This window comes from Triticum aestivum, chromosome 7D (assembly GCF_018294505.1).
Source record: "Triticum aestivum cultivar Chinese Spring chromosome 7D, IWGSC CS RefSeq v2.1, whole genome shotgun sequence".
Classification (NCBI taxonomy): domain Eukaryota; kingdom Viridiplantae; phylum Streptophyta; class Magnoliopsida; order Poales; family Poaceae; genus Triticum; species Triticum aestivum.
Genome location: NC_057814.1, coordinates 632,403,042 through 632,475,130, shown reverse-complemented (window position 1 = coordinate 632,475,130; position 72,089 = coordinate 632,403,042). Strand labels below are relative to the sequence as shown.

General features: G+C 42.4%; 1 protein-coding gene across 1 annotated transcript; it reads right to left on the bottom strand.

The window, feature by feature from the left end:
* Window positions 1-63,685: 63,685 nt before the first annotated feature.
* Window positions 63,686-67,017, bottom strand: LOC123167729 (2-oxoglutarate-Fe(II) type oxidoreductase hxnY). The gene is made up of 11 exons (XM_044585590.1): window positions 66,836-67,017; window positions 66,509-66,704; window positions 66,091-66,171; window positions 65,968-66,019; window positions 65,713-65,822; window positions 65,486-65,589; window positions 65,282-65,340; window positions 65,022-65,078; window positions 64,825-64,870; window positions 64,084-64,163; window positions 63,686-63,998 (listed from the first exon to the last, which is right to left on the bottom strand). The coding sequence occupies exons 1-11, from the start codon at window positions 66,914-66,916 to the stop codon at window positions 63,932-63,934; spliced, it is 933 nt and encodes a 310-aa protein (XP_044441525.1). The 5' UTR covers window positions 66,917-67,017; the 3' UTR covers window positions 63,686-63,931.
* Window positions 67,018-72,089: the final 5,072 nt, after the last annotated feature.

Genomic DNA, 72,089 nt, shown 5'->3' with positions numbered 1-72,089 from the left:
AGAGTAAGTTATCAAAAAAAGTAACATTATTGTAAACTTCACTTTCATCAAGTCATGCATCGATAATTTCGCAGGTTGAACTTACACTTCTTTCTCTACTTCTTAGGGAGCTCCCTACCGTTTCAGATCTTTCCTCTAGGCTGTAGTTAGGTGATCTGAAGAAAAGGAACATGAACAATCCTGAAGATTTCAATACTGTCACTTTTGAACTTACATTTCTTCATAGCAGATTAGTGCAACTGCAGTTCAATTTGGTCAAGAATCTAGTGTAAAATGTCACGTGAAATTTGTTATTATGCCGGATTTTATATCTTGCAAAAATTGGAGTTTACTCAAAGTAATATTACTGGATTAGCCATCATAACATTTTGTACTTAAATTTCAGTTGAATATTCATACGTATATAAGCACGTTAATTGGTAGACTAATAGTTGTGCAATATAATTAAGCTACTTGTTGGGTTCAGTCCTACATTGCTTGTTGAAGAAGACAAAGTAAGCATGACTTATACGGGTGAGGGTGTTCGCTCCTATCAGGTTAGCCTTTTGGGGCAAGAGGGCCCAAGCCTGGTATAGGTCTATGTTGCTCTCATGTTGGGTCTGGTTGGTGGGCCAATACACTTGTGGAGCATGTAGCCCAAAACGCTAGTTAGCGGACCTATGGCGCATGTGGCACAAAACGCTAGTTAGCGGACCTATGGTTATGTAACAATTGGTATCATAGCCCAGGTGCCCGGAATAAATACCGGTGAACTAACGGATGGTCAACCATGGTTGGTGGGTTGAAAACAATGGTGTTAGCGGGGCCATGATGACCGATATGTGTGAGGGAGAGATTTGTTGGTTTTAGTAAAGCCTTGGTATAGGTCTATGTTGCTCTTTGATTGGGCCTGGTTGGTGGGCCAAGATGTTCGTGGAGCAAGCCCATGACGCATGTGGAGCAAGCCCTGCCGATCGAGATAGGGACATATGCAAATTAAGCTTTCGTGGGTAGGAGGGCAGGCATGCAATTGAGGTTACATGTATATATGCTTATCTGACCAATGAGCATGGGCACTGTACTGCATGATGGACCACGTATTGTGCCCACAGCGTGCTCATGAGGACATTCCTGGCCGTTCAAAAGAGACACATCTGATGCCGATCGGTGCCGTATATGTGTAGATCATTAGACTATTATGCTTGGATGAGTTACGTGGACGCATGTCCAGAGATGGAATACAAGTGGAGGACGCGATCCACGAGTCATATCATTCTGGATCGTGTGTCGCACGCATTTTTTATTTTTGGTCTTACTGTGCCACGCGTACCCCCGGGCATCCTTGGAGAAGATCGGCGCCATCGATCAGCTCCACTAATTAAGCTCAATTAAATTCCACGAAGAACGACGTGAAGGAACATCTTGGCGGACAATCGTGAAAATTTTAGCAATGAACTTATCAAAAATAAAATTGGAATCATGATAAAAATATCGCATGCCGCATAAGCAAGTCATAAATTGCATTTGCATACTTACACAAGATCGATGGATATGCTGTCAACCTATTAGTCAGAGAACAATCTCTGCATGCGATTCATAGCATGGCATCACACGGTCCACCTGACCTAGCGACTCTGCATCGGCGCATGCCTGTGATCCCGAGGAACAGGGTGTGGTGGAGTAGCAGGGAGGAAAACATCGGTGATCTGCCGCATTCAGAGCGTATGGGCACAATTTGACTCCCCTGATCGAAAGTGTAGTTGTGGACTCTGGGGGACCTCCTGTATGGCAGTTCCTAAACGGTGCCTCTAGCGCCCTTTCCTTCTATTTCCGCATTCAGACGCACACCCTCTTCTGCGCGCTGGGCTAGCCCATTTTCATTTCGTTTCTGTTTTAAAACGCAAAATCTGAGAGCGAGGGCGTGATTCAAACCGACGATCTTGATTCTATGTACGCGCTTCACTAACAACCCGGCCACCTCACCTTGTTGTGTTTCGTTAGAGATTTTTCCTTCTTTTCTTCTTTCTTCTTTCTTTTTTATTTTTCTTTGTTCTTAGTTATTTGAACAGTTTTTCTTTTTCTTTATTCTTGAAACGTTTTTGCTTGGTTATTCTTTTTTTTCTTTCTGTTTTCCGAAATGCATGATTTTTTTTTCATATTCGCATTATTTTTAAAATCATCGAATTGTTTTCCCAAATGATATCTTTTTTCAAAATTGTGAACATTTTAAAAAAATTGATGAATTAATTTTCTAGATTGTGGAATTTATTTGCAAAAATGATGAACTTTTCTCGATTTTGTGAACTTGTTTCTCAAATTTATGATCTCTTTTCAAATTGATGATTTTTAAAAATCTGCCTAACTTTTTGCAATTGTCTGAAATATTATTCAAAATCGTTATTTTTTGTACAGTTTTTGAACTTTCTTTCAAAATTCGTGAACATTTTTTAATTCACAAAGTTCGTGAATTAAAAAAGTTTTGTGAACTTAAAAAATGCACAATTTTTTAATACATTCTTCAGTTTGAAAATAGTCACGACTTGAATTCCTGATTTTTAAAAATACTTATGTACTGAGAAAAGTTCATGAATTTGGAATATGTTAGTGGATTTAAAAATAGTTAACTTACTAAAAATTTTAAGAATTTGAAAGAGAAATAGTTAACTTACTAAAAATTAGAATGGAAATTTTGGAAAAAGAAAGAAAGAAAAAATAGAGGGGAAAAACGAAAAAGGTAAAAAGTAAAAACAAAAATTAATAGATAAACAAAAAAAAGGGAAAAACCAAGTATAGCCGTCCTGGAAAAAACCTAGGGTAAACCACGGGAGGAACTTTTAGAACCTTTCCCAAAACGATGAGAGAGAAAAATGCTATATGGGCCGGCGCATATGGAACGAAATGGAAGCTGTTTTGTGCGATGGATACCGATAATATTGGCGCGTTAAGCGCCAAATACGAAGTGGTGTGCCTTCCTGTATACTGCACGAGCGCTATATTTGGGAGCAACTAGTTAACGAGCGCTCCTTCGGGAGCCTCGCAACGATCAGCGCCACTTGGCGCGCTCTCAGCCATTCGCCACGTGTCGCGCTCTGGACGCTCCCTCCAGATTTTATTTATTTTTTATTTTTCCGCACGCATTTTCGGCTTTTTAAACGGTTTTTCCCGGGTTTTTTCGACGTTTTGGTTTTTCCCCGGTCTTCCTTAGCGTTTCGACCAAATTTTTTTTGGGCAAAAAAACACGTTTACTTTTTTTTTTCCTTCGTGAAGAGTGACGTTTTTTTTCGCGAGAGGCACGGTTGTGCTTTAGCGAGAGTCACGGCCGTGCCTTTCGAAAACGAAAAAAACGCGTTTTCTGTTTTTTTTTCTTTCGCGAGAGTCACAGTTTTACTTCCGCGAGAGGCACGGTTGTGCTTTCGTGAGAGTCACGGCCGTGCCTCTCGGAAAGGGAAAAACAAAACGCGTTTTCTGTTTTTTTTCTTTCGCGAGAGTCACGGTTTTGCTTCCGCGAGAGGCACGGTTGTGCTTTTGCGAGAGTCACGGCCGTGCCTCTCGGAATGGGAAAAAATACGCGTTTTCTGTTTTTTTTTTTCTTTCGCGAGAGTTACAGTTTTGCTTTTGCCAGAGGCACGATTGTGCTTTCGCGAGAGTCACGGGTGTGCCTTTTTCGGAAAGGGAAAAAAACGTGTTTTCTGTTTTTTTTTTCTTTCCACAAGAGTCACGGTTTTGCTTTCACGAGACGCACAGTTGTGATTTCGCGAGAGGCACGGGGGTGCCTCTTTCGGAAAGGGAAAAAACCGTGTTTCCGGTTTGGTTTTTTCGTCTGGTTTTTTCGTCCGGTTTTTTTCATGCAAAAAAAGTTCGTCAAAACCTATCAACATGGGATCTAGTTTTGAAGATCTCGACGCGAGGAATTCAATGGTGAAAACGGTTTGAGATTTGGACGCACGGTTTAAGAGATAAAACATTTTGAATAAACGAATCTACGAAAAAAGGGAAAACTCCCAGGTTGCGATAAGTGGCGCGCTGCATGTGCGCCACTTGTCGTGACCTGGGAAGATGGAGTGTCCTTTGCAACGAGTACTTCTTAATTAGTGATTTCGGCTATATTTCGCATTAAACGAGTGCTCCTTTCATTTTCCTGAAGCTTTTTGCCCCGCGCTGTAACGACTGGGCCCAGTTCTATCTGTTTTTTTCCTTTTGCTGGTTTGTTCGCCATGCTTGGTAGGTTGGTTAGCTTTGTTTCTCTTTTTTTTTTCTTTTTTTTTTCTGTGTTTCTTCACTGTTTTTTTAACTGTTTTCTTTACTTTTTCATTCGTTTTCTTCCTTTCTTACTGGTTTTCATCGGTTTTGTTGTTTTCTCTTTGTTCTTATTTGTTTCTTTTCTAGGTTTTCGTAGGTTTTTTTGCTTTTATTCTTGATTTTTTTGTTTTTTCATTTTTTTTGCATTTGTTTCTTCTATTTTTTATTTCCTTTTTTTGATTTCTATTGTTTCTTTTTCGGTATTCATCTTTTTGGTTTTCTTTATTTCTTTTGCTTTTCATTCTACATTTTTTGTATATGTCAATAACATTTTCCAAATACATGTTTAACATTTTTCCGATACAAATTTAATATTTCTTTAATACATAGTCAACATTTTTTCTAATACACAAATTTAATATTTTTAAAATGTTTGATTTTTTTCAAAAACAAGTTTAACATTTCTTGAATACTTGGTCAATATATTTCCTATATACACTTTTAATTTTCTTTCAAATAGCTGATTAACAGTTTTCAAATAAAAATACTAACATTGCTTTAATACATGGTGAATATTTTTTCTATCCACATTTAATATTTTCCAAACGCTTGCTTAACATTATTCAAACACCTGTTGCACATTTGAAATGCTTGATTCACATTTTTATATAAATGATCAAAAAAATTCATCATTTTGTTAATGCATGGTCAATACTTTTTTAATGCACATTTAACATTTCCCAAATGTTTGGTTACCATTTCTCAAATACTTGTTCAACATATTTGTTTTCCCAATTATTGATTAAATTTTTTATATACATGATAAAATAAATTCATCAGCTTTTTTAATACATGATCACCAATGTTTCTAGACACGTTTAACTTTTTCTGAATGCTTGATTAATATTTCCAAATACTTGCTCAAGATTTTCCAAATGTTTGATTAACATTTTTAAAATGCTTGATTAACATTTTTCAAATACTCATTCAACATTTTCCAAATATTTGTTTAATATTTTTGAAATACTTTTTTAATTTTTTTAAGTGAACTGTTTTCGAACAGGAACTTTGTTTTGATATACTAAACATTTTTTGGAATACATGAACATTTTTTGAAAATTCCTGAACGCTCTGAAAAACAGCAAGCATTGTTTTAAATTGTGAACAAATTTTGAAACATGATTTGTTTTCGAAATTTTGAGCAATTTATGAATATTGCGAACTTTCATTTCATTTTCCAAATAGTTTGCGAAGAAGGGGGACATTTCTTTGAAAATCAAACAGAAAGGTTAAGAAAAGGAATCGTGATCCTTTTCATTCTACTTTTGATTTTCTTTATTTAGTTATCTAACATTGGTGCAGCCTGTGCTCGTAGGACTCATACATTCATTCACAAAAGGTTTCCTTGTACTTCTTATATCATGTTAAGATTGACATACTGATTGCCTGATTGGTATGGAGCTGATGAATTTTTTACTCCCCATTTTTATATCGGAAATAATATTGACATATCGCCATTACACTTCAATTTTCTTCTACAAAAGAGTAGAAGGGCCATTCTCATACACCATCACTGTTAGTGAAGAAAGATATGTCTTCCATATTATTGGGTCTAAGCATACTATGAAATTGACTACCATGGCTATAATCCTCAACTAGTCATATCTTAACCTAAAATGACAGTTTTGTGGTATGATAATTTGGGAATAATTTATTTGTTGGCAAACACAATACTTCACGGAAGAATAAACCATATTTAAATGGACTGTCACTTTTTAAGAGAACATAATCCATTTAAAGGGTGTTCATGTATTTGAGGTCTTCAAGAGCAATCTCTACTTTATATATACGTTTGATTAAAGGGTGTTAGGGCATCTCCAAAGCGGACCCTCAAACTGCACGCAACCGTTTGGACTGCATGGCCCAGACGTGTTTAGCCATACAACGAGGGCCTGTATCGGTCCGCCGAGCGGTCCGAACATATTTTTCCGGGAAACCCGAGACAAAACTGGGGGAGGGGGGAGGGGGGCTTTGCGGGAGTCTGGACAACAGTCACGTAGGACTCCGACACCCCCGGCCCACTCAAAACCCCTCCCCGACCCACCGCCTACACCCTCCCATTTTCTCTCCTTCAGTTTTTCTGTCTTGCCTTCGCCGCTGCTCCACCACCCCGACGTGCCGCGCCACACCCCTGCTGGAACTTGACGAGTCCGTCACCTCCAACGATACACCCAGGCTCCACGCCGCTTCTCCTCCGCCGCTGTTCCACATCTCTCCTCCGACCACCGCGTAGGTACCATCCGCTCTTATGATGCTCACCATACCCTGCACCTGTTCGGTGAATTGCCAGATCTAAATTTTCTTGTCCCTTCTTCTTTCAAGCACTGGATTTGATATGGAGTACATATACGAGCACTATGTTGAGTCATTCGACTCGTTAGACGAGGAGGACTGCATGGATGAGACGGCGATGATGCAAGCAGTGCTTGCAGATGCGGAGCGTGCGGAGGAGCATGTTCTCATTTCTAGGGATCGATCAAGGCTCATCGAGTGCTCAACCGCAACCAGGCACGCGACCATTTGACGCTGATGGATGACTACTTTTCCCCCGATGCCCTCTTCGCTGACAATTTTCGCCGACGCTTTCGGATAGGCGATTTTTTTACGATCATATCTACCATGGCCTCCGGTCATTTTGATGACTACTTCATCTTGAACAAGGACACCATGGGAAGGATTGGTTTATCTGGTTACCAGAAGTGCGTGGCCGCTGATTCGTGGGATGAGTACCTACGGATATACAAGAGCATATGCGGAGATGCCATGGTCAGGTTTGCAACTGTCATGGTCAAGGTGTTTGGGCCTCAGTACCTGAGAGAGCCAACTGTGGTAGACACCGAGAGGTTCTTGGGAAGCTAGTGGGTGGCCAGGTTTGCTCGGATCACTTGACTGCATGCATTGGAAATGGAAGAACTACCCAAAAGCTTTGCAAGGGCAATATCAGGGTCATGTTAAGAAGCCCACCATCATTCGTGAAGCAGTTGCGTCACATGATTATTGGATTTGGCACGCTTTCTTTGGCATGCCCGGATCTCACAATGAGATCAATGTGCTACAGCGATCACCATTGTTTGCTAGGTCGATGATACGTCTCCAACGTATCTACTTTTCCTAACACTTTTCCTCTTGTTTTGGACTCTAATTTGCATGATTTGAATGAAACTAACCCCGGACTGACGCGGTTTTCAGCAGAACTACCATGGTGTTGTTTTTGTGCAGAAATAAAAGTTCTCGGAATGGAACGAAACTTTGCGAGGATTTTTTATACAATAAAAGAGAATTTTTGGAGCCAAGAGCCACCAGAGGGGGGCACCTGGGTGGGCACAACCCACCAGGGCGCGCCTGCCCTCCCAGGCGCGCCCAGGTGGGTTGTCCCCACCTGGTGGCCCCGTAGACCCTGGAATCGACGCTATAAAATCCTATTTTTCCAGAAAAAAATGAGGGGGAAAGAATTATTGCGATCCACGAGACGGAGCCGCCGTCACCTCCTGTTCTTCATTGGGAGGCCAGATCTGGAGTCAATTTGTGGCTCCGGAGAGGGGGATCTTCGTTCTTCATCGTAATCAACCCTTCTCCCTCTCCAATTCCATGATGCTCCCCACCGGGAGTGAGTAATTCCTTCGTAGGCTCGCTAGTCGGTGAGGAGTTGGATGGGATTCATCATGTAATCGAGTTAGTTTTGTTAGGGCTTGATCCCTAGCATCCACTATGTTCTGAGATTGATGTTGCTATGACTTTGCCATGCATAATGCTTGTCACTTTGGGCCCGGGTGCCATGAATTCAGATCTGAACCGTTTATGTTATCACAATTATATCCATGTTCTAGATCTGATCTTGCAAGTTATAGTCACCTACTACGTGTTATGATCCGGCAACCCCGGAGTGACAATAGTCGGGACCACTCCCGGTGATGACCGTAGTTTGAGGAGTTCATGTATTCACCGTGTGTTAATGCTTTGTTCTGGTTCTCTATTAAAAGGAGGCCTTAATATCCCTTAGTTTCTGATATGGACCCCACTGCCACGGGAGGGTAGGACGAAAGATGTCATGCACGTTCTTTTCATAAGCACGTATGACTATTTACGGAATACATGTCTACATTATATTTATGAACTAGAGCTTGTGTCGTATCGCCCTAGGTTATGACCGTCACATGATGAATATCATCCAACAAATTACCGATCCAATGCCTACGAATTTATCTCATATTGTTCTTGCTAAGTTACTATTGATATCGTTACCGTTGCACTTGCTATAAAATTACTGCTATCAGTGTTACCGTTACCATTACTGCTGTCACTATTATCAAAACTATCATACTACTTTGCTACTGATCACTTCGCTGTAGATAATTAATCTCCAGGTGTGGTTGAATTGACAACTCAACTGCTAATATCTTCAAATATTCTTTGGCTCCCCTTGTGTCGAATCTATAAATTTGGGTTGAATACTCTACCCTAAAAAACTGTTGCGATCCCCTATACTTGTGGGTTATCAAGACCTTTTTCTGCAACCGTTGCCGGGGAGCATAGCTATATTTGGTGAGTCACTTGGGATTATTATCAATTTATCACTATGAAGAATCTGAAGGATGCTAAGACTAAGATTTATCCCTCTAAGACGAGGGGAGGTAAGGAACTGCCATCCAGTTCTGCTTTAGATTCACCTTCTGTTATAAGTAAACTTGCAACACCACCACATGCTATTAATCCTGATATGTCGCAAGTTATTGATGCTGCTACTGTTGGGGAACGTAGTATTTCAAAAAATTTCCTACGATCACGCAAGATCTATCTAGGAGAAGCATAGCAACGAGCGGGGAGAGTGTGTCCACGTACCCTCATAGTCCAAAAGCAGAATCGTTAAGTAACGCGGTTGATGTAGTCGAACGTCTTCACGATCCAACTGATCAAGTACCGAACACACGACACCTCCGCGATCTGCACACGTTCAACTCTGTGACGTCCCTCGAACTCTAGATCCAGCTGAGGCCGAGGGAGAGTTCCGTCAGCACGACGGCGTGGTGACGGTGATGATGAAGTTACCGGCGCAGGGCTTCGCCTAAGACCTACGACGATATGATCGAGGTGTAAAACTGTGGAGGGGGGCACCACACACGGCTAAAGATCAACTTGTGTGTCTATGGGGTGCCCCCATCCCCCGTATATAAAGGAGGGGAGGAGGAGGAGGGCCGGCCAAAAGGGGCGCGCCCAAGGGGGGGATTTCTACTCCTAGTAGGAGTAGGTTTCCCCCTTTCCTAGTCCAAGTAGGAGAAGAAGGAAGGAGAGGAAAAAGAGAAGGAAAGGGGGGCCGGCCCCCTTAGCCCTAGTCCAATTCGGTTTGGGCTAGTGGGGCGCGCGCCACATCTTGGCCTGCCTCCTCTCTTCCACCACTAGGCCCATGAGGCCCAGTAACTTCCCGGGGGGGGGGGGGTTCCTGTAACCCCCGGTACTCCGAAACTTATCCGAAACGACCAGAGCCATTCCGGTGTCCGAATGTAGCCTTCCAATATATGAATCTTTATGCTCGACCATTTTGAGACTCCTCGTCATGTCCGTGATCTCATCCGGGACTCCGAACAACCTTCGGTACATCAAATCACATAAACTCATAATACCAATCGTCATCGAACGTTAAGCGTGCGGACCCTACAGGTTCGAGAACTATGTAGACATGTCCGAGACACATCTCCGGTCAATAACCAATAGCGGAACCTGGATGCTCATATTGGTTCCTACATATTCTACGAAGATCTTTATCGGTCAAACCGCATAACAACATACGTTGTTCCCTTTGTCATCGGTATGTTACTTGCCCGAGATTCGATCGTCGGTATCACCATACCTAGTTCAATCTCGTTACCGGAAAGTCTCTTTACTCGTTCCGTAATGCATCATCCCGCAACTAACTCATTAGTCACATTGCTTGCAAGGCTTATTGTGATGTGCATTACTGAGAGGGCCCAGAGATACCTCTCCGACAATCAGAGTGACAAATCCTAATCCCGATCTATGCCAACTCAACAAACACCATCGGAGACACCTGTAGAGCATCTTTATAATCACCCAGTTACGTTGCGACGTTTGATAGCACACTAAGTGTTCCTCCGGTATTCGGGAGTTGCATAATCTCATAGTCAGAGGAACATGTATAAGTCATGATGAAAGCAATATCAACAAACTAAACGATCATAGTGCTAAGCTAATGGATGAGTCTTGTCCATCACATCATTCTCTAATGATGTGATCAAGTTCATCAAAAGACAACACATGTCTATGGCTAGGAAACATAACCATCTTTGATAAACAAGCTAGTCAAGTAGAGGCATACTAGGGATACTATGTTTGTCTATGTATTGACACATGTGCTAAGTTTCCGGTTAATACAATTGTAGCATGAATAATAAACATTTATCATGATATAAGGAAATGTAAATAACAACTTTATTATTGCCTCTAGGGCACATTTCCTTCAGTCTCCCACTTGCACTAGAGTCAATAATCTAGATTACATAGTAATGATTCTAACACCAATGGAGTCTTGATGCTGATCATGTTTTGCTCGTGAGAGAGGCTTAGTCAACGGGTCTGCAACATTCAGATCCGTATGTATCTTGCAAATCTCTATGTCCCCTTCCGACACTTGATGACAGATGGAATTGAAGCATCTCTTGATGTGCTTGGTCTTGTTGTGAAATCTGGATTCCTTTGCCAAGGCAATTGCACCAGTATTGTCACAAAAGATTTTCATTGGACCCGATGCACTAGGTATGACACCTAGATCGGATACGAACTCCTTCATCCAGACTCCTTCATTTGCTGCTTCCGAAGTAGCTATGTACTCCGCTTCACACGTAGATCCCGCCACGACGCTCTATTTGGAACTGCACCAACTGACAGCTCCACCATTCAATATAAATACGTATCCGGTTTGAGACTTAGAGTCATCCGGATCATTGTCAAAGCTTGCATCGACTTAACCATTTACAACGAGCTCTTTGTCACCTCCATAAACGAGAAACATATTCTTAGTCCTTTTCAAATATTTCAGGATGTTCTTGACCGCTGTCCAGTGATCCACTCCAGGATTACTTTGGTACCTCCCTACTATACTTATAGCAAGGCCCACATCAGGTCTGGTACACAACATTGCATACATGATAGAACCTATGGCTGAGGCATAGGGAATGACTTTGATTTTCTCTCTATCTTCTGCAGTGGTCGGGCATTGAGTCTCACTCAACTTCACACCTTGTAATACAGGCAAGAACCCTTTCTTTGACTGGTCCATTTTGAACTTCTTCAAAATCTTATCAAGGTATGTGCTTTGTGAAAGTCCAATTAAGCGTCTTGATCTATCTCTATAGATCTTGATGCCCAATATGTAAGCAGCTTCACCGAGGTCTTTCATAGAAAAACTCTTATTCAAGTATCCTTTTATGCTATCCAGAAATTCTATATCATTTCCAATCAGCAATATGTCATCCACATATAATATTAGAAATGCTACAGAGCTCCCACTCACTTTCTTGTAAATACAGGCTTCTCCAAAAGTCTGTATAAAACCATATGCTTTGATCACACTATCAAAACGTTTATTCCAACTCCGAGAGGCTTGCACCAGTCCATAAATGGATCGCTGGAGCTTGCACACTTTGTTAGCACCTTTGGATCGACAAAACCTTCTGGTTGCATCATATACAACTCTTCTTCCAGAAATCCATTCAGGAATGCAGTTTTGACATCCATTTGCCAAATTTCATAATCATAAAATGCGGCAATTGCTAACATGATTCAGACAGACTTAAGCATCGCTATGGGTGAGAAAGTCTCATCGTAGTCAACTCCTTGAACTTGTCGAAAACCATTCGCAACAAGTCGAGCTTTGTAGACAGTAACATTACCGTCAGCGTCAGTCTTCTTCTTGAAGATCCATTTATTCTCTATGGCTTGCCGATCATCGGGCAAGTCAACCAAAGTCCACACTTTGTTCTCATACATGGATTCCATCTCAGATTTTATGGCCTCAAGCCATTTCACGGAATCTGGGCTCATCATTTCTTCCTCATAGTTCGTAGGTTCGTCATGGTCAAGTAACATGACGTCTAGAACCGGATTGCCGTACCACTCTGGTGCGGATATTAATCTGGTTGACCTACGAGGTTCGGTAGTAACTTGATCAGAAGCTTCATGATCATCATCATTAGCTTCCTCACTAATTGGTGTAGGAATCACTGGAATTGATTTCTGTGATGAACAACTTTCTAATGAGGGATCAGGTACAATTACCTCATCAAGTTCTACTTTCCTCCCACTCACTTCTTTCGAGAGAAACTCCTTCTCTAGAAAGGATCCATTCTTAGCAACGAAAATCTTGCCTTCAGATCTGTGATAGAAGGTGTACCCAACAGTTTCCTTTGGGTATCCTATGAAGACACATTTCTCTGATTTGGGTTCGAGCTTATCAGGTTGAAGCTTTTTCACATAAGCATCGCAGCCCCAAACTTTAAGAAACGACAACTTGGGTTTCTTGCCAATCCACAATTCATATGGTGTCGTCTCAACGGATTTAGATGGTGCCCTATTTAACGTGAATGCAGCCGTCTCTAAAGCACAACCCCAAAACGATAGCGGTAAATCAGTAAGAGACATCATAGATCGCACCATATCTAATAAAGTGCGGTTACGACGTTCAGACACACCATTACGCTGTGGTGTTCCGGGTGGCGTGAGTTGCCAAACTATTCCGCATTGTTTCAAATGAAGACCAAACTCGTAACTCAAATATTCACCTCCACGATCAGATCGTAGAAACTTTATTTTCTTGTTACGATGATTTTCCACTACACTCTGAAATTCTTTGAACTTTTCTAATGTTTCAGACTTACGTTTCATCAAGTAGATATACCCATATCTGCTCAAATCATCTGTGAAGGTCAGAAAATAACGATACCCACCGCGAGCCTCAACACTCATTGGATCGCATACATCAGTATGTATTATTTCCAACAAGTCTGTAGCTCGCTCCATTGTTCCGGAGAACGGAGTCTTAGTCATCTTGCCCATGAGGCATGGTTCGCAAACATCAAGTGATTCATAATCAAGTGATCCCAAAAGCCCATCAGCATGGAGTTTCTTCATGCGCTTTATACCATGACCTAAACGGCAGGGCCATAAATAAGTTGCACTATCATTATTAAACTTATATCTTTTGGCTTCAACACTATGAATATCTGTATCACTACTATCGAGATTCAATAAAAATAGACCACTCATCAAGGGTGCATGACCATAAAAGATATTACTCATATAAATAGAACAACCATTATTCTCTGATTTAAATGAATAACCGTCTCGCATCAAACAAGATCCAGATATAATGTTCATGCTTAACGCTGGCACCAATTAACAATTATTCAGGTCTAAAATTAATCCCAAAGGTAGATGTAGAGGTAGCGTGCCGACGGCGATCACATCGACTTTGGAATCATTTCCCACGTGCATCGTCACCTCGTCCTTAGCCAATCTTTGCTTAATCCATAGCCCCTGTTTCGAGTTGCAAATATGAGCAACAGAACCAGTATCAAATACCCAGGCACTACTGTGAGCATTAGTAAGGTACACATCAATAACATGTATATCAAATATACCTTTCACTTTGCCATCCTTCTTATCCGCCAAATACTTGGGGCAGTTCCGCTTCCAGTGACCAGTCCCTTTGCAGTAGAAGCACTCAGTCTCAGGCTTAGGTCCAGACTTGGGTTTCTTCACTTGAGCAGCAACTTGCTTGCCGTTCTTCTTGAAGTTCCCCTTCTTCCCTTTACCCTTTTATTGAAACTAGTAGTCTTGTTGACCATCATCACTTGATGCTCCTTCTTGATTTCTACCTCCGCAGCCTTTAGCATTGCGAAGAGCACGGGAATTGTCTTATCCATCCCTTGCATATTATAGTTCATTATGAAGCTTTTGTAGCTTGGTGGAAGTGATTGAAGAAATCTGTCAATGACACTATCAACCGGAAGATTAACTCCCAGTTGAGTCAAGTGATTATGATACCCAGACATTTTGAGTATATGTTCACTGACAGAACTATTCTCCTCCATTTTGCAGTTGTAGAACTTATTGGAGACTTCATATCTCTCAATCCGGGCATTTGCTTGAAATATTAATTTCAACTCCTAGAACATCTCATATGCTCCATGACGTTCAAAACGTCGTTGAAGTCCCGGTTCTAAGCCGTAAAGCATGGCACACTGAACTATCGAGTAGTCATCAGCTTTGCTCTGCCAGGCGTTCACAACGTCTGGCATTGCTCCTGCAGCGGGTCTTGCACCTAGCGGTGCTTTCATGACGTAATTCTTCTGTGCAGCAATGAGGATGATCCTCAAGTTACGGACCCAGTCCGTGTAGTTGCTACCATCATCTTTCAACTTAGCTTTCACTAGGAACGCACTAAAATTCAATGGAACAGTAGCACATGCCATTTATCTACAACAACATAGACATGCAAAATACTATCAGGTACTAAGTTCATGATAAATTAAAGTTCAATTAATCATATTACTAAACCATGTCCGATCATCACGTGAGATGGAGTAGTTTTGAATGGTGAACATCACTATGTTGATCATATCTACTATATGATTCACGCTCGACCTTTCAGTCTCAGTGTTTTGAGGCCATATCTGCATATGCTAGGCTCGTCAAGTTTAACCCGAGTATTCTGCGCGTGCAAAACTGGCTTGCACCCGTTGTATGTGAACATAGAGCTTATCACACCCGATCATCATGTGGTGTCTCGGCACGACGAACTGTCGCAACGGTGCATACTCAGGGAGAACACTTGTACCTTGAAATTTAGTGAGAGATCATCTTATAATGCTACCGCCGTACTAAGTAAAATAAGATGCATAAAGGATAAACATCACATGCAATCAATATAAGTGATATGATATGGCCATCATCATCTTGTGCCTTTGATCTCCATCTCCAAAGCACCATCATGATCACCATCATCACCGGCTTGACACCTTGATCTTCATCGAAGCATCGTTGTCATTTCACCAACTATTGCTTCTACGACTATCGCTACCGCCTAGTGATAAAGTAAAGCAATTACATGGCGATTGCATTTCATACAATAAAGCGATAACCATATGGCTCCTGCCAGTTGCCGATAACTGTTACAAAACATGATCATCTCATACAACAAATTATATATATCATCACGTCTTGACCATATCACATCACAGGAAGCCCTGCAAAAACAAGTTAGACGTCCTCTACTTTGTTGTTGCAAGTTTTACGTGGCTGCTACGGGCTTAGCAAGAACCGTTCTTACCTACGCATCAAAACCACAACGATTTTTCATCAAGTGTGCTGTTTTAACCTTCAACAAGGACCGAGCGTAGTCACACTCGATTCAACTAAACTTGGAGAAACAGACACCCACTAGCCACCTGTGTGCGAAGCACGGCGGTAGAACTAATCTCATGAACGTGGTCATGTAATGTCGGTCTGGGCCGCTTCATCCACCAATACCGCCGAACCAAAGTATGACATGCTGGTAAGCAGTATGACTATTATCACCCACAACTCTTTGTGTTCTACTCGTGCATATAACATCTACGCATAGACCTGGCTCGGATGCCACTGTTGGGGAACGTAGTATTTCAAAATAAATCCTACGATCATGCAAGATCTATCTAGGAGAAGCATAGCAACGAGTGGGGAGAGTGTGCCACGTACCCTCGTAGACCGAAAGCCGAAGCGTTAAGTAACGCGGTTGATGTAGTCGAACGTCTTTGCGATCCAACCGATCAAGTACCGAACGCACGGCACCTCCACGATCTGCACACGTTCAGCTCGGTGACGTCCCTCGAACTCTAGATCCAGCTGAGGCCGTGGGAGAGTTCCGTCAGCACGACGGCGTGGTGACGGTGATGATGAAGTTACCAGCGCAGGGCTTCACCTAAGCACTACGACGATATGACCGAGGTGTAAAACTGTGGAGGGGGGCACCGCACACGGCTAAAGATCAACTTGTGTGTCTATGGGGTGCCCCCCTCCCCCGTATATAAAGGAGGCGAGGAGGAGGAGGGCCGGCCACAAGGGGCGCGCCCAAGGGGGGGATTCCTGCTCCTAGTAGGAGTAGGTTTGCCCCTTTCCTAGTGCAAGTAGGAGAAGAAGGAAGGAGAGGAAGAAGAGAAGGAAAGGGGTGGCCGCCCCCTAGCCCTAGTCCAATTCAGTTTGGGCTAGGGGGGAGGGAGGGCGCCACACCTGGGCCTGCCTGCTCTCTTCCACCACTAGGCCCATGAGGCCCAATAACTTCCCGGGGGGGGGGGGTTCCGGTAACCCCCGGTACTCCGAAACTTATCCGAAACGACCCGAACCATTCCAGTGTCCGAATGTAGCCTTCCAATATATGAATCTTTATGTCTCGACCATTTCGAGACTCCTTGTCATGTCCGTGATCTCATCCGGGACTCCGAACAACCTTCGGTACATCAAATCACATAAACTCATAATACCAATCGTCATCGAACGTTAAGCGTGCGGATCCTACGGGTTCGAGAACTATGTAGACATGACCGAGGCACATCTACGGTCAATAACCAATAGCGGAACATGGATGCTCATATTGGTCCCTACATATTCTACGAAGATCTTTATCGGTCAAACTGCATAACAACATACGTTGTTCCCTTTGTCATCGGTATGTTACTTGCCCGAGATTCGATCGTCCGTATCACCATACCTAGTTCAATCTCGTTACCGGAAAGTCTCTTTACTCGTTCCGTAATGCATCATCCCGCAACTAACTCATTAGCCACATTGCTTGCAATGCTTATTGTGATGTGCATTACTGAGAGGGCCCAGAGATACCTCTCCGACAATCAGAGTGACAAATCCTAATCTCGATCTATGCCAACTCAACAAACACCATCGGAGACACCTGTAGAGCATCTTTATAATCACCCAGTTACGTTGTGACGTTTGATAGCACACTAAGTGTTCCTCCGGTATTCGGGAGTTGCATAATCTCATAGTCAGAGGAACATGTATAAGTCATGATGAAAGCAATAGCAACAAACTAAACGATCATAGTGCTAAGCTAACGGATGGGTCTTGTCCATCACATCATTCTCTAATGATGTGATCCCGTTCATCAAATGACAACACATGTCTATGGCTAGGAAACATAACCATCTTTGATAAACAAGCTAGTCAAGTAGAGGCATACTAGGGACACTCTGTTTGTCTATGTATTCACACATGTACTATGTTTCCGGTTAATACAATTCTAGCATGAATAATAAACATTTATCATGATATAAGGAAATGTAAGTAACAACTTTATTATTTCCTCTAGGGCACATTTCCTTCAGCTACTTCTACTATGAATGATGCTTATGATGATGCTAGTACCTTGCTTGATGATGATGTGCCACTTGGTGAATTTCTTGATGAACAAATTGCTAGAGTAATACAACATGATGTTGTTGAATCTGATGATGAGCTTGAAACTGAAATTCCTGAAACACTTGCTAGAACTAGCCTTCCTAGATATTAATTGACTAAGGTACTGGAAGGTTATGTTATGAATGAGGAGACACTAGAGATATTCTTGCCTGTAAGGATAGAGATGATCTAGAGAAATTACTATGCAAGTATAAAGAAAAATCTCTGAATGCTAGAATGCAATATGATCCTAAGTTTGCTACCTCACCTATCTTTATTGATGATAAGGATTATGAATTCTCTGTCGACCCAGAGTTAATTACTTTGGTTGAATCTGATCCTTTCCATGGTTATGAATCTGAAACTGTTGTGGCACATCTTACTAAGTTGAATGACATAGCCACCCTTTTTACTCATGATGAGAAAACTCGCTATTACTTTATTCTCAAATTATTTCCGTTCTCATTAAAGGGTGATGCTAAATCTTGGTACAATACTCTTGCTCCTGGTTGTGTGCGTAGTCCCCAGGATATGATTTATTACTTCTCTGAAAAATATTTCCCTGCTCATAAGAAACAAGCTGCTTTATAGGAAATATTTAACTTTGTGCAAACTAAAGAAGAGAGTCTCCCACAAGCTTGGGGGAGGCTTTGCCAGTTACTTAATGCTTTGCCTGATCATCCTCTTAAGAAAAATGAAATACTTGATATCTTCTATAATGGACTAACCGATGCTTCTAGTGACTTCCTAAATAGTTGTGCTAATTGTGTTTTCAGGGAACGAACTATTGGACAAGCTGAAGAATTATTGAATAACATATTAAAAAATTATGATGATTGGACTATTCCTGAACCACCTCCTAAACCCACTCCGAAGAAGAGGGGTATATTATATCTCAGTCCTGAAGATATGCAAGAGGCAAAGAAATCTATGAAGGAAAAAGGTATTAAAGCTAAGGATGTAAAAAATTTACCTCCTATAGAAGAAATACATGGGCTTAATACACCACCACCACCTAAGGTGGTAGAAGTAAATTTTTTAATGAAGTTCAATGATAATGACAATCCTCACAATATGCACCCTATCCAATGTCTTTATGAGTTTGAAAACTACATTAGAAAACAAGATCATTTCAATGCAAATGTTATGAAACTATTGAAATATAATTCTGATATGATTGCTTGCTTGAGGGACTTGTTATTTAGAATCTCAAATGATGTTAGAGGTGTTGGAAAACATGCTTCTATGGTTCAAACTCAGTTAGAACAAGTTGATAAATCTCAAAGAGAGTTGCTTGATGAAATGAATAATAATATACATGACTTTGCTGTTAGAGTTGCAACTAGAGGAGGTTAAATGACTCAGGAACCACTCTATCCCGAGGGACACCCAAAAAGTATTGAACAGGATTCACAAAGGAACAACACTAGTGCACCTAGTCCTTCTATAAAGAACAAGAAAAAGAAAAATGGTAGGACTTTGCATGATTCTAGTGAACCTGAAATAGAAAAACCTCCTAATAATGATAATGATGTTTCTATCTCTGATGCTGAAACTCAGTCTGGTAATGAACATTCACCTAGTGATAATGAAAAAGATAATGCTGATGTTCATGAAGATACTCAACCAAACAATGAAAAGGAACCAGACAATGATGTTGAGATAGAACCACCAGTTGATCTTGATAACCCACAACCCAAGAATACACGATATGATAAAAGAGACTTCATTGCTAGAAAACATGGTAAAGAAAGAGAATTGTGGGTTCAAAAACCTATGCCTTTTCCACCCAAGTCAACTAAAAAGAAAGATGATGAAGAATTTGAACGCTTTGCTGAAATGTTGAGGCCAGTCTTTTTGCGTACTCGCTTGACTGATATCCTTAAAATGCCTCCTTATGCAAAGTACATGAAAGACATCATCACCTATAAGAGAAAAATACCGGAAGCTGAAATCTCCACCATGCTTGCTAATTATACCTTTAAAGATGGAGTACCTAAAAAACTTGGAGATCCGGGAATACCAACTATACCTAAAAAACTTTGAAAACTGCTTTGTGGGATTTAGGAGCTCGTGTTAGTGTTATGCCTTTCTCTTTATATAAAGACTTGACTTGAATAAACTCACACCTACTGAAATATCTTTGCAAATGGCTGACAAATCAACCACCATACCTATCGGTGTTTGTGAGGATGTGCCCATTGTTGTTGCTAATGTTACTATTTTGACTGACTTTGTTATACTTGAGATGCCCGAGGACGACAACATGTTGATTGTCCTTGGTAGACCCTTCTTGAATACTGCAGGGGCTGTTATTGATTGCAATAAAATCAAGGTCACTTTTCATATCAATGGTAATGAGCATACGGTGCACTTTCTGAAGAAACAATTCCAAGTGAATGGTATTAATGTTATTGAAAAATCTCCAACAATCACTATTGGAAGTTTTCAAATACCTCTACCTACTGACAAAAAGAAACATGAAATGCTTATTGTTTGGGATATTCACATCCCCGTTGAGGTAACTTAGTGATTTACGAAAGTTCTTACCTTTGAGAGGTATGAAGTTGATGAATTTAGTAAGCACTACCTTCTGTCCCTACCTTTTGTTTTATGTTTTTATTCGTTAAATCAAATAAAATACCATGTTTTGTCTGTTTTCTGAATTTCCCGTGCAATAAAAAAATGACCCAAAAATAAAAGTTCTCAGAATGCTCTGAAAATTTAATACGATTTTTTCTGAATATTTAAGAATTTCTGGTGCAAATAATATCAGAGGGAGGTGCACTAGGTGGGCACAACCCGCCTGGGCGCTAGGACCCCCAGGCGTGCCCTGGTGGGTTATGGTCCCCACATGGGCCCCCTCACTTCTTCCTTCACACAGCATCATCACTTACCTCCAGAAAAAATTCACCATTGCTCTCTCTCTCTCTCGTGTTCTTGCTCTCAAACCCGCGGATTTCAATCTCTTTGCTCGAAGCTCCGTTTCCGAAACTGTTTCGGGAGATTGTTGCTTGGTATGTAACTCCACCGTTCGTCCAATTAGTTTTTGTTTTAGTGTTTTAAATTTTGAATAATTAGCTACTCTTGGTGCTGCTGTAGATGAGCTTGCATGTTGAATTCTTAGAGTTCTAAGTAGTTTGAATGCTTGCTATGGCCTCTATGTATCCCTATGAGTAGTTTCTATCAATTGTATGAAGTTTTGTTGATAAATTTTTGTCACCTATTTTTTTTAGAAAATTGTACGCGAACATGATGAACCTTTTTGGAAGGAGTTCTTCGAGGAGGAGATCCTCGGGGGCATCTTCTAGTGACAATTCCGCTCGCCGGTCTTATGTTGAACCAAGTGAAAGTTCCATTCGAGACGCAGCCACCAAAACATGCTTATGGCCTTTCGATGATTATATGGTGTGTGTGGGCATTAAGGAGGAATTTGAGCAATATGTTCACAATGCCGGTCTCGGTCCCTACATTGTAGATAAGTGCGAACAACACCACACTCTCACTGAATCATTTGTCAAAGGATTTAAATTCCATCCCCGTGAGTCTAGGGTGTCATTTAAACTTTATGAAAATCCATTTACCATTTCATTAGAGAATTTTGCTCACCACTGCAAACTCCCATTCTGGGGTTCGCTTGACGAACCGCCAAGGGCTGAGTACCAATCATTCTTGACTAGTCTTTGCTACGGTGAGACGAGGGGAGTGACACAAGGTAGAATAAAGAGCATTCATTTTCTCGCAATTCAGTACTTTGCATTATTTAGCGGGAAATGTATAGTAGGCAAGCAAGACTGTAGTACACTTTGTGCTCCAGACTTGAGCCTCATACGCACCACTCTCACCGGTGAAAGGAGTTATAACCTTGGAGCGATTGTTGCACGCAGACTGCAGCATAATGCTAATAGTGGCTATTTCTATGGTGGAATTTATGCCACGCGTTTAGCACGAGGGCTGGGTGTTTCACCTTTGCCTTTGACCCTATCCTACCCACGTACTCCCTCCGTCCGGAAATACTTGTCATGAAAATGGATAAAAGGGGATGTATCTAGCTAGATGTATTTTAGTTCTAGATACATCTCTTTTTATCCATTTTGATGACAAGTATTTTCGGATGGAGCGAGTAGTATTTAGACTTGGATGCTTTGAAAAGTCATAAGATCCTCAAAGGACAAATTCATAATTTCACTTACAATTTGTTGTTTAACCAAACATCTGTTGTGCAAACATATTTGCCTGCGCCTCCTCTTTTTGACTATCACGTCAAAGGAAGATATTTTGTTCTCGAGAGCGAGGTCCGAGCTCACAACGCGGCTGTGGAGGCATCACGACAGGACGAGGCATCCGCACCAAGAGCCTCCGTGAGCTACCACTCCGACTACTATCCAGGCTACTGACTGCTTACCAAGTTAGGCAAAAAGCCTAAGCTTGGGGGAGTACGTGTTTCTCACCGACATTACATTCATGCTCACACATTTCATTCCAGTTGTCGGCATTCACACTTTTTCATTGTATCATCCATGCTTAAATTTATTTTCTTGCTTTCTTCTTGTGTGTTTGAAAAACTTTAGAAAACCAAAAAAATTAGTTGTAGTTAGTCTACCTTCTATGCATGCTTAGTTGTAGTACCTAAAAGAAAACCCAAAAAGATTTCCTTGTTCTTCTTTTGCTTGTTGGGAGCTTTCCCGTGTAAATATTTTTCTCATTTTTGCTTTTCGCTTTTATTCGCTTGTTCGAGAAAATCAAAAACTCCAAAAATACTTTAGTGTGTTTCTCTGAAGTTCTTTTCTTTTCATTTGAGTCATACTGAGGAGAAGACCACGATGAAAATGTTGAGTGGATCTCATATGAATAATTGTTGATCTAATAAAGAGCCCATTTTATCTTGTCTTCTCCCGTTGAATAAAATGTTTGCAGATTCCAGCTTAGTCCACGACACTCTTGCACTATTATTATTTTCATATTGTTTAGTCGTGCAAGTGAAAGGAAATAATGATGATATTCGATGAACTGGCCGTGGCAGAGAGAAACTGGTATGAACTCGACTTGTTCTGTTTGTGTAAATATGTTTAACCTAGTATCCATGATTCAGCCTATTATGATTAAACATGTTTGCAATGAAAATTAGAGATTATAGTTTATCATGCCATGCATAAGTAGCTGGGAGCTGATAATGATTCATCTTGGATATCAATATAGCGTTAAAATGATTGTGATGTAGTATGATGATATGGTATCCTCCTCTGAATGTTCGAGTGGCTTGACTTAGCACATGTTCATGCATGTAGTTGAATCAAAACCAACATAGCCTCTATGATATTTATGTTCATGGTGTCCATATCCTACTCATGCTAGTATCCAATGTTACTTATGCATAATGCATGGTTATGATCACTGTTGCTCTCTAGCTGGCCGTTTCTCAATCCAAATTGCTAGCCTTCGCCTGTACTAAGTGGAAATTCTTCTTGTACATCAAAAACCTTGAACCCAAAGTTATTCCAGATGAGTCCACCATACCTACCTATATGCGGTATTACCCTGCCGTCCTAAGTAAATTTGCATGTGTCACCTCTAAAAACTTCTAATAAATATCCTTTTTGTGCGCCTGGATCGTTCATGGAACGACAGGAGGTGGTCGGTATGTTCCATGCTAAGCGGGTTATTCTCAGGTTGAGTGTTTATTCAGTCGCCATCGCACGAGAAAAGGGCTGTAATAGGGATGCCCAGTCCCAAACTGCAAACAGAAAAAGCTTACAAATAATCAAACAAAAACTCCCAATGGAGTCAAAACCTTTACTTTTATCGCTTGGGAACCGCCACTAGCGTGCTTAGCATGGAAGATATTGATAGCTGATAGTCGTGAAGTAAATGAGAAGGGTGCATGTATCAAAATATCATTTACCTCTGTTTTAAAAACTTGAGCTCTGGCACCTCTGCAAATCACTGCTTCCCTGTGCGAAGGGACTATCTATTTACTTTTATGTTGTGTCATCACCTTCTAAAATAAGCGCCAGAACCTGAGAGCACTGTTGTCATGCTGATGCATTGTGTGTAGCTAATGTTGGGTGCGTCATGACTGGATCTTTTCTACCATGAATTACAATGTTTAGTCGTGGCTTGAACTTTGGAGGTGCTCTGCATTTATGTTTTGCGGTCTCAGAAAGGGCTAGCGATATACCACTATTGCCATATTATATCATGGTTGTTTTGATAATGTGTTGCCGTTTGAGATATCTTATTATTGCTCGCTAGCTGATTATGTCATTGATATGTCAATATAATCTTTAAGAGTTATTGTCGGCATGGTCAGTTATAATGTTGCTGAACACCTGGGTGCTGTTTAAGCTTATTTATGCAAACAACAGCAAAAGAGATCGTAAAAGTTTTTCTTTTTTACTTTCAGTTTATCAACTGAATTGCTTGAGGACAAGCAAAGGTTTAAGCTTGGGGGAGTTGATACGTCTCCAACGTATCTAATTTTCCTAACGCTTTTCCTCTTGTTTTGGACTCTAATTTGCATGATTTGAATGAAACTAATCCCGGATTGACGCTGTTTTCAGCAGAACTACCATGGTGTTGTTTTTGTGCAGAAATAAAAGTTCTCGGAATGGAACAAAACTTTGCGAGGATTTTTTATACAATAAAAGAGAGTTTCTGGAGCCAAGAGCCACCAGAGGGGGGCACTTGGGTGTGCACAACCCACCAGGGCGCGCCTGCCCTCCCAAGTGGGCTGTCCCCACCTGGTGGCCCTGCAAACCCTAAAACCGACGCTATAAAATCCTATTTTTCTAGAAAAAATCAAGGAGAAAGAATTATCACGATCCACGAGATGGAGCCGCCGTCACCTCCTGTTCTTCATCGGGAGGCCAGATCTGGAGTCAATTTGGGGCTCTGGAGAGGGGGATCTTCGTTCTTCATCATCACCAACTCTTCTCCATCGCCAATTCCATGATGCTCCCCACCGGGAGTGAGTAATTCCTTCGTAGGCTCGCTGGCCGGTGAGGAGTTGGATGGGATTCATCATGTAATCGAGTTAGTTTTGTTAGGGCTTGATCCCTACTATCCACTATGTTCTGAGATTGATGTTGCTATGACTTTGCCATGCATAATGCTTGTCACTTTGGGCCCGGGTGCCATGAATTCAGATCTGAACCGTTTATGTTATCACAATTATATCCGTGTTCTAGATCTGATCTTTCAAGTTATAGTCACCTACTACGTGTTATGATCCGGCAACCCCGGAGTGACAATAGTCGGGACCACTCCCGGTGATGACCGTAGTTTGAGGAGTTCATGTATTCACCGTGTGTTAATGCTTTGTTCCGGTTCTCTATTAAAAGGAGGCCTTAATATCCCTTAGTTTCTGATATGGACCCCGGTGCCACGGGAAGGTAGGACGAAAGATGTCATGCAAGTTCTTTCCATAAGCACGTATGACTATTTACGAAATACATGCTTACACTATATTTATGAACTGGTGCTAGTGCCGCATCGCCCTAGGTTATGACCGTCACATGATGAATATCATCCAACAAATTACCGATCCAATGCCTAAGAATTTATCTCATATTGTTCTTGCTAAGTTACTATTGATATCGTTACCGTTGCACTTGCTATAAAATTACTATTATCACTGTTACCGTTACCATTACTGTTGTCACTATTATCAAAACTATCATACTACTTTGCTACTGATCACTTTGCTGCAGATAATTGATCTCCAGGTGTGGTTGAATTGACAACTCAGCTGCTAATACCTTCAAATATTCTTCGGCTTCCCTTGTGTCGAATCTATAAATTTGGGTTGAATACTCTACCCTCGAAAACTGTTGCGATCCCCTATACTTGTGGGTTATTAGCTGACTGAAGGAAAATCTCCTCCTTGCCACTATACTATCAATGGGCATGAGTACAACATGGGCCACTATCTCGTTGATGGTATATATCCTCCTTGGGCTACCTTTGTGAACACCATATCTAACCTAGTTGGTCAAAAAAGTCTCACTTTGTCCAAAGACAAGAATCAGTTAGAAAGGATGTTGAGAGGGCTTTTGAAGTTCTATAGGCACGTTCTGCAGTTGTTCATAGACCTGTTAAACAATGGGATTAGGAGACCATGTGGGAGGTGATGATTGGTTGTGTGATCATGCGCAACATGATCGAGGAGGATGAGGGTGAGGATGCTGCCCCAGGTCTTGAATTTGAGAACATGGGTGATCCTATTGAACTTCACGACCAAAATCCGGCCACATCTGAAGAGTTTGTTCAAATGCATCAACAAATTCGGCACCGCGCAACTCACGAGCAACTGAAAAAAGATCTGATTGTGCATCTATGGGCGGTTAAGGGGGACAACAATGTTGGAATGTAATTTTTGAATTTCTTTAATTAGAACTACTGCTGCATTTGAACATTTGAACTATCTCTACTGCTATAAAAGACTGAGTTGGTGATGATAGTGTGCCTGCCATGATTCATTTACGATCATTGGATCTGCATTCAACGCACTGGAAGAAATCAGTGGCAAATTTCGCAAAAAAAACCACCCGCTACATCACATATTTGCCGATAAGCCCTCTCAGCCTCATCTCTCCTGTTCAACTCCATCTCTCCCCGAGACCACAATTGCCCACTTTATCTGACCATCTTTAGAAAAGAGGAAAAAAGGCGTCGTGTGCAGGTTGCAATCAATCTAGCGAAGTGGCCGCTGTCGGCCTCGTCGAACTACAGCCCCTCTCATGCCCGAAAAGATGTTTTAGAACACCTGCACCCAGGCCCCTGATGTCTACAATGCAACTTTATTCTTGTAGACACATGTTGGGCGTCCAAGCGCAGAGTTTTGTAGGACAATAGCAATTTTCCCTCAAGTGGATAACCTAAGGTTTATCAATCCGTGGGAGGCATAGGATGAAGATAGTCTCTCTCAAACAACCCTGCAACCAAATACAAGAAATCTCTTGTGTCCCCAAAACACCCAATACAATGGAAAATTGTATAGGTGCACTTGTTCGGCGAAGAGATGGTGATAAAAGTGTAATATTGATGGTAGAAATATATTTTTATAATATAAATAAATAAAAACAACAATGTAGCAAATAGTAAACGGGCACTAACAGTATTGCAATGCTTGAAAATGAGGCCTAGGGTCCGTACTTTCGCTAGTGCGGAGAACATAAGACGGCATCATTCCAAAGTTCCTATCTAGCGGAGAACATAAGACGGAATTGTTTGTAGGGTACGAAACCACCTCAAAGCTATTCCTTCCGAACAATCTATCCTAGAGAGTTCGTACTAAAATAACACCGAGCTATTCTGTTCGATCGATCTAACCAAGAGTTCGTACTAAAATAACACCAAAGCAAAATTAGATTCGTAATATTCAATCCAACACAAAGAACTTCAAAGAGTGCCCCAATATTTCTACCGAGAAACAAAGACAAGAACGTGCATCAACCCCTATGCGTAGATTACCCCAATGTCACCTCGAGAATCCGCGAGTTGAGTGCCAAAACATATATCAAGTGAATCAAAATAATACCCGATTGTCACCACAAGTATTCATTTGCAAGACATATATCAAGTGCTCTCAAATCCATAAAAGTATTCAATCCAATAAAACGAAATCTCAAAGGGAAAACTCAATTCATCACAAGATAGAGAGGGGAAACACCATATGATCCGACTATATTAACAAAGCCCGCGATACATCAAGATCGTGACATCTGAAGAACATGAGAGAGAGAGAGAGATAAAACACATAGCTACTAGTACAAACCCTCAGCCCCGAGGGTGGACTACTCCCTCCTCATCGTGGTGGCTACCGGGATGATGAAGATGGCCACCGGTGATGATTCCCCCCTCTGGCAGGGAGCCGGAACGGGGTCTAGATTGGTTTCTCGTGGATATAGAGCCTTGCGGCAGTGGTCTAGGTTAACCCCGAGGGTTTTCGGAATATTTGGGAATTTATAGGGTAAAGAGGGGGTGCGGGAGGCCACCGAGGTGGGCACAACCCACCTGGGCACGCCTGGGCCCCCAGGCACGCCCTAGTGGGTTGTGCCCCCCCTTGGGGCACCCCCCAGGTGCTGCTCTGGCCCATTGGTGGTCTTCTGGTCCGTAAAAAATCGACAAAAAGTTTCGCGGTGTTTGGACTCCGTTTGATATTGATTTCCTGCGATGTAAAAAACATGCAAAAAACAACAACTGGCACTTGGCACTATGTCAATAGGTTAGTACCAAAAAATGATATAAAATGACTATAAAATGATTATAAAACATCCAAGAATGATAATATAACAGCATGGAACAATAAAAAATATAGATACGTTGGAGACGTATCAGCATCCCCAAGCTTAGTTCCTGCTCGTCCTCGAGTAGGTAAATGATAAAAACAGAATTTTTGATGTGGAATGCTGCCTAACATGTCATCTCATATTCTTTTTTTATAGCATAGACATTTGGACTTTTATATGATTCAAAGCAATAGTCTAGTTTTGACATGAGACTTAAATACTCAAGCATATCAACAAGCAACCATGTCTTTCAAAATATCAACGCTAAAATAAGTTATCCCTAGCCCATCATGCTCAATCATTGATACATTCATGAAACACACTCGCATATTAACTACACCCAATGCTCAAGTACGATTATTAACTGGAAACCGTAATACATGTGTGAATACATAGACCACAACATGTCCCTAGTAAGCCTCTAGTTGACTAGCTCGTTGATCAATAGATGGTTATGGTTTCCTGACCATGGACATTGGATGTCATTGATAACGGGATCACATCATTAGGAGAATGATGTGATGGACAAGACCCAATCCTAAGCATAGCACAAGATCGTGTAGTTCGTTTGCTAGAGCTTTTCTAATGTCAAGTATCATTTCCTTAGACCATGAGATTGTGCAACTCCCGGATAGCGTAGGAATGCATTGGGTGTACCAAACGTCACAACGTAACTGGGTGGCTATAAAGGTGCACTACAGGTATCTCCGAAAGTGTCTGTTGGGTTGGCACGAATCGAGACTGGGATTTGTCACTCCGTATGACGGAGAGGTATCTCTAGGCCCACTCGGTAATGCATCATCATAATGAGCTCAATGTGACTAAGGAGTTAGCCACGGGATCATGCGTTACGGTACGAGTAAAGTGACTTGCCTGTAACGAGATTGAACAAGGTATTGGGATACCGACGATCGAATCTCGGGCAAGTAACGTACCGATTGACGAAAGGAATTGTATACGGGATTGATTGAATCCTCGACATCGTGGTTCATCCGATGAGATCATCGTGGAACATGTGGGAGCCAACATGGGTATCCAGATCCCGCTGTTGGTTATTGACCGGAGAGTCGTCTCGGTCATGTCTGCATGTCTCCCGAACCCGTAGGGTCTACACACTTAAGGTTCGGCGACGCTAGAGTTGTAGAGATATTAGTATGCGGAAATCCGAAAGTCGTTCGGAGTCCCGGATGAGATCCCGGACGTCACGAGGAGTTCCGGAATGGTCCGGAGGTAAAGATTTATATATGGGAAGTCCTATTTTGGCCACCGAAAAATGTTCGGGATTTTTCGGTATTGTACCGGGAAGGTTCTAGAAGGTTCCGAAGTGGGGCCCACCTGCATGGGGGGACCCACATGAACGTGGGTAGTGGGGGCAAGGCCCCACACCCCTGGTCAAGGCGCACCAAGATCCCACCTTAGAAGGAATAAGATCATATCCCGAAGGGACAAGATCCCTAAAAAAGGGGGATAACAATCGGTGGGGAAGGGAAATGATGGGATTTCTTTCCCCCACCTTTGCCAACGCCCCAATGGACTTGGAGGGCAAGAAACCAGCCCCCTCCACCCCTATATATAATGGGGAGGCGCATGGGAGCAGCACCCCAAGCCCTGGCGCCTCCCTCCGTCCCGTGACACCTCTTCCTCCCCGCTTGCACTTGGCGAAGCCCTGCCGGGATCCCGCTACTTCCACCACCACGCCGTCGTGCTGCTGGGTCTCCATGAACTTCTCCTCCCCCCTTGCTGGATCAAGGAGGAGACGTCCCCGCTCCGTACGTGTGTTGAACGCGGAGGTGCCGTCCGTTCGGCGCTAGGATCATTGGTGATTTGGATCACGACGAGTACGACTCCATCAACCCCGTTCTCTTAAATGCTTCCGCGCGCGATCTACAAGGGTATGTAGATGCACTCCCCTCTCTCTCGTTGCTAGATGACTCCATAGATTGATCTTGGTGATACGTAGAAATTTTTTAAATTTCTGCTACGTTCCCCAACAGTGGCATCATGAGCCAGGTTTATGCGTAGATTCTATGCACGAGTAGAACACAAAGTAGTTGTGGGCGACGATTTGTTCAATTTGCTTACCGTTACTAGTCTTATCTTGATTCGGCGGCATTGTGGGATGAAGCGGCCCGGACCGACCTTACACGTACTCTTACGTGAGACAGGTTCCACCGACTGACATGCACTTGATGCATAAGGTGGCTAGCGGGTGTCTGTCTCTCCCACTTTAGTTGGATCGGATTCGATGAAAAGGGTCCTTATGAAGGGTAAATAGCAATTGGCATATCACCGTTGTGGCTTTTGCGTAGGTAAGAAATGTTCTTGCTAGAAACCCATAGCAGCCATGTAAAACATGCAACAACAATTAGAGGACGTCTAAGTTGTTTTTGCAGGGTATGCTATGTGATGTGATATGGCCAAAAGGATGTGATGAATGATATATGTGATGTATGAGATTGATCATGTTCTTGTAATAGGAATCACGACTTGCATGTCGATGAGTATGACAACCGACAGGAGCCATAGGAGTTGTCTTAATTTATTGTATGACCTGCGTGTCAATGAAAAACGCCATGTAATTACTTTACTTTATTGCTAACCGTTAGCCATAGTAGTAGTAGTAATAGTTGGCGAGACAACTTCATGAAGACACGATGATGGAGATCATGATGATGGAGATCATGGTTTCATGCCGGTGACGAAGGTGATCATGCCGCGCCTCGAAGATGGAGATCAAAAGGCGCAAGATGATATTGGCCATATCATGTCACTTTATGATTTGCATGTGATGTTTTTCATGTTTACATCTTATTTGCTTAGAACGACGGTAGCATAAATAAGATGATCCCTCACTAAAATTTCAAGAGATGTGTTCCCCCTAACTGTGCACGGTTGCGAAGGTTCGTTGTTTCGAAGCACCACGTGATGATCGGGTGTGATAGATTCTAACGTTCGCATACAACGGGTGTTGACGAGCCTAGCATGTACAGACATGGCCTCGGAACAGAAGCAAAACACTTAGGTTGACTTGACGAGCCTAGCATGTACAGACATGGCCTCGGAACACAAGAGACCGAAAGGTCGAACATGAGTCGTATAGTAGACACGATCAACATGGAGATGTTCACCGATGATGACTAGTCCGTCTCACGTGATGATCAGACACGGCCTAGTAGATTCGGATCATGTATCACTTAGATGACTAGAGGGATGTCTATCTAAGTGGGAGTTCATTAAATAATCAGATGAACTTAATTATCATGAACATAGTCAAAAGGTCTTTGCAAATAATGTCGTAGCTTACGCTTTAGTTCTACTAAGATATGTTCCTAGAGAAAATTTAGTTGAAAGTTGATAGTAGCAATTATGCGGACTGGGTCCGTAAACTGAGGATTGTCCTCATTGCTGCACAGAAGGCTTATGTCCTTAATGCACCGCTCGGTGTGCTGAACCTCGAGCGTCGTCTGTAGATGTTACGAAACATCTGACATACACGTTTTGATGACTACGTGATAGTTCAGTGTGTGATGCTAACGGTTTAAAATTGTGGCACCAAAGACGGTTTTGAAACGTCGCAGAACATATGAGATGTTCCAAAGACTGAAATTGGGATTTCAGACTAATGCCCACGTCAAGAGGTATGAGACCTCTGACAAGTTTCTTAAGCCTGCAAACTAAGGGAGAAAAGCTCAATCGTTGAGCATGTGCTCAGATTGTCTGAGTACTACAATCACTTGAATCGAGTGGGAGTTAATCTTCCAGATGAGATAGTGATGGTTCTCCATAGTCACTGCCACCAAGCTATTAGAGCTTCGTGATGAACTATAACATATCAGGGATAGACATGATGATCCTAGAGCAACTCGCGATGTTTGACACCGCGAAAGTAGAAATCAAGAAGGAGCATCAATTGTTGATGGTTAGTAAAACCACTAGTTTCTAGAAGGGCAAGGGCAAGAAGGGATACTTCATGAAACGGCAAATCAGTTGCTGCTCTAGTGAAGAAACCCAAGGTTGAACCCAAACCCGAGACTAAGTGCTTCTGAAATGAGGGGAACGGTCACTGAAGCAGAACTACCCTAGATACTTCGTAGATGAGAAGGCTGGCAAGGTCGACAGAAGTATATTGGATATACATTATATTAATGTGTACTTTACTAGTACTCCTAGTAGCACCAGGGTATTAGATACCGGTTCGGTTGCTAAGTGTTAGTAACTCGAAATAAAAGCTGCGGAATAAACGGAGACTAGCTAAAGGTGAGATGACGATATGTGTTGGAAGTGTTTCCAAGGTTGATGTGATCAAGCATCGCATGCTCCCTCTACCATCGAGATTGGGGTTAAACCTGAATAATTATTATTTGGTGTTTGCGTTGAGCATAGACATGATTGGATTATGTTTATCGCAGTACGGTTATTCATTAAAGGAGAATAATGATTACTCTGTCTATTTGAATAATACCTTCAATGGTCTTGCACCTAAAATGAATGGTTTATTGAATCTCGATCGTAGTGATACACATGTTCATGCCAAAAGATATAAGATAGTAATGATAGTTCCACATACTAGTGGCACTGCCACTTGAGTCATATTGGTATAAAACGCATGAAGAAGCTCCATGTTGATGGATCTTTGGACTCACTCGTTTTTGAAAAGATTGAGACATGCGAACCATGTCTATTAGTATATATGCATGAAGAAAGTCCATACAGATGGATCATTTGGACTCACTTGATTTTGAATCACTTGAGACATGCAAATCATACCACATGGGCAAGATGACTGAAAGGCCTCGTTTTCAGTAAGATGGAACAAGAGAGCAACTTGTTGGAAGTAATACATTTGATGTGTGCAGTCCAATGAGTGCTGAGGCACGCAGTGGATATCGTTATGTTCTTACTTCACAGATGATTTGAGTAGATGCTGAGAATATTTACTTGATGAAACACAAGTCTGAATTATTGAAAGGTTCAAGTAATTTCAGAGTGAAGTTGAAGATCGTCGTGACCCGAGGATAAAATGTCTGTGATATGATCATAGAGATGAATATCTGAGTTACGAGTTTGGCACACAATTAAGAAATTGTGGAAATTGTTTCACGACTAATACCGCCTGGAACACCATATTGTGATGGTGTGTCCGAACATCATAACTGCACCCTATTGGATATGGTGGATACCATGATGTCTCTTATCGAATTACAACTATCGTCTATGGGTTAGGCATTAGAGACAACCGCATTCACTTTAAATAGGGCACCACGCAATTCCATTGAGACGACACCGTATGAACTATGGTTTAGAGAAACCTAAGCTGTCGTTTCTTAAAAGTTTGGGGCTGCGATGCTTATGTGAAAAAGTTTCAGGCTGATAAGCTCGAACCCAAAGCGGATAAATGCATCTTCTTAGAATACCCAAAACAGTTGGGTATACCTCCTATTTCAGATCTGGAAGCAAAAGTGATTGTTTCTAGAAACGGGTCCTTTCTCGAGGAAAATTTTCTCTCGAAAGAATTGAGTGGGAGGATGGTGGAGACTTGATGAGGTCATTGAACCGTCACTTCAACTAATGTGTAGCAGGGCACAGGAAGTTGTTCCTGTGGCACCTACACCAATTGAAGTGGAAGCTTATGATAGTGATCATGAAACTTCAGAACAAGTCACTACCAAACCTCATAGGACGACAAGGATGCGTACTACTTCAGAGTGGTACGTAATCCTGTCTTGGAAGTCATGTTGCTAGACAACAATGAACCTACGAGCTATGGAGAAGCGATGGTGGGCCCGGATTCCGACGAATGGCTCGAGGCCATAAAATCCGAGAGGATCCATGTATGAAAACAAAGTATAGACTTTGAAAGAACTACTTGATGGTCGTAAGGCTGTTGGGTACTAATGGATTTTAAAGGGAAGACAGACAATGATGGTAAGTGTCACCATTAAGAAAGCTCGACTTGTCGTTAAGATGTTTTCCGTCAAGTTCAAGGAGTTGACTGCGATGAGACTTTCTCACTCGTAGCGATGCTAAGAGTCTGTTAGAATTATATTAGCAGTTACTGCATTATTTATGAAATCTTGCAGATAGGATGTCAAAACATTGTTTCCTCGACGATTTTCTTGAGGAAAGGTTGTATGTGATACAACCAGAAGGTTTTGTCAATCCTGAAAGATGCTAACAAGTATGCAAAGCTCCAGCAATCCTTCTAAGGATTGGAGTAAGCATCTCGGAGTTGGAATGAACGCTTTGATGAGATGATCAACGATTTTGGGTTTATACAAAGTTCATGAGAAACTTGTATTTCCAAAGAAGTGAGTGGGAGCACTATAGAATTTTTGATGAGTATATGTTGTTAACATATTGTTGATCAGAAATGATGTAGAATTTCTGGAAAGCATCCAGGGTTATTTGAAAAGTGTTTTTAATGGAAAACCTGGATTAAGCTACTTGAACATTGAGCATCAAGATCTATAAGGATAGATCAAAAATGCTTAATAGTACTTTCAAATGAATACATACCGTGACAAGATTTTGAAGGAGGTTCAAAATAGATCAGCAAAGAAGGAGTTCTTGGCTGTGTTACAAGGTGTGAGTATTGAGTAAGACTCAAGACCTGACCACGGCAGAAGAAAGAGAAAGGACGAAGGTCGTCCCCTATGCTTTAGACGTAGGCTCTACAATATGCTATGCTGTGTACCACACCTGAAGTGTGCCTTGCCATGAGTTAGTCAAGGGGTACAATAGTGATCCAGGAAGGGATCACATGACAGCGGTCGAACTTATCCTTAGTATCTAGTGGACTAAGGAATTTTCTCGATTATGGAGGTGGAAAGGGGGTTCGTCGTAAAGGGTTACGTCGATGCAAACTTTGACACTAATCCGGATGACTCTAAGTAGTGAACCGGATTCGTATAGTAGAGCAGTTATTTGGAATAGCTCCAAGTAGCGCGTGGTAGCTGCATCTACAAGATGACATAGAGATTTGTAAAGCACACACGGATCTGAATGTTGCAGACCCGTTGACTAAAACCTCTCTCGTAAGCATAACATGATCAAACCCTAGAACTCATTGAGTGTTAATCACATGGTGATGTGAACTAGATTATTGACTCTAGTAAACTCTTGGGTATTAGTCACATGGCGATGTGAACTTTGAGTGTTAATCACATGGTGATGTGAACTAGATTATTGACTCTAGTGCAAGTGGGAGACTGTTGGAAATATGCCCTAGAGGCAATAATAAAATGGTTATTATTGTATTTCCTTGTTCATGATAATTGTCTGTTGTTCATGCTATAATTGTATTAACTGGAAACCGTAATACATGTGTGAATACATAGACCACAACATGTCCCTAGTAAGCCTCTAGTTGAGTAGCTCGTTGATCAATAGATGGTTATGGTTTCCTGACCATGGACATTGGATGTCATTGATAACGGGATCACATCATTAGGAGAATGATGTGATGGACAAGACCCAATCCTAAGCATAGCACAAGATCGTGTAGTTCGTTTGCTAGAGCTTTTCTAATGTCAAGTATCATTTCCTTAGACCATGAGATTGTGCAAATCCCGGATACCGTAGGAATGCTTTGGGTGTACCAAACGTCACAACGTAACTGGGTGGCTATAAAGGTGCACTACAGGTATCTCCGAAAGTGTCTGTTGGGTTGGCACGAATCGAGACTGGGATTTGTCACTCCGTATGACGGAGAGGTATCTCTAGGCCCACTCGGTAATGCATCATCATAATGAGCTCAATGTGACTAAGGAGTTAGCCACGGGATCATGCGTTACGGTATGAGTAAAGTGACTTGCCGGTAACGAGATTGAACAAGGTATTGGGATACCGACGATCGAATCTCGGGCAAGTAACGTACCGATTGACAAAGGGAATTGTATACGGGATTGATTGAATCCTCGACATCGTGGTTCATCCGATGAGATCATCGTGGAACATGTGGGAGCCAACATGGGTATCCAGATCCCGCTATTGGTTATTGACCGGAGAGTCGTCTCGGTCATGTCTGCATGTCTCCCGAACCCGTAGGGTCTACACACTTAAGGTTCGGTGACGCTAGAGTTGTAGAGATATTAGTATGCGGAAATCCGAAAGTCGTTCGGAGTCCCGGATGAGATCCCGGACGTCACGAGGATTCCAGAATGGTCCGGAGGTAAAGATTTATATATGGGAAGTCCTATTTTGGCCACCGGAAAATGTTCGGGATTTTTCGGTATTGTACCGGGAAGGTTCTAGAAGGTTCCGAAGTGGGGCCCACCTGCATGGGGGGACCCACATGAACGTGGGTAGTGGGGGCAAGGCCCCACACCCCTGGTCAAGGCGCACCAAGATCCCACCTTAGAAGGAATAAGATCATATCCCGAAGGGATAAGATCAAGATCTCTAAAAAAGGGGGATAACAATCGGTGGGGAAGGGAAATGATGGGATTTCTTTCCCCCACCTTTGCCAACGCCCCAATGGACTTGGAGGGCAAGAAACCAGCCCCCTCCACCCCTATATATAGTGGGGAGGCGCATGGGAGCAGCACCCCAAGCCCTGGCGCCTCCCTCCGTCCCGTGACACCTCTTCCTCCCCGCTTGCGCTTGGCGAAGCCCTGCCGGGATCCCGCTACTTCCACCACCACGCCGTCGTGCTGCTGGATCTCCATCAACTTCTCCTCCCCCCTTGCTGGATCAAGAAGGAGGAGACGTCCCCGCTCCGTACGTGTGTTGAACGCGGAGGTGCCGTCCGTTTGGCACTAGGATCATCGGTGATTTGGATCACGACGAGTACGACTCCATCAACCCCGTTCTCTTGAACGCTTCCGCGCGCGATCTACAAGGGTATGTAGATGCACTCCCCTCTCTCTCGTTGCTAGATGACTCCATAGATTGATCTTGGTGATACGTAGAAATTTTTTAAATTTCTGCTACGTTCCCCAACAGTTCCGGGGTTCTTATGTCTAATAAATATTGTTTGTTAGGGCAGAATCTCAAGAAACTAATTCTGTATGGAGAAACAAAAAATCTCTCATTTCTGACGCAAATAGATTTTTTTAATTTCAAAATAAAGGTTCTTGTCTTGTGGGGAATGATGCAATTTTTTTTGGAATCCGGTACCAACAGGTATAATCCCCCCCTAGAACTACATTTTCTTTCAAGCCTTTCAACCAATCAATGCGACCTCGTAGGGCAGCTTTTGCTAAAACTCGAGCAGTTTCTTGAAAACTTGCTTCAGATATGAAACTTTGGGTATTCAGGGAAGCCCTTGTTATTCCCAATAAGATTGCCCGATAATAGATCGATTCATCCGAAGCTCGCCCTGCTCGTTCCGCTCGCAATAGTCCGAAGCAAATATATCCGCGGAGGCCGGTTCGTTCGTCCTATTCTGATATTCAGGACCAAGAGATACTGGATTCTCTTTCGGATAGGCCCTGAAAGGAGAAGAAAGCAAGTAGTATTTCTACTTAGTACAAGTGGAGGCTAGCAAAAAGTTTGAGAAGCAACCAACCAAGAAACAAAAATCACATGAGTGAGCATTAAGCATAACTAACACCGAATAATCCACCACAAGTAGGATGTAATTTCATTGCATAACTATTGACTTTCGTCCTTGCATAGAGAATCACAAACCTTAACATCAATATTCTTACTAAAGCATAATTACTCACCAACATTGCTCACATATCACTATCATCATATCTCAAAACTATTACAAAGAATCAAGTTTATTTTTTCCAATGATATTCATGAAAATTTTTATATGTTGCTTTTGATAAGCTCAAACAAATATAAGTGAAGATCATAAGCATAATATTTCTGTCTCTCAAATTAATTTAAGTGAAGCAAGAGAGAATTTCTTCAAAAATACTAAAGCACACCGTGCACAAAAAGATATAAGAGAAGCACTAGAGCAATTCCATAGAAAAGAGATTCGTTGACGGGATGTGCGTGCCGCTTACCTAACCTCCCTGGCAACTATTTGAGGACTCTATTTTATTTAAAAAATTTAGATCTAAGTACTTTATTAAAAAAGCAAGAAAAACGAAATAAAATGACATTCCAAGGATATCACACATCATGTGAAGAAGCAAAAACATAGGCTCAACCGATACTAACCGATAATTGTTAATGAAGAAAAGTGAGATGCCTACCGGGGCATCCCCAAGCTTAGATGCTTGAGAATTCTTGAAATATTATCTTGGGATGCCTTCGGCATCCCCAAGCTTGAGATTTTGTGTCTCCTTAATTCCTTTAATATCACGGTTTCCCTAAATCTTAAAAACTTCATCCACACAAAACTCAACAAGAACTCGTGAGGTAAGTTAGTATAAACCAATGCCAAAACCTTATCATTCTCTACTGTAGAAAATTACTAAAATTATTATTCAACATTGCATACTAAATTCCTATGCATATTTAATACTCCTATCATCAAATAGAATCATTAAACAAGCAAACATATGCAAACAATGCAAACATAGCAGCAATTTGCCAAAACTGTACAGTCTGTAAAGAATGCAATATTCATCATACTTCCCTAACTCCAAAACTTCTGAAAAAAATACCACACTTTAGAGAATTTATCAGAGCTAATTTTTCAAAACGTTTCAGTATTTTATCACATTCTGAATTTTCTAGGGAATTTTTGCAACAGCGGTAAACTTTCTGTTTTCAAACAGCAACATGTAGACTTGTCAAATAAGCATAGTAAAGGCTATAAATGCCACTTTTATTGAAATAAAAGATGCAAAACATTATTCTAAATAACAGCAAGAAAATCCTAACAAAATAAATTGACGCTCCAAGCAAAACATATATCATGTGACGAATGAAAACATAGCTCCGAGTGAGGTTACCGATAATGTTGGAGACGAAAGAGGGGATGCCTTCCGGGGCATCCCCAAGCTTAGTTGCTTGGATCTTCATTGAATATCACCTTGGGGTCCCTTGGGAATCCCCAAGCTTAGGGTCTTTTCACTCCTTATTCTCCTCATATTGATATCTCACCAAAAACTTGAAAACTTCAATCACACAAAATTTAACGGAACTTCGTGAGATGGGTTTGTATGATAAAAACAAACCATTCACTTTGGTACTATCAAAGACAAGATTCATAATTGTTCTCACACAATTCCTACTGTACCTCATCATTTCCACAATTTATATCGAGCAATATAAGCCATAGAAACTAGAACAAGCAAACTATGCATTGAAAACAGAATCTATCAAAAAGAGAACAGTCTGTAAATATTTGATTATTAGTCATACTTCTGCAACTCCAAAAATTCTGAACATATAGGACCACGTAGACAATTTGTATATCAATCATCTGTAAAAAATTCAGAATTTTTCGACGCTCCAGTGAATTTAAACAATTCTGTTTCTCGAGGCAAAAGTCTCTATTTTTGCATAGATTCAAGTCAACCATCATCCATACTATCCCAAAGGCTTTACTTGGCACTTTATTGAAACAAAAGATATAACACATGGTTACTACAGTAGCCTAATCATGTGAACACATAAAAATAGTAGGTAAAAGTGTTGGGTTGTCTCCCAACAAGCGCTTTTCTTTAGTGCCTTTTAGCTAGGCATGATGATTTCAATGATGCTCGCATAAAAGATAAAAATTGAAACATAACAAGAGCATCATGAAACACATGGCAAGCACATTTAAGTCTAACCCACTTCCTATGCATAGGAATTTTGTGATCAAACAATTTATGATAGCAAGAATCAACTAGCATAGGAAGGCAAAACAAACATAACTTCAAGATTTTCAGCACATAGAGAGGAAACTTGATATTATTGCAATATGTAGAATCATATGTTCCTCTCTCATAATAATTTTCAGCAGCATCATGAATGAATTCAACAATATAACCATCACATAAAGCATTCTTTTCATGACACAAAAGCATAGAAAACTTATTACTCTCCACATAAGCAAATTTCTTCTCATCAATAGTAGTGGGAGCAAAATCAACAAAATAACTATCATGAGAGTGAAAATTAAAATCATGATGACAAGTTTCATGGTTATCATTATTGTTTATAGCATACATGTCATCACCATAATCATCATAGATAGCAACTTTGTTATCATAATCAATTGCAACCTCTTCCAAAGTAGTGGATTCATCACTAAATAAAGTCATGACCTCTCCAAATCCACTTTCATCATTATAATCATCATAAATAGGAGGAATGCAATCATTATAACAAATTTGCACATCAAATCTTGGGGGACTAAAAATATCATCTTCATCAAACATAGCATCCCCAAGCTTACGGCTTTGCATATCATTAGCATCATGGATATTCAAAGAATTCATACTAACAACATTGCAATCATGCTCATCATTTATACCAAACATTTTATTAAATTATTCTTCTATCAATTGAGCACAATTTTCCTTTCTATCATTTTCACGGAAGAAATTATAAAGATGAATAATATGATGCAACCTCAATTCCATTTTTTTGTAGTTTTCTTTTACAAACAAAACTAGTGATAAAACAAAAAACTAAAATATTCAATTGTAAGATCTATAGATATACATCAAGAACTCACCTCCCAGGCAACGATGCCAGAAAAGAGCTTGATGTCTACTACGCAACTTTATTCTTGTAGACACGTGTTGGGCCTTCAAGCGCAGAGTTTTGTAGGACAGTGGCAATTTTCCCTCAAGTGGATGACCTAAGGTTTATCAATTCGTGGGAGGCGTAGGATGAAGATAGTCTCTCTCAAATAACCCTGCAACAAAATACAAGAAATCTCTTGTGTCCCCAACACACCCAATACAATGGAAAATTGTATAGGTGCACTAGTTCGGCGAAGAGATGGTGATAAAAGTGTAATATTGATGGTAGAAATATATTTTTATAATCTGAATAAATAAAAACATCAAGGTAGCAAACAGTAAATGAGCACAAAAGCGGTATTGCAATGCTTGAAAATGAGGCCTAGGGTCCGTACTTTCGCTAGTGCAATTGAAGGAAATATGCCCTAGAGGCAATAATAAAGTTGTTATTTATATTTCCTTATATCATGATAAATGTTTATTATTCATTCTAGAATTGTATTAACCGGAAACTTAGTACATGTGTGAATACATAGACACACAGAGTGTCACTAGTATGCCTCTACTTGACTAGCTCGTTGAATCAAAGATGGATAAGTTTCCTAGCCATAGACATGAGTTGTCATATGATTAATGGGATCACATCATTAGAGAATGATGTGATTGACTTGACACATTCCGTTAGCTTAGCATTTGATCGTTTAGTATATTGCTATTGCTTTCTTCATGACTTATACATGTTCCTATGCCTATGAGATTATGCAACTCCCGAATACCGGCGGAACACTTTGTGTGCTACCAAACGTCACAACGTAACTGGGTGATTATAAAGGTGCTCTACAGGTGTCTCCGATGGTACTTGTTGAGTTGGCATAGATTGAGATTAGGATTTGTCACTCCGGTTGTCGGAGAGGTATCTCTAGGCCCTCTCAGTAATGCACATCACTATAAGCCTTGCAAGCAATGTGACTAACGAGTTAGTTGCGGGATGATGCATTACGGAACGAGTAAAGAGACTTGCCGGTAACGAGATTGAACTAGGTATTGAGATACCGACGATCGAATCTCGGGCAAGTAACATACCGATGACAAAGGGAACAACGTATGTTGTTATGCGGTTTGACCGATAAAGATCTTCTTAGAATATGTGGGAGCCAATATGAGCATCCAGGTTCCACTACTAGTTATTGACCGAAGACGTGTCTCGGTCATGTCTACGTAGTTCTCAAACCCGTAGGGTCCGCACGCTTAACGTTCGGTGACGATCGGTATTATGAGTTTATGTGTTTTGATGTACCGAAGGTTGTTCGGAGTCCCAGATATGATCACGGACATGACGTGGAGTCTCAAAATGGTCGAGACATAAAGATCAATATATTGGACGACTATGTTTGGACATCGGAATGGTTCCGGATGAGTTCGGGCATTAACCGAAGTACCGGGGGGGTTACCGGAACCCCCCGGGGAGTATATGGGCCTTATTGGGCTTTTGGGGAGAGAGAGAGAGGGGCTGCCTAGGGCAGGCCGCATGCCCGCCAAGGCCTAGTATGCGTTGGACTAGGTGGAGGGGCGGCACCCCCTCCTTCCTTCTCTTCTCTCTTCCCCTTCCTTCTTTCCTCCTCCTACTATTTGGAAGGGGGGAATCCTACTTCCGGTGGGAGTAGGACTCCCCAGGGCGCGCCATAGTAGAGGGCCGACCCTCCCCCTCCTCCACTCCTTTATATATGGGGGAAGAGGGCACCCCATAGACACACAAGTTGATCATTGATCTCTTAGCCGTGTGCGGTGCCCCCCTCCACCATAATCCACCTCGGTCATATCATCGTAGTGCTTAGGAGAAGCCCTGCGCCGGTAGCTTCATCATCACCATCATCATGTCGTCGTGCTAACGAAGCTCTCCCTCGACACTCTGCTGGATCGTGAGTTCGTGGGACGTCACCGAGCTAAACGTGTGCAGATCGCGGAGGTGCCGTACGTTCGGTACTAGGATCGGTCAATCGTGAAGACGTACGGCTACATCAACCTGTAAGTGCATCTAGTGCCCCTTAGTGATTTTGGTGTATTGAAGACTTATAGGTTAAGGGACTAATGTGTTTATGAGTCTACACAGGTCTATAAGTCTATGGGGAGTTTGAGATTTACAGTAAAAGTCGACCCCTAAAATGAATATCTTCGACTGAAGATTTTGGATTTCTGAAGACTTTGAAAGTGAAGAAATTGGTGTGACCTTGAAGACTTGGTAATCATTCAAGGAACATGAAGCGTGAAGACTTTTGTTTTCGTAGTTTCATTTTCTCTTTCTTGAGTCATAGGAAACACCGTACTGTTAAAGGGGGTCGAGGAAATACTAATGAAAAATTTCCATGTGATGCTCAACTCAAAATCCTACACCTACCAATCCCTTCGAGTGAATCCATTGGAAATCTCATACAGTTCAGTCAATTTCTTCAGTGACAGAGACGAAGTTCTTCTGGTCTCTGAGGAATTTGTTCTGACTGAGGAGTTAGGAATTCGCCAGTGCGGATTTCCTACACAGTGAGGAACATGATAGCCCTGAGGTATTTGATACTCAAAATTCCGACCGTTGCTGTGCTACGCGCCAGCTATCCCAAAATATCTACCCACCTAATGGTTATATCATTGAAGGGCATTTATGTATTATCATGTCGGGCTGCTCCCTAGGCTATAAATAGCCGCCCCCTACAACCACTAGCTGGTTGGCTGCTCCGAGAGAAACTGACACTTGTCATTTGAGAGCATCACATCCTCCGAGGACTTTGAGCAAAAATCATCAAGTGAGGAAACCCAAACCCAAACACCTACAAACCCAAAGTGATTGAGCATCACTGAAGAGATTGATCCTGCGTGGATCCAACGCTTGTTACCTTTGAAGATTGTGCTTCTTCCAGACGGTTAGGCGTCATGGTCTAGAGCATCCAAGAGGAAATTGTGGATCGCCGAGTGACCGAGTTTGTGAACGTTTGGAAGTAACCTGAAGACTTACCACGAGTGATTGGGCGAGGTCCGTGTGACCTTAGCTCAAGGAGAATACGCTGAGGACTGTGTGTCCGGGACTGTGTGTCCTCAGGTTTAAATACCTAGCCGCTCCAACTAGACGTACAACTAAGACAACAGTTGGAACTGGTCTACCAAATCATTGTCTTCACCAAGCTTACTGGTTCTATTTCCTCAACTCTTTCATTTCCTCATAACTATGTTGTGTGCTTGTTCATATCTGTTTGAAGACTTTGACTGAAGACTTTCTCAATTTCCTCAGTTCAATTTCTTCAGTCTGTTTGTCTTCATCCTGTGCTTACGCTTTCTGTACTCTGCGTCTGTTTTTCATTTCATCATGATGTCCATGTTTATGTTCTGTCATGTATGCATATGAGTACTTATTCCGCTGCAAGTAGTTCTTCGCTTAGGAATTTCCTCACCCTGAAATTCCTCAGTGAAGAATTCATAAAAATCGCCTATTCACCCCGCCTCTAGTCGATGTAATGCACTTCCACAACCGCGTTGTAATTACACTTCCGCTTTCGGTCTACGAGGGTACATGGACAACACTCTCCCCTCTCGTTGCTATGCATCACCATGATCTTGCGTGTGCGTAGGAAATTTTTGAAATTACTACGTTCCCCAACAGTGGCATCCGAGCCAGGTTTATGCGTAGATGTTATATGCACGAGTAGAACACAAGTGAGCTGTGGGCGATAATAGTCATACTGCTTACCAGCATGTCATACTTTGATTCGGCGGTATTGTTGGATGAAGCGGCCCGGACCGACATTACGTGTACGCTTACGCGAGATTGGTTCTACCGACCTGCTTCGCACACAGGTGGCTGGCGGGTGTCAGTTTCTCCAACTTTAGTTGAATCGAGTGTGGCTACGCCCTGTCCTTGTTGAAGGTTAAAATAGCACATACTTGACGAAAAATCATTGTGGTTTTGATGCGTAGCTAAGAACGGTTCTTGCTCAGCCCGTAGCAGCCACGTAAAACTTGCAACAACAAAATAGAGGACGTCTAACTTGTTTTTACAGGGCATGTTGTGATGTGGTATGGTCAAGACATGATGCTAAATTTTATTGTATGAGATGATCATGTTTTGTAACGGAGTTATCGGCAACTGGCAGGAGCCATATGGTTGTCGCTTTATTGTATGAAATGCAATCGCCATGTAATTGCTTTACTTTATCACTAAGCGGTAGCGATAGTCGTAGAAGCAATAGTTGGCGAGACGACAACGATGCTTCGATGGAGATCAAGGTGTCAAGCCGGTGACGATGGTGATCATGACGGTGCTTTGGAGATGGAGATCAAAGGCACAAGATGATGATGGCCATATCATATCACTTATATTCATTGCATGTGATGTTTATCCTTTATGCATCTTATTTTGCTTAGTTCGACGGTAGCATTATAAGATGATCTCTCACTAAATTTCAAGGTACAAGTGTTCTCCCTGAGTATGCACCGTTGCGAAAGTTCTTCGTGCTGAGACACCACGTGATGATCGGGTGTGATAAGCTCTACGTTCACATACAATGGGTGCAAGCCAGTTTTGCACACGCAGAATACTCGGGTTAAACTTGACGAGCCTAGCATATGCAGATATGGCCTCGGAACACTGAGACTGAAAGGTTGAGCGTGAATCATATAGTAGATATGATCAACATAGTGATGTTCACCATTGAAAACTACTCCATCTCACGTTATGATTGGACATGGTTTAGTTGATATGGATCACGTGATCACTTAGATGATTAGAGGGATGTCTATCTAAGTGGGAGTTCTTAAGTAATATGATTAATTGAACTTTAATTTATCAAGAACTTAGTCCTGATAGTATTTGCATAACTATGTTGTAGATCAATAGCTCGCGATGTAGCTCCCCGTTTATTTTTGAAATATTCCTAGAGGAAAACTATGTTGAAATATGATAGTAGTAATGATGCGGACTAGGTCCGTGATCTGAGGATTATCCTCATTGCTGCACAGAAGAATTATGTCCTTGATGCACCGCTAGGTGACGGACCTATTGCAGGAGCAGATGCAGACGTTATGAATGTTTGACAAAGCTCGGTATGATGACTACTTGATAATTTAGTGCACCATGCTTTATGGCTTAGAACCGGGACTTCAAAAACGTTTTGAACGCCACAGAGCATATAAGATGTTCTAAGAGTTGAAATTGGTATTTCATACTCATGCCCATGTCGAGAGGTATGAGACCTCTGACAGTACTTTTCCTACAAGATGGAGGAGAATAGCTCAACCAGTGAGCATGTGCTCAGATTGTCTGGGTACAACAATTGCTTGAATCAAGTGGGAGTTAATCTTCCAGATAAGATAGTAATTGACAAAGTTCTCTAGTCACTATCACCAAGTTACTAGAACTTCGTGATGAACTATAATATGCAAGGGATGAAGAAAATAATTCCCGAGCTGTTCGCAATGCTGAAATCAGCGAAAGGTAGAAATCAAGAAAGAGCATCAAGTGTTGATGGTTAACAAGACCACTAGTTTCAAGAAAAGGGCAAAGGGATTGAAAGGGAACTTCAAGAAGAATGACAAGCATGTTGTCACTCCTGTGAAGAAACCCAAAGCTAGACTTAAGCCTGAAACTGAGTGCTTCTACTGCAAGGGATTAATCACTGGAAGCGGAACTACCCCAAATAATTGGCGGATAAGAAGGATGGCAAAGTGAACAAAAGTATATTTGATATACATGTTATTGATGTGTACTTTACTAGTGTTTATAGCAGCCCCTCATTGTTTGATACTGGTTTTGTTGCTAAGAGTAGTAACTCGAAACGGGAGTTGCAGAATGAACAGAGACTAGTTAAGGGTGAAGTGACGATGTGTGTTGGAAGTGGTTCCAAGATTGATATGATCATCATCGCACACTCCCTATACTTTCGGGATTAGTGTTGAACCTAAATAAATGTTATTTGGTGTTTGCGTTGAGCATGAATATGATTTGATCATGTTTATTGCAATACGGTTATTCATGTAAGTTAGATAATAATTGTTGTTCTGTTTACATGAATAAAACCTTCGATGGTCATACACCCAATGAAAATAGTTTGCTGGATCTCGATCGTAGTGATACACATGTTCATAATATTGAAGCCAAAAAGATGCAAAGTTAATAATGATAGTGCAACTTAATTGTGGCACTGCCGTTTAGGTCATGTTGGTGTAAAGGGCATGAAGAAACTCCATGCTGAAGGGCTTTTGGAATCACTTGATGCTTGCGAACCATGTCTCATGGGCAAGATGACTAAGAATCCGTTCTCCGGAACAGTGGAGTGAGCAACTGACTTATTGGAAATAATACATACTGATGTATGCAGTCCGATGAGTGTTGAGGCTCGCGGCGTGTATCGTTATTTTCTGACCTTCATAGATGATTTGAGAAGATATGGGTATAGCTACTTGATGAAACATAAGTCTGAAACATTTGAAAAAGTTCAACGAATTTCAGAGTGAAGTGGAAAATCATCGTAACAAGAAAATAAAGTTTCTACGATCTAATTGCGGAAACGAATATTTGAGTTACGAGTTTGGTCTTCAATTAAAACAATGTGGAATAGTTTCACAAACTCATGCCACCTGGAACACCATAGCATAATGGTGTGTCCAGACGTCATAACCGTACTTTATTGGATATAGTGCAATATATGATGTCTCTTACCGATTTACCACTATCGTTTTGGGGTTATGCATTTGACAGCTACATTCACGTTAAATAGGGCACCGTCTAATCCGTTGAGACGCCACCGTATGAACTATGGTTTGGCTAGAAACCTAAGCTGTCGTTTCTTACAGTTTGGGGTTGCGATGCTTATGTGAAAAAGTTTCAACCTGATAAGCTCGAACCCAAATCAGAGAAATGCGTCTTCATAGGATACCCAAAAGAGACTGTTGGGTACACCATCTATCATAGATCCGAAGACAAGACCTTTGTTGCTAAGAATGGATCCTTTCTAGAGAAGGAGTTTCTCTCGAAAGAAGTGAGTGGGAGGAAAGTAGAACTTGATAAGGTAATTGTACCTTCTCCCAAATTGGAAAGTAGTTCATCATAGAAATCAGTTCCAGTGATGCCTACACCGACTAGTGAGGAAGTTAATGATGATGATCATGAAACTTCAGATCAAGTCACTACCAAACCTCGTAGGTCAACCAGAATACGTTCCGCACCAAAGTGGTGCGGTAATCCTGTTCTGGAAATCATGTTACTAGACCATGACAAACCTACGAACTATGAGGAAGCGATGATGAGCCCAGATTCCGCAAAATGGCTTGAGGCCATGAAATCTGAGATGGGATCCATGTATGAGAACAAAGTATGGACTTTGGTTGACTTGCCCGATGACCGGCAAGCAATAGAAAAAAATGGATCTTCAAGAGGAAGACGGACGCTGATAGTAGTGTTACTGTCCACAAAGCTAGACTTGTCGAAAAAGGTTTTTGACAAGTTCAAGGTGTTGACTACGATGAGATTTTCTCACTCGTAGCGATGCTTAAGTCTTTCCGAATCATGTTAGCAATTGCCACATTTTATGAAATCTGGCAAATGGATGTCAAAAATCCATTCCTTAATGGATTTCTTAAAGAAGAGTTGTATATGATGCAACCAAAAAGGTTTTGTCAATCATAAAGGTGCTAACAAAATGTGCAAGCTCCAGTGATCCATCTATGGACTGGTGCAAGCATCTCGGAGATGGAATATACGCTTTGATAAGTTGATCAAAGCATATAGTTTTATACAGACTTGCGGTGAAGCCTGTATTTACAAGAAAGCGAGTGGGAGCACTACAACATTTCTGATAAGTATATGTGAATAACATATTGTTGATCGGAAATGATGTAGAATTTTCCGGAAAACATAAAAGGAGTGTTTGGAAGGAGTTTTTCAAAGAAAGACCTCGATGAAGCTGCTTACATATTGAGCATCAAGATCTATAGAGATAGATCAAGACGCTTGATAAGTTTTTTCAATGAGTACATACCTTGACAAGATTTTGAAGTAGTTCAAAATGGAACAGTCGAAGAAAGAGTTCTTGCCTGTGTTACAAGGTGTGAAGTTGAGTAAGACTCAAAGCCCGACCACGACAGAAGATAGAGAGAGAATGAAAGTCATTCCCTATGCCTCAGCCATAGGTTCTATAAAGTATGCCATGCTGTGTACCAGACCTATTGTATACCCCGCCCTGAGTTTGGCAAGGGAGTACAATTTTGATCTAGGAGTAGATCACTGGACAACGGTCAAAATTATCCTTAGAGGACTAAGGAAATTTTTCTCAGCTATGGAGGTGATAAAGAGTTCGTCGTAAAGAGTTACGTCGATGCAAGCTTTGACACCGATCTGGATGACTCTAAGTCACAATCTGGATACATATTGAAAGTAGGAGCAATTATCTAAAGTAGCTCCATGGAGAGTATTGTAGACATAGAAATTTGCAAAATACATACGGATCTGATTTGGCAGACCCGTTGACTAAACTTCTCTCACAAGAAAAACATGATCACACCTCAGTACTCTTTGGGTGTTAATCACTTGGCGATGTGAACTAGATTACTGACTTTAGTAAATAGTTTGAGTGTTGGTCACATGGCGACGTGAACTATGGGTGTCAATCACATGGTGATGTGAACTATTGGTGTTAAATCACATGGCGATGTGAACTAGATTATTGACTCTAGTGCAACTGGGAGACTGAAGGAAATATGCCCTAGAGGCAATAATAAAGTTGTTATTTATATTTCCTTATATCATGATAAATGTTTATTATTCATGCTAGAATTGTATTAACCGGAAACTTAGTACATGTGTGAATACATAGACAAACAGAGTGTCACTAGTATGCCTCTACTTGACTAGCTCGTTGAATCAAAGATGGTTAAGTTTCCTAGCCATAGACATGAGTTGTCATTTGATTAACGGGATCACATCATTAGAGAATGATGTGATTGACTTGACCCATTCTGTTAGCTTAACATTTGATCGTTTAGTATATTGCTATTGCTTTCTTCATGACTTATACATGTTCATATGACTATGAGATTATGAAACTCCCGAATACCAGAGGAACACTTTGTGTGCTACCAAACGTCACAACATAACTGGGTGATTATAAAGTTGCTCTACAGGTGTCTCCGATGGTACTTGTTGAGTTGGCATAGATCGAGATTAGGATTTGTCACTCCGATTGTCGGAGAGGTATCTCTGGGCCCTCTCGGTAATGCACATCACTATAAGCCTTGCAAGCAATGTGACTAACGAGTTAGTTGCGGGATGATGCATTATGGAGCGAGTAAAGAGACTTGCCGGTAACGAGATTGAACTAGGTATTGAGATACCGACGATCGAATCTCGGGCAAGTAACATACCGATGACAAAGGGAACAACGTATGTTGTTATGCGGTTTGGCCAATAAAGATCTTCGTAGAATATGTGGGAGCCAATATGAGCATCCAGATTCCACTATTGGTTATTGACCGGAGACGTGTCTCGGTCATGTCTACATAGTTCTCGAACCCGTAGGGTCCGCACGCTTAACGTTCGGTGACGATCGGTATTATGAGTTTATGTGTTTTGATGTACCGAAGGTTATTCAGAGTCCCGGATATGATCACGTACATGACGAGGAGTCTCGAAATGGTCGAGACATAAAGATCGATATATTGGATGACTATGTTTGGACATCGGAATGGTTCCAGATGAGTTCGGATATTAACCGGAGTACCGGGGGGTTACCGGAACCCCCCGGGGAGTATATGGGCCTTATTGGGCTTTAGGGGAGAGAGAGGGGGGCTGCCTATGGCAGGCCGCACGCCCCCCAAGGCCTAGTCCGAATTGGACTAGGGGGAGGGGCGGCGCCCCCTCCTTCCTTCTCTTCTCTCTTCTCCTTCTTTCTTTCCTACTCCTACTACTTGGAAGGGGGGAATCCTACTCCCGGTGGGAGTAGGACTCCCCAGGGCGCGCCATAGTAGAGGGCCGGCCCGCCCCCTCCTCCACTCCTTTATATACGGGGGAAGGGGGCACCCCATAGACACACAAGTTGATCATTGATCTCTTAGCCGGGTGGCCCCCTCCACCATAATCCACCTCGGTCATATCGTCGTAGTTCTTAGGTGAAGCCCTGCACCGGTAGCTTCATCATCACCGTCATCACGCCGTCGTGCTGACGAAGCTCTCCCTTGACACTCTGCTGGATCGTGAGTTCGTGGGACGTCACCGAGCTGAACGTGTGCAGATCGCGGAGGTGCCGTACGTTCGGTACTAGGATCGGTCGATCGTGAAGACACACGACTACATCAACCGCGTTTTCATAATGCTTCTGCTTTTGGTCTACCAGGGTACGTGGACAACAGTCTCCCCTCTCATTGCTATGCATCACCATGATCTTGCATGTGCGTAGGAAATTTTTGAAATTACTACGTTCCCCAACAGCAATCTCTCAACAGTGCTAATACAATTGGATCATATAACCGTCCCTCAAAGTGCGATGAAGAAATCACTCCAAATTTACTATCTAGCGGAGAACATAAGACGGAATTGTTTGTAGGGTACGAAACCACCTCAAAGCTATTCTTTCCGATCAATCTATCCTAGAGTTCGTACTAGAATAACACCAAGCTATTCTTTCCGATCGATCTAACCAAGAGTTCGTACTAAAATAACACCAAAGCAAATTCAGATTCGTAATATTCAATCCAACACAAAGAACTTCAAAGAGTGCCCCAAGATTTCTATCAGAGAAACAAAGACAAGAACGTGCATCAACCCCTATGCGTAGATTACCCCAATGTCACCTCCGGAATCCGTGAATTGAGTGCCAAAACATATATCAAGTGAATCAAAATAATACCCCATTGTCACCACGAGTATTCATTTGCAAGACATATACCAAGTGCTCTCAAATCCATAAAATTATTCAATCTGATAAAATGAAATCTCAAAGGGAAAACTCAATTCATCACAAGATAGAGAGGGGAAAACACCATATGATCCTACTATATTAATAAAGCCCGCGATACATCAAGATCATGACATCTCAAGAACACGAGAGAGAGAGAGAGAGAGAGATAAAAGACATAGCTACTGGGACAAACCCTCAGCCCCGAGGGTGGACTACTCCCTCCTCATCGTGGTGGCTACCGGGATGATGAAGATGGCCACCGGTGATGAGTCCCCCCTCCGGCAGGGTGCCGGAACGGGGTATAGATTGGTTTCTCATGGCTACAGAGCCTTGCGGCGGCGAAACTTCTGATCTAGGTTAACCCCGAGGGTTTTCAGAATATTTGGGAATTTATAGGGTAAAGAGGGGGTGCGGGAGGCCACCGAGGTGGGCACCCCCACGTGCTGCTCTGGCCCATTGGTGGTCTTTTGGTCCATAAAAAAATCCATAAAAAGTTTCGCGGTGTTTGGACTCCATCTGATATTGTTTTCCTGCGATGTAAAAAACATGCAAAAAACAACAACTGGCACTTGACACTATGTCAATAGGTTAGTACCAAAAAACGATATAAAATGATTATAAAACATCCAAAAATGATAATATAACAGCATGGAACAATAAAAAATTATAGATACGTTGGAGACGTATTAGCCCCTCTTATCTAGCCATTCATTTTCCACATCAAGATCCGTGCAAGTACATTTCTCTTTTTTGTTTCTCTCATATAGAACATGTCTTTAAGTTCAAACCTTTGCTGAACAGCAAATCTTTCTAACTAAAATCTAGGATACAACTTTTAGATTTTTTTCGTCCAACATAAATATAGAAAATAAGTTTTGTTTGATTAAAAAAAATCTTAGTTTTAGTATTTATGTCGGACAAAAAATTCTGAAAGTTTTATCCCACATTCTAGTTAGTAAGTTTGGCTGCGCTGCAAAGTTTGAAGTTGAAGACATCTTCTATATGAAAGAAACAAAAAAGAGAAATTTCATGTACGTAGTTAGTTGTCTCGCATAGATCTTAAAGCAACGATGGAGAGCCGGGATAGCAGGGCCTGGGTGCAGGTGCTCTAAAAATCTGCATCCCTCTCATGCCTCCTCTCAGCCCCACTTTCCACCGCCCCCTTGAGCCCATCCTCATCCTCGTCTCCTCCGCCCCTTTCCCAGTCCCATCTAACGTCGATATCGGCAAGCAGGACGCCGAGGCTGATGCCGTCCGTCTGCCAACACCTCTACTTCCTCCTCACCTGCCGCAGCAGGCCCACTGTCGACCATCACTGCCACCTATCCCTCATCCTCACCACCCCCTCTCCCCATCCCCTGTCTCCTCCGGTGGCAACCGTTGCAGGTATGCAGCCGACGCAGTACGGTCCCCGGCGCCTCTTCTAACTCTTCCTCTGCCACAACAGTCCCGACTCCCACCATCTCCACCACCCCTCCTCTCTATGGCATCCGCCTCCTTTCCCCTCTCCTCCAACGTAGACTGCCAGAAGTACGCCACCGGCTACAAGCTACTTTCAGCGGTGGCGCGCTATGCTTGACTACTGCGCTCTTTCCCAATCCTCATCCTGCCAATCCTATCGAACTTCACGACCAAAATTCGGCCACATTTGAAGAGTTTGTTAAAATGCATCAACACATTCGGCATCGCGCAACTCACGAGAAACCGAAGAAAGATCTGATTGTGCATCTGTGGGCAGTTAAGGGGGGAGAACAATGTTGGAATGTAATATTTGAATTTTTTAATTAGAACTACTGCTGCATTTGAACATTTGAACTATCTCTACTCCTATAAAAGACTGGGTTGGTGATGATGGTGTGCTTGCCATGATTCATTTACGATCATTGGATCTGCATTCAACGAACTGGAAGCAACCAGTGGCAATTTTTGCAAAAAACCGGCCGCTACATCACATATTTGCAAATTAGCCCTCTCAGCCTCATCTCTCCTATTCAACTCCATCTCTCCCCGAGACCACAATTGCCCACTTTACCTGACCATCTTTAGAAAAGAGGAAAAAGAGGCGTCGTGTGCAGGTTGTAATCAATCTAGCGAAGTGGCCGCTATCGGCCTCGTCGAACTACAACACCTCTCATGCCCGAAAACATGTTTTAGAGCACCTGCAACCAGGCCCCTCGAATGGTGCCCCCAATTAATACATTTTTAATCTAATGGCTACATTGATGGAGCTGATGTGGATCAACGTGAAGACTCGAATGATGCCTCCAATTAGTAAATATAAGATACTAGCAAAGTGGCCCGCTCGATGCGCGGGCTAAAATTTTATGAAGTTCAATGGGAAGAACAATTTTTTCGATTTGCCTATAGAAAAACTGAAACCATATGTGATGGCATTACAAATATAATACTTTTGCGAACATAGTTTTGTCTTAGGTATGTTTTGTTTTTATTGGTATATAAATATATATGTGTAATGCATTTATCATGTACGTACTAATTATGCATGCCTTATGAATACCAATTTTTCGTGATCAGTCGCATTGTGCAAATTATATTTGTATCATATTATCTTCTTTGGGGACAGCAAAATAGAGAGTTACGACATAGTAGAATATCCTATTTGTTTTAAGAAAACATGGTTGAACACCTTGATGATATTTCACATTGTTTTCTATTTAGACGCATTATGCACCCTCAAGCGAAGATCATGGTATAGTTCCTTCTATCAAACAAAAAGGCCATATTAAAAACATTTTTACTTTTCTTCTAACCTATTAATAATGTACAATCACTAGTAGAAAAAGGGGCTTTGGTTCAGCCAGAAAAGAGCATTAATACCGGTTGCATTACGAACCAGGACTAATGTGAGCATTAGTCCCGGTTCGAGCGGCGAGGGCACCGTACAGGCATTACTCCCAGTTCAAATGGGACCTTTAGTCCCGGTTGGTGCCACGAACCGGTACTAAAGGGTGCGATGCCCATTAGTACTGGTTCGTGGCACGAACCGGTACTAATGGGGTTGAGACCTTTAGTACCGGTTCGTGCCACGAACCGGTACTAATGGTGCAATTTTCAAATCCTACCCCCCCCCCCCCCCCGTGTATCGCCTTTTCAGTTTTGTAAAAAACAAAAGAAAATGATAAAAACTTCAAAAGTTAAAATGCTTCGAGATGTAGTTATCTTACCACATCTACTAGTTAGGAAAATTTAAAAACTTAAATTTGGACATGTTTTGCAAAAAGTGTAGGGAAACTGTAAAACGACTATAACTTTTGCATACGATGTCAGAAAAGAACGTATAATATATCAAAATATTCAACATGAAAATCCGCATCCGATTTTGACGGCCTATGGCCTGTTTGCAAATTTTTAGAATCCTCAAATTCCAGAAGGAAAAAAGTTATGCTCAAATTTTCAAGAAGTATTAGTGTTACTAAATAATTATTCAAGAAGTATTAGTGTTACTAAATAATTATTTCAGTTTTTTTGAATTTTGGACAAATCTGGTCAAACTGTGGTCAAACAATGGTCAAACTACTTATTCAAGAAATATTAGTGTTACTAAATAATTATTGTTTTTTAGAACAATAGTTTCAAACTCAAACAGTGAAATGTGTGACTTCATGCTCAAGCTAAACTCCTGAGGGTTAATAGGATTGACATCTTACTATTGTCAGGAAAACAACAAGTGCAGACTTGGAAACGAGGGAGAATAGAACCCAGAAGTTAAGCGTGCTTAGGCTGGGGGAGTGGGAGGATGGGTGACCGTTCGGGAAGTTAGATGATTTGGAATGATGAGGGGTGATTAGAGATTAAATTGAGCAGTGATGAGGGGTGATTAAAGATTATAGGTTAAAATAATTCAGAAATTTGAAAATCGGGAAAAACATTTAAAAAATTTAATTTTTTTTTAAAAATTCTTTAGTACCGGTTGGTGTTACCAACCGGGACTAAAGGTGGACCTCCAGGCAGCAGCCACGTGGAGGGCCTTTAGTCCCGGTTCGTATAAGAACCGGGACTAAAGGGGGGACCTTTAGTAACGACCCTTTAATCCCGGTTCCAGAACCGGGACTAAAGGCTCTCTAGAACCGGGACAAAAGGCCTTTTTTCTACTAGTGAATGCCTTCAATACCCGAGTGTTTTGCAACTTCACTTTCAAGAAATTGGTGAATGTTCACGTCTCAAGAGATTGGTAAACATTTGTACATTTCTCCTAACCTATTACTAACCGGTTTCACCACCTCCACACCAGCGCGTACCTACAATTTGCTCTGACATTATTGGCAGGACGAACACAAAGAGAATAATACCTTTTTAATGCCAATTAGAGATAATAAAATTGGGAAACCAAATACGATAAGGTTAGTTCAACAGAAGTACTTAGTTATCTGGCATTGTCCAACATTAAGACATACTACTTCAGCAAGTCAATCACCCAGTGTTGGATTTCGATAGGTTCATGTCTCATTTATGTGACTACACATTAGAGATGATTATGTGTCATTCTAAACTGTGACCTGCTTATAAACAAAAAACATTTGAATTGCCAATTCATGACTACACGGAAATATGTGGGTGCATTTTACCTGACTTGTGGATGACCACCTGATATATTCATAATAGAATTCTTGATGAAATATTATGTATTTTTTTAAATCATTACCCCAATGATATGTGTAAAATTTGAGAAGTAATAGTATATATGATCAGGATGCACGATATTATTTCTTTGCCAAGAGGTAGCATATGCTCGCATGGTTGCAAAATCTTTTGTAGCATGTTTGATCAGAGGAGTAGTCAAGAGAGAAGAAATACCGTGAGCTGCTAGATGGTAATAAATTCTCACCAAACAAACTTTTTTTGGCGGAGAGTTAAATTGGTAAATAACTCACTATTCTCCATCATTGCCAGTGGCAGACGAATAAAACAAAATATAGTTAGTCACCACACGGAAAGCTGAAACGTTGTAGTAAATATATGTAAACTTCCTACAAAAACTGTAGCATAGTAAGTTGAACTATAAGTCTGTGTTATTTCTAAATGCAAAGTATGAATTAATTGAATAATATGTATGCCTAATAAGGCTGAAAACCTTTGGAAAAAAATTAAGGCTGATAAACCTGTTTTTTTTGGAGCAAACCTGAACTTTTAAAAGCATCGTAGGGGCTTTGTTGAACGACAACATAAACATAAATGGACAAACTGTAAGATGATATCAAAAGCAATCATGCATGTAAGATGTAAAATATAGTAGATCTAAAAAGGAGAGATGTGCAATGATTATTTTGCAGACATCCAAGACATTCTATTTTACACCTTAGAACCGCATATATACGTATGGGGTATAAGCATGATATCACCGTATCCTGTCATGCATATGCCTGACTACCATGTGCATATGTGTTCTATTTCCGACACGTTGTTTGCTAGCTTGCCCTCGCATATCTATAGCAGCTGCGTTCAATAAAGTATAATAGTTGTGTCTGTTTTTTCCTCCCCTCGGCGCCTTGGAGCTGAATCGTACATTTTGGTTCATGAACCATATATCTAATATGGTGCTATTTGACTATAGATTGTGCAGAAAAACACATAAATCATAAACATAACTATTCGTCGAGATAATAATTGCTTGTCGCTACTAAATATCTATAGATGATTGCATGAATGCAACTCGGTTGATCATGCTTCTCCAAGGTAACATTTAGAAGACTATAAACGATCACTAATGAGTTCTTACAATCTTAGCTAGCTCTAGTACGATTCTGTGTTGATCACTTTGAAATTAGTGGTGTACATGTACGTCTATTTGCAAGCCGAGTGATAATCTGTTGCGGTAGCTCTCTAGCCTACATTTTCCAGCCAGCTACTGCCAAAAAGATACATCAGTAGGGGTGCAACGTATGTAAATGTTTCATGTGGGACCAGCCACACATTGAGGACCGGACAACACAACCTCGTGGGATCGAAGCAATGAGGAATATCGTCATATAAACAATTAGGTCGATTAACAAAAATGGTTTGGCATTAACCAATGATGGAAGATCAAACCAATCAATGGATGATTACGTGCATGTGTACCTGAACACATGAGCCGGTGCCCTGGTGCTTGAAAGATCATCGTGTCATTTCCCAGTACCATCAGTGCATTATCTATGGGCTCGTCAGCCATTCCTTTATGAATTTGTTATTATCTCTCCCTAATAATAAAGCACGGATTGACTTTGTCGTATTCAGCGTCACAATACGCTTTCTTCTCGTGTCATAATACGCTTTCAGTTTTTTTCCACCTATATTATTTTCTACATCTAAGATGGTACTATTATTCATGTGATTTGTCCGTAATTTCGTCCTACTTTTTCGTACGTCAATCGTCCGCCAGCGTGGGCCTCATCCATCCCAAACAAACATCTGGTAAAAACAATTGAATAGATAATCCCACATCGTTTTCTTCGATACAATCTAACCAGTTCAAATATCTTTGCGGGTCAAAGAAAGAATTCTTGAGACAGAAACCCAAGATGGAAGAAAGGGAGACGACTAGAGGCGGTCGCCGCCGTCGCGGAGGCAGAGCACGTCCACTGAAACGCGTCTGAGAGGACAGATTTGGGAGATCAAGTGGAGTCCGAGGCTGGACATGGCCGCGGCGGCGCGCCACGACGGCCGCCCGGAGACGCAAGGGCGCGGCGTAGATCATCAGGTGGCCATGGTTGCATGGGCCGGTAACGAAGCTAGACGAGCTGCTGCTGCTCGGGGCCGGTAACGAGCTGGATGAGCTGCTGCTGCTCGCGCCCATGGCAGACACACGGGGCGTGCTGAGCTCCTTGCCATGGCGGGGCTCGCTCAGGGGAGAGAAGAAAAGGAAGGGGAGGCGTGGAGGAGGAGGATCTCGCCGGCTGGCTAAACCTGAGCAGGGGGCGAGGAGATCTCGAGGAGAGAGAGAGAGGGATTTGGGATCGGGCATGTGGGTGGCGGCGCAGAAGGGATTTGGGATCGGGCATATGATGAGATCGCTAGGGTTAAGGGGAAAAAGGAGATGGGCTTTTTTACTAGGCCGGCTAGGCAAGTGGGCCTCAGCTGGGTGTTCTCTGTGCTAGCTTTTACTTCTCTTTTCCATTTGGAAATACAAACAGGGAGTTTGAAAACAGTTTTGAAGCAACGAAAATTCCCATGGATTAATTTAAATGTGCTTAATCCAGGTACATAAGGTTTGTTCCTGCTGGAAGAATTTAAATTCAAACTCATTAGAATTTAACTCAAATGGGTTAGAACTAGGAGTTGGATTTAGATTTATCAAAAAATGAACACTGGCTTCAAGAGGATAGGAATAAGAATACCCCATGATCAATCAAAAAATGACTACCACGCCATGCACACATACCATCATTTGCGTCAGCAATTGCCAAGTAGTACGAGTGTGCGCAGGGACATGGACTGATGCTGATGGCGATGGAAGCCGAGGCAAACACACACAAAAAAACTGTATAAAACTCACGGACGCTCAAAAAATTGCCTCATGCGGATGTCAAAATTAACTACACATTTGAGGCTTTTTTTGTTACCAAAAATAATATTATGTGCAAACAATCAAAACATCTTTCCAAAAAATATAACCAGGTGCAAACAATCAAAACATGTATGCTCATATTTCTAAATAAAATAAAATTAACTACACATTTAAGTTTTTGTTTTATTTTTCCTACAAACATAGTCATATTTCAGGTAAAATGACCAAGGAAGATCATATAAAAGATAAAACTTCATTTTAGAAAATTAAATAAACTAACAATGAGATTTTGAATATTCCTAAGAAAAAATGAATATAGGATCTCACCTATTAGAAATATTAGCCTGTTAGATTTCATCAATTTAATTTAAAATTGTTACAGTAGGATAATGTTTTAAAATTTGAAAATTTGTTATTAATGTCATGAAATGAGATTTGGCATAGTAAAAATCTCTTATTCTATGCAGGAAGGGTACAATTCAAGCTAGAAAATCTACACTAGCAGCAGATACTCTCTGTAGCTATCAATCCATGTACAAAACAATGCATGCCTTTGTAACTTTTTTTGCCACTATTAAACTTGAACAGGGAAATTAAGCTTTATTAATATTCATATTCACGGTCTATGCGATTAGTGCCTCTCCGCTGTGTTCAAATGGTGGGCGTGTACCTGTGTGGGGACTTGAACCATCTTTTCAAGATTGAGGCATTTTTTTTCTTCCGTTGCAACGCAACCTCGTGGGATCGAAGCAATGGGGAATATCGTCATATAAACAATTAGGTCGATTAACAAAAATGGTTTGGCATTAACCAATGATGGAAGATCAAACTAATCAATGGATGATTACGTGCATGTATACCTGAACACATGAGCCGGTGCCCTGGTACTTGAAAGATCATCGTGTGATTTCCCAGTACCATCTGTGCATTATCTATGGGCTCGTCAGCCATTCCTGTAGGAATTTGTGATTATAGATAAAGAATAAAACAAAGGTTCTGCAGCTATACCTACGGGAGATTCGGTGACGATGCGTTGACGACTTCCTCGGCCGCCAGCGCCATCTTCTCTGCTATACGCCAATCAATCTTTTTTTGTTTTGCGCCTATACGTCAATCAATCTTGACGGTGTACTTCTTTTTTAGGGATGTTTCTTTTTTACTTCCTAATATTGGGTTTCCCTTTGCTGTTTTTACAGATATGTTTGGCTAGGCATGCGAAGGAACCACGTGAGGATTGGTGGAAATATATTGTTTGGCTGAGATTAATTGAAGGATTTATAATTAGGCTGGAGCGGAATTCTGATCCCCTTTCCCCTTCCCCTCGCGTCGCCCTCCCGAGGGCGACTCGAGGGTCCCCCCCCCCCGCCCCGTCGCCGCCAACCCCCTTCTCGGAGCTCCCCTCCTCGCCGTCGCCGGAGGCAGTCGCCGGGCTTCCCGTGCGGCCGCTGATGAGGGCGGCGGCGGGGTTCTCTGCCGCTGGGCAGGGGGCTAGGGCTCGGGGCGGTGGCTCCAGGTGGTGCGGGCGGCGCTCTCCGGCGGCGGGCGGCATACCTTGGCACGGTGGGCCGCCTCTACCAGGCCGTGTGGGCGGCGGGCCGGCGGTGGATCCGAGCGGCTGGTGGTCGGGTCCCCATGTCCGGCCTCTCCAGATCTGAAGACGCCTCCTTTGGCTACTGCTGCGGCCTCTCCTACGCCATGTCTTGCCGGATCCGGTGGATGACGTCGTGGTGGTGGGGTAGGGAGCCCTGGATAGGGGTAACCTCTTGGACGGCGACGGCGGCCACATTGTTGGCGGCGCTCCGGGCGCCGCTCCCCTTCCCGAAGGCGACGTTGAGGTCCATCTCCCTCCCCTCCTCCTGGGTGAAAATCCACAACCTTGGTTGGGCGGCGACGGTGCTCCTGCACCTCCTTCTTGAAGGCGTCGTCATTTTGGGTTGTGGGATGGAGGGTGGCCTGCGGCAAGCCTTTGGTGTCCTAGTTAGCGGCGGATCCTTCGTCCAGCGGTGACTTCCCGCCATGGAGGATCGATGTCCTCCTCAAGCTGCTTCATTTCCTCCTCTGCGCGGTCCGGTTGTCTGGTGGGTCGACGCCCTCGGCCTGGGCGAGAGGGGATAGTGGTCCCCTCTACGGCAATCTGGTCGCGTTGTTGGAGGAGTGTCGCTGGTCTTGGTGTGGCTCGGCCCTCCTGGTGGCGTCGTTGCCCATTGCTCGCCGTTTCTTCTTGAAGTGCTCTGTTCCTATGGCTACTGTCTGTGGCCTGCTCCTCATGTGCGAGTTGCAATTTGTGGCTTTGGGTGTGCTCGAGTGGTTGCCCTATTTTCTGGCTCTAGCGAGAGCAGCTCCACTTTGCCTTCGGCGTGTCGATGGCGAGCTCCTTCCTTGGCGCAATCCCTTCTAGCCCCTGTTAGGTCTCCAAGTTGTACTCCTTTTATTCTCTGGTCATAGATTTTAGCCTCATCGGTGCCTTGTATCTGCTGCCTGGGGTTGCATCCCCGTTTTTCTTTTTATCTTCGGTTGTATGGTGTGCTCTTGTAATCCTGGCCGGTTGATGGCTTTGTTAATTCAAAGCCGGGTGAAGATCGTGCCCTACTCGGGCTCGGTTCGATCCTTTCATCTAAAAAATTAGGCTGGGATGGAGGAAACGTGCACATAGTAGGGTTTTTCAAGTCCATAAGTAGGTTCTAGGTATGTGATCTAATTAAATGACCATCAGATTGCTTTTTTTTAGGAAAAAAAAAGGGAAGGGAAGGGCACGTTAATCCATTGTAATGGCAATGGTGGGTAATTTCCCAGTCAAGTAATCTAATGGCTATAAAATCTTTATCTATTAATGAATGATCGGATATTTCTAATTTTGTGGTAATTTCTAACTTTTTATATATAACAGATTATGCACAGTTCATGTGCTGTTGGAATAGGATACCAACTATAGGGGCTGGCCACTTTCTTGTATAGACATAGTGGGCTATAATTACCAAAAAGGTTTTCGCTCCGTTTTATACATAAAGCAACAACCAACTATAATCTGATACAAACACACGCCATCTTAACTCATGCATACACCCAAGGCTGGATACATAGGCGCTAAGCACAGCAACCCAAACCTCCAGAGGCCGCGCCGCTGAGAAGCCAGATCTGGCCGAGCGGCCACCAAAGCCGCAACCGCCGTCCCCGACTACCAGCACACACCACCAACTCCCACCTCCATCAGGCAGGTCCCGACAGGTGTGGCTGCCCACAAACAGTGCCACCCACGGCCCTCGCCGCCATAGGGCCAGATTCGGCCGAGGTGCCGCATCCAAACCCCGAGCACGGCCCGCCTCGTCGCAGCCCACCGCGCCCGCCGGAGAGCCCCACGCCACACGTAGAGCCGCCGCCGTGCTGCCGCGTCCCGCGCTCCGTAGCGCCATGATTCGACCGTGCCAGCCCGCGCCAGCCCCAACGACACAAGGGGGTGAGAATCCCTGCCACCGCCGGCCAGGCTTAGCCCGGGCGCGCCCTCTGCGGCGGTGAGAGGGGGAGAGGGGAGGGGAGGTGGAGAGGCGGCCGAAGGCTAGGGTTCCTCCCATGCCACCCGCGTGGGCGCCAGAGGAGGAGGAGGTGTTCGGGATGTATACTAGGTATCTCCAATACGTTTTCTGGGCTATAATAGGTGTTGGCTTAATATAATGAGAGAATTCCTTATTTGGCCCTTTCGTAAAATTTGATTCCCTTTTTGGCCCTAAAAAATATTTTCTTCCTTTTTTGACACTCAGACTTTATTTTGTTCCCTATATGACACTTCCGTCAGTTTTGGCTAGTAACGGTGTTACGTCTGACCTAAAAAGACTGTTTTACCCCTAGTGCAGTATGTGACCAGATTATTTACATGCAAACACTGAGATAACGTGATATATATTTTGTTGTGGTTGAATAAACAAACAAAAATAGTACTATATGGCTAGTCATAAAAAGATATTGCGGGGGTCTAATAATTATTATTATATTATAAGTGGAACAATGACGACCCATTCAATCATATTGTAGCGTACAAATTTGTACGTATTAATATTGCCATTAATATTACGGTTAATAATCATCTACTACGCACAGGAATCAGTGAGTCACTACCCATATATACACGAATCCATGAGATAGTTATGAGAGTATTCCGCCCTCCGCCGAGATCGAATCGATCCATATATACACAGCCGGATGGAAAACTGGATGGAAGCCTCATGTAGGGAACAAAATGAAGTTTAAGGGTCAAGAAAGGAAATAATAAGTTTTTTGGGCAAAAAAGGAAGCAAATTTTAAGAAAGGGCCAAATAAGGAATTCTCTCTAATATAATTGGGATGACTTGGTACCCTACACCTTGTCTTAATTCCTGCTTTGTACGTGTACTCGTTCTCATGCGTTAGAGTTGACCCGTATATTAAGAAAGGTTGCCGTTAGGTGAAGGGACTTCATACACACACCACTAGGATCCTTATTAATTTTACCTGATGGCGCGAAGCCGGCAGGAATACACAGAAAACCTTCGGAGAAACTTTTATGTGCAAACAGTATATATGCGAAAACAGACTGTATTTGTTACAATAAAACTCTGATATGTGTATATTTATGCGAAAACTGACTGTATTTTTTACAACGTATGACTATTGTAGGCAAACAATATATATTATATAGCCGATACTAGCTACCTCATATTCCAAATTGTCCTTATACATCAGACAACATCACACCCAATTTATTAGGAAACTCTCAATTTAAGCCAATACAAAAAACATAGAGATTACACCCCATGATTCATCAACTATGGTACTTGACTGCATCAACAGAAAGCTTTTGGCAACTTCTGATAAAACCAAACAGCCTACAGCTAGCAATGACCACGATACAGTAGTCTATTTGTATTTGTATGTGGAAGTTAATCTCTGCTCCAAGTATTCGTCACTCCTAATAGGCGGGTATCTGAAAAGGTGTCCAATTTTCAAAGGCATGAGATACAATAATAGGCCAAAAAAAAAGAAATATTCAGATATTATTAGAAGAGGACCTTGGTGGATTTGCCTCGCTGCAACAACATTCTATGCATGTAACCATCATATCTGGGCTTGGCCAAACAAAGAAAGCCACCTGATACATGAAAGAAACTTGTATAAAATATATTTACAATTGATGAATATTTTTTCCATTTATGTATCATCAGTCATTAAATTTGAAAGTTGTACATGGCCCTTCAAGGTTGTCGATGGTTGTTTCTGTATAGTACTGTGTAAGTTGTCTCTATATATATTCTATTAAAGGAGGTGCCATATTGCAACAGCGAGAGAAGGAGACGACGGGTAAATTTTTTCTGATGTGCGGCAAGATTATGGATAACTGTATAAATCACAAAAATGTAGTGTTTACTAAATGATGGTTTTGGCTGTTGGATTTGAATTTTTATCATAGGTTACTGGTACAAGCTGTTTTTCCTAAATTTCAACTAAAAAATTAAGAAAAATATGTTTGAGTTTAAAATAAATACAAACAGGAGGACTTGACCCCATGACTGAAGGCACGCAAGGTTGGTAGTTTCACTAGGGTGATCATATTAATGTCATCAAGTGTAGTTGTGAAATTTAATTTATATATAATAATGTGCATTCGAATACGACTATGTGGATAGTTTGACAAAGAAATTTGAAGTGCCGATAAATCCAAGTTCCAGATGATTTAAAATAAACCGAAGAGCTAACTATTGAAACTGCTGAACACAAACATTCTGAATTTAGCAGTTAGTCAGTATACTCACTGAATACCGCTCTTTGCCAACCATCAAAACACGATGCAGGGTTGACCTACAAGTTGGAAAATGAGTAAATAACAAAATTCACATACATATTTTAATCCAAAGACATTATTCAAACATGATCATGATGTTAGACAACAAATCATTTTAAGCAAATCACCAATGTTCTTGAGGATCAACAATGTTTAGAGAGAATGTACCTATAAACATTATTTGTCCACCTTTCTAGCAAATCACCAATGTTCACAACAAGTGCCCTGCAAGTACATCAGTACATTGGAATATGTAAGGTCAATTTTTTTTCTGAGGAGCATGGGAAGACACAACCCAAAGTGTTAATTAATGAACAAATAAAACTAGCGATGATAAATGTGCTAGTAATTTCTGCAATAGATTGACCATGAAGGGTGCCTGACTCTGTAAGGAATTTATTTTATTAGCACAGAAAAAAAGTAATTACCCATCAATGTGATGAACATCTTCCCAGAGCTGGGGACGGCCATCCTTGTCCCTGCATATCTATACACTCATAGTAGAGTAAGAACATAGCAAGAATATAAATATAGATGCCAACTACACAAACATAGAGCGTGCTTGTGTGCATGGTTGTGTGATTAGCTAAAATGACAAAAGAAACTAGAGCTGATGAATTATGCGCACACACCTGCAGGCCAGGGGTGCCATCTGTTGAAAGAAGAGTTAACATTCCATAATCCGTATGAGCGTTTGCACCATGATCACTTCCATGTTTCGATTCAATTGCCCGACCTGTAGTGAATGGACCAAATATATAAATGTAACCAGTTGCTAGGAAGGTGTAGAGAAACTAAAATTTCATCTGGACATGACACTTTGATGATATGAACGGCTAACATACATCTAATAAATTACCTGAGTAATGAATTGGTCGAAGAATTGTTTCGGAGCCATCTGGCTTGAAGAATTCAGCGTCAAGGTCCAAACTCAAAGCAATTAGGGACAATATCCTTTTACTAGTTCCCCTGGTTAGCAGGAAAACATCGTATACACGAACAACATATTAGAACAACAATAAATACTTTTTGATTCAGAAAAGAGGAAGAGGAAGAGGAAGAAGAAGAAGAAGAAGAAGAAGAAGAAGAAGAAGAAGAAGAAGAAGAAGCTTACATTGCACATTGATAGTACGACTTCATTGTCTCCTTCCAATATGGAAAGCGTTCTGAGACACGCGTACAGATGTTATTGATGAAATCATATTTAATGTGGGCCGGGTAATAAACTAATTAGTACCTGCAGGAGGCCACTGATTCACAGGATTCTTGGAGTCGCCGTCTACCCCAGACCCAATGTGGAAACACTCCAATAGGTCCCCTATATGCATGCATGCACAAATTAATCGAAAGAGTCGTGAACTACTGCCTTCATCCTGATTTATTGGTCCTCTTTGCATTTCGTGCTAAATTTTAATCTTAAATTGAAGTAACAAAATCTTAATGCATGTAATCAAAAATAATATCACTAGAAACTATATTCAAATACGAATCCAGTGATATAATTTTTGGTGACATATATTACTTTTTTTTAGTTAAATCTACGGTCAAACTTTGGCACAAAATACTAAGGGAACTAATAAACCAGGACGGAGGTAGTAACATAAAACTAACAAAGAGAAGAAATGAAAAGATGGTTAAAGCAGCTGGTTTATTACCCTTGCCACCAGCGTCAGCCTCGAAGCCTTCAAAATCGGGCGGAATGTAGCCTCTGTGGCTGCTGTTCTTGTGCAGCGCCATCTTCTCCTCCATTGGCTGCTGGAAGAAGCTGGCGCTCTCCGCGTAGACGCTCTTCATCAGGGCGTCGTCGATCCCGTGGTTGATCACGTAGAAGAAGCCGTAATCCACCAGCGCCTGCATGCATGCAGGGTAATGAAATTAACAAATTAAGGAAGGAGCAAGTAGTGTGTGTATGTATGTATATGTGATGGATCAAACAGGAAAGGCTTAGCTTATCGATCGATCTCGCCGGGGACCGGACGTACCTGCCGGATGGATTTGGTGGCGGCGCCGATGTCCGGGGACGCGAGGTCAATCACGGGGAGGGCTGCGCTCGCGTGACCCATCTCTAAATGTTGTTCCTGGACGACGCCGGAGAGCTAGCTCGTTGTGTCCACTCTGAAGCTAGCTAGCAGTAGTCTCTTGAATGCACATGGATCATCCCGGGCGCGCTTGGCTTTTTATAAGTCATCAGGCACGATGCCGGGTCACGTACGAAACTCTGCGAAGACTAAAATGGGAAAGGCCGGCAGGGTGGACTCTTCTCAGGCCGGCGTCGATCGCGCTGGTTTTGGTAAGCGCGCGGTTGGTGGCATGGCATCGGCATGTGGATGAGAGCTGCTCGCGATGTCGACCACGCACGAAACTGTTGACTATACAATACAAGGATGGTATGTTTTCATATTTTCCACACGCGGATTACGGCACGATGGAGGATGCAGACGCAAATTCGTATAGCACTCGTGTCACTGTCAAAATATAAATAATGATTCTCGAGGATAAGTCTTCCCAGCAGCGTCGGCCATATCAAGTACGTACTGTGGGCACTGGGCTAAGTCGTTCGTTCATGCATCTCTAGTCGTCTAGTACGGGCTCCAGCTTAGCCGGAAAAGTATGGGATACTATAATAGATGAAGTCACTGCTTACGTATCAGCTGAGCTTGCTACTAGAGAAGTCTAGCACTTCTTAGTCGTGGCGGCCAGCCTACATACACTGAAGATTATTTTGTCCAAACCGTCTTGCAGACCTGACCAGCAGCTATCATGTTGGGAAGCACTAGGCATCCCATCAGACTAGTTAGCTGCCCTTGGATTGAACATTCGTGGACGTTGGATCTGTACCGAATTTTGAAACAATTTGGCTCACGAGTCAATAAAATTGTTTAAATAACTAGAAGAGTGGCCTGCTCGATGCGCGGGCTAGAATTTTAGATAGTTTAATAAGAAGATTTTTTTTCAAACTTCAAAGTGATTGATAAATAAATTTATTATATTTTATATGTTCACATTTTGGGTATGCACATATGTATAACCACAACTAATATTATGCTACTTTGTTTGAATAGTTATTATTAATTATGGCATTGCTATAAGGACCAAATTATTGACCATGTGTACAGCTACATGTCATATTGGATCGCTAGATAGACATGAAGTTGCGACCACAAGCTAGCTGATAGTTTTCATGTGATATTAGATCAATATGGATGTTAACATTCAAGTTGATAGTAGCTTTATTGTCTGTACCACTTGACTAATGGAAAAATGTTGTTTGAATTCTTCATGAAGTAAAATAGAAATCAGTACATCATTGGTAAAACGTAGAAATTTCAACTTCACCCTGAGTTTAGGTGCCCATGGATAGCCGACCCGATTAAGAAGGGTACGGGTAATATTTTCTTGACTATGAGTTACGCCAATAATATTTTGGCATGTGAGTCTTTGGAGAGGTTTGGCCGCAGCATGGCAACGCTTTTTGAAGTAACCTGATTAGAAGGGGGCGCTATTTTTGCATTAGGAGGGTGATTAGCTGGGCCGCGCACGGCAAGGCGCAGGTGCGGCGCCGCTGCGTAGTGTTGTCCTTTACTTTTCATATATAATAATAGATAGATGCCACATGATATAAGGAAACTGATCCCGGATTTTTAGGCAACAGAACCGGTAAGTGAAACTATTCTCTGATTTAAAGCAAAAAAATCAATCTAGCATAACGAGTTTCCTTCCAACACAATTTGCTTCTTTACATGTTTTGTTTCCATTGTTTCTAAAATATGATTCGAATACAATCCAAATGTATATTGATGTATCCTCAAAAAAAAAAGTATATTGATGTAAGACTTAACATTTTTTCCTCGTTCAATTTTCCAAGGCACAAAATTTATTTGGATGCGAAGGAAGCACATTCACTATTGTTAGAAGCAAGTATGTGTTTTGTGGAACCATTCATGTTTTAAGATTCCACAAACACTATATTTGTATACATATGAAGTGGAAGCATACATGTTTTGCACAAGGTTCATACGCGCATAATAGCCAAGGTTCATATGCTTCCATTTATATTTCATATGCATACGTTCAGTTTTTCAATTCCTTTTCAGAGAAAAGGCATACGCCTGATTTTATAAATAAAGCCAGACGACAGAGTAGCACACAGTTGCAAGGACCGAAACAAATAGTTGCAGACCACCAAGGCCAACAACCGGTGGCACGCAGGCCAGAAACATACTGACAGAAGACAAAAGACGCACACACCAACATCCAACAGGAGACGGGCTTGTGCGAAGATGATTATTCAGCGAGGCCTCTGTGAAGACTAAAAGGGGATAGGCATGTGGATCGCGCTGGTTTTGGTAAGCGCGCGGTTGGTGGCATAGGCATGTGGATGAGAGCTGCTCGCGATGTCGATCACGCACGAAACTGTTGACTATACAAAGGATGGTACTCCTATGTTTCATATTTTCCACACGTGCGGCACGATGGTGGACGCAGACGCGCAATTCGTATAGCAGTCGTGTCACTGTCAAAAAATAAATAATGATTCCCGAGGAAAAGTCTTCCCAGCAGCGTCGGCCATGTCAAGTACTGTGGGCCCTGGGCTAAACCGTTCGTTCATGCATCTCTAGTCGTCTAGTACGGCCTCCAGCTTAGTGGGAAAAGGATGGGATACAATACTAGACGAGGTCACTGCTTACTTATCAGCTTAGCTTGAGTCGTGGCTGTCAGCCTACATGCACTGAATATTATTTTGTCCAAACCGTCTTGCGGACCTGACCAGCGGCTACCGTTTTCACTTCAAGGGCTAAGAGCAATTCTAGCAGACCCCATAAAACGTCCCCACCCGCAAAATAATCGTCAAAATGCGGGCCGGCGTAAAAAATCCCGCCCGAACAGACGCGGCCGGCCCGTAAAATTTTTTGAGGGCCGCGGCAAAATCTCGGCCCCAACCTGCGAATACGCAAATTTCCGCCTCGCCCCTACGGTGCCCCGTATCGTAGGAAAGCGGTTGGCGGGAGGGACATGTCAGCCCGCGCCCTTTCCCCACCTCCTTCCACCGCCGCCCGCCATTGGTTCCATCCGCCCGCCGCTTGCGATTCCGACCAAATCTGCCGCCGGAATCGCGCCGCGGGGTGCATCCCCACCCTCCACCACCGATACGCTGCACCGCCCCTCGAATCCGGTGAGACGAGCGGCACCTAGTCGCCGTCGCCGCCGGGGATCGACCGCCCTCGAGCCGCCCCTAGTCGCCGCCCGGGATCGCCCGCCCCATGAGCCGCCGGTGAGTGCTTGCTTGTGATTTGTTTAGAGCGCTGCACATAGTTGGCTGATGCGCGCGTCCGATTTTTGTTCATATAGATGGAATTGAGCATGTGCGAGAAGTTTTTGCTCGATGATTCGTCCGATTCGGACGACTCGGATGTTGAGACGCTGCTTGCAAACTATCAGCAACAGACGTTGGTGATGACCCTAGCCGTGAAGGAGCACGAAGACGAGACCCGAAAGAGGCGGCGAGGATCGACCGTCGGCCGTCTTTGCATTCCTCGAAATCGCCATCTCGGGAACGAGATGTTGATGCAAGAATACTTCTCGAAGAATCCAACATATCCACCGCACCTCTTCCAGAGAAGGTACCGAATGCGCCGATCTCTCTGTGAAAATTGTGCAAGCTTGTGAGGCAAATTGTCCGTATTTTACCTAAAGAAGAAATGCCGCGGGCTAAAAGGGATTTAGTGCATATGAAAAAATCTCGGCAGCTATGCGGGTGATTGCATACGGTGTTCTGGCTGACTATGCCAATGAGTACCTTCGCATCGGCGAATATACCACAATTGAGTCAGTGCGTAGGTTTGCCAACGTGATCATCCGTGTCTTTGGCCCTGAATATCTTCGGGCACCCAACAAGGACGACACAAAAAAATTGATGGCATCTAGTGAGAGAAGAGGTTGGTCTGGTATGCTAGGTAGCATTGATTGAAAAAATTGCCCGAAGACATGGCAAGGAATGTATTGTGGCCAGTCTCATGATTCAAAAGTTGTGCTAGAGGTCCTAGCATCCGAGGATTTATGGATTTGGCATTGCTTTTTTGGTAGCAAACCTGAACAGCGCGCGCTCTCGCACAAACAACATATGCACTCCGAACAAATATAAAAAAAACATAGGCATAGATTGAAATAGATAAAAAAAGATACATATATAGTTCACATAGCGTACATAGTTCATCATAACATAGATAGATAAAAAAATAGTCCAATACGATAAAATAGATAAAAACTACGGTGCAACTAGAACCTACTCTGACTCGTCCTCATCATTCTCGCTGGTGTCGTCCGAGGTATCGAGCCATGCATCTTCCCAATGAGGATCGTCTGAGTCAAACAATGACTCATGTCCTGTGGAAACGAGATTGCACTGCACCTCCGCGAGTGCCTTCCACCGACGCTTGTCCGCTCGCTCCGAGCGGCGCCTTGCCTCCCTCTTTGCCCAGAAGGCCTTCTCGTCGGCGACGTCTGCGGGTAGCGCTGGTGCCACTCTGCCATGGCTAGCTCGTCCACCTCGGTGATGAGGAGGCGGCGCTGGCGTCTGTGGTGTTCCCCACGGTCCTGGTCTGTTACAAGACGGGGCGGTGGTGCGAGGTCCTGCACTTGCTGGCACGTCTGCGCATCATGGAAGTTCATCTGCGAGCGCGGCCGGATGAGGTGCCACGCCGCAACATTGTAGGCGTGAGCGGCCTCGTGCACGGTCTTGAACGTCCCGAGACTGAGACACACGTTGCCGGAGCGGATCTCTGTGTAGAACTAGCCGGAAGGGTGGACGCGAAAGCCGCGGTAGCCCGAGCTGCTTCGGCGACGTGGCGGCATGTCGGCGGCGGGGGAAGGGCGTGGCGGCGGCGGCGGGGCACTAGATGCGAAGAAGAGAGGGGCGGCAAGGGGAGCGGTCGAGTGTGCGACTGGCGGGAGCGGTCGAGTGTGCGGCTGGCAGCATCGGACACGAGCGTTTTGTAGAGCGCGCCGGACGCCACGCGCCAAATCTTGCGCGTGAAGGGCTGCCTTTTCCCGCGCGCGCGATCTTTTGCCACGCGTCAGAATTTCCCGCGCCGGCTTGAGCGCGCAAACCCGCTCCGCGAAATTTTGCGCCGCAGTTGGAGATGCTCTCAAAGAGAAGAAAAAACTGATTCTCAATTTTTTTGAAAAAACTGGCTCCAGACATTAGTAGAAAATAGGGCTTTGGTTCAGGCCAGCAAA

Excerpts from the sequence above, each read along its gene's own strand:
- LOC123167729 (XM_044585590.1), bottom strand. The coding sequence starts at position 66,916 with ATGGGTCACGCGAGCGCAGCCCTCCCCGTGATTGACCTCGCGTCCCCG. Across the intron at positions 66,705-66,835 it reads CCACCAAATCCATCCGGCAG|GCGCTGGTGGATTACGGCTT; the intron begins GTACGTCCGGTC and ends GCATGCATGCAG. Across the intron at positions 64,871-65,021 it reads TGGACAAATAATGTTTATAG|GTCAACCCTGCATCGTGTTT; the intron begins GTACATTCTCTC and ends TCCAACTTGTAG.